The sequence below is a fragment of the Camellia sinensis genome, chromosome 1, assembly GCF_055761805.1.
Source record: "Camellia sinensis isolate YWXY chromosome 1, ASM5576180v1, whole genome shotgun sequence".
In the NCBI taxonomy this organism is placed as follows: Eukaryota; Viridiplantae; Streptophyta; class Magnoliopsida; order Ericales; family Theaceae; genus Camellia; species Camellia sinensis.
The window spans coordinates 99,504,506-99,576,594 of NC_138961.1; positions in this window are offsets into that span (position 1 = coordinate 99,504,506).

Here is a 72,089-nt window from a genome sequence, read left to right on the forward strand (position 1 = left end):
TGGGAATTTACTCAGTAATTTACTGGGAATTTACACAGTAATTTACGGAGAATTTATAGGGAATTTACTCAGTAATTTACTGAGAATTTACTCAGTAATTCACGGAGAATTTACTGAGTAATTTACTCAAAATTTAATTGGAATTTACTGAATAATTTAATGAGAATTTACAAGGAATTTACTAAGTAATTTATTTAAAATTTAGTGAAAATTTACTGAGAATTTAAAGAAAACTTACTGAGTAATTTTTTGAGAATTTACTGAGAATTTACAATGTAATTTACTGGGAATTTACTTAGAATTTTCTGAGTAATTTACTGAGAATTTACACAGTAATTTAATGAGAATTTACTGAGCAATTTACTTAGAATTTATTGGGAATTTACACAGTAATTTACAAAGAATTTACTGAAAATTTATTGAGAATTTACGGGCAATTTGCTAAAAATTACTCAGTAATTTAATGAGAATTTGCGGGGAATTTACTTCGAAATTTACTGAGAATTTACTGGGAATTTACTGAGACTTTAATGGAATTTAATGAGTAATTTACTAAGAATTTGCTGGGAATTTTTTGAAAATTTACTAGGAATTTACAAAGTAATTTACTGAGAATTTAGTAGGAATTTACTGAGTAATTTAGTGAGGATTTACTTGTAATTTACTGGGTAATTTAATGAGAATTTTCTGGAAATTTACTGAGAATATACTCGAAATTTCCTCCGTAATTTACTAAAAATTTAATTTAAATTTACTGAGTACTTTAATGAGAATCTAAGGGGAATTTACTGAGAATTTTCTGGGAATTTACTGAGAAATTTACTGGGAATTTACAGAGAATTGATTGAGAATTTACTGAGTAATGTATTGAGAATTTTACGGAAATTTACTAAGTAATGTAATGAGAATTCACTGGAAATTTACTAAGTAATTTACTGGGAATTTATTGAGTAATTTACTGAGAATTTACTGGGAATTTACTAAGTAATTTAATGAGAATTTACTGGGAATTTACAAGTAATTTACTGAGAAATTACTGGAAATTTACTCAGTAATTTACTAAGAATTTACATGGAATTTACTAAGAATTTTCTGGGAATTTATTGGGAATTTACCGAGTAATTTACTGAACATTTACTTGGAATTTACTGAGTAATTGCAATAGAATTACTGGGAATTTACGAAGTAATTTACCGAGAATTCACTGGGAATTTACTCAATAATTTACTGAGAATTTTATGGGAATTTACTGGGTAATTTATTGGAAATTTACTGAGAATTTACTAGGAATTTACACAGTAATTTACTGAGAATTTACTGGAAATTTACTGAGTTATTTATTGAGAATTTACTGGGAATTTACTGGGAATTTACACAGTAATTTACGGAGAATTTATTGGGAATTTACCCAGTAATTTACTGTGAATTTACTCAGTAATTCACGGAGAATTTACTGAGAATTTACTGAGTAATTTACTGAAAATTTAATTGGAATTTACTGAGTAATTTAATGAGAATTTACAAGGAATTTACTAAGTAATTTATTGAAAATTTAGTGAAAATTTACTGAGAATTTATATGAAATTTACTGAGTAATTTTTTGAGAATTTACTGAGAATTTACAATGTAATTTACTGGGAATTTACTTAGAATTTTCTGAGTAATTTACTGAGAATTTACACAGTAATTTAATGAGAATTTACTAAGCAATTTACTTTGAATTTATTGGGAATTTACACTGTAATTTACTAAGAATTTATTAGAAATTTATTGAGAATTTCCTGAGTAATTTACTGAGAATTTGCGGGGGATTTACTCCGAAATTTACTGAGAATTTATTGGGAATTTACTAAGTAATTTAATGAGAAATTACTGGGAATTTACTGAAACTTTAATAGAATTTAGTGAGTAATTTACTGAGAATTTGCTGGGAGTTTTCTGAAAATTTACTTGAAATTTACAGAGTAATTTACTGAGAATTTACTTGGAATTTTCTGAAAATTTACTTGGAATTTACAGAGTAATTTACTGAGAAGTTGCTGTGAATTTTCTGAAAATTTACTTGGAATTTACAGAGTAATTTACTGAGAATTTAGTAGGAATTTACTGAGTAATTTTGTGAGGATTTACTGGGTAATTTAATGAGAATTTTCTGGAAATTTACTGAGAATATACTCGAAATTTCCTCTGTAATTTACTAAAAAATTAATTTAAATTTAATGAGTACTTTAATGAGAATTTAATGGGAATTTACTGAGAATTTTCTGGGAATTTACTGAGAAATTTACTGAGAATTTACAGAAAATTTATTTAGAATTTACTGAGTAATGTACTGAGAATTTTATGGAAATTTACTAAGTAATTTAATGAGAATTCACTGGAAATTTACTAAGTAATTTACTGGGAATTTATTGAGTAATTTACTGAGAATTTACTGGGAATTTATTTTGTAATTTAATGAGAATTTACTTGGAATTTACAAGTAATTTACTGAGAAATTACTAGAAATTTACTCAGTAATTTACTAAGAATTTACATGGAATTTACTAAGAATTTTCTGGGAATTTATTGGGAATTTACCGAGTAATTTACTGAACATTTACTTGGAATTTTCTAAGTAATTACAAGAGAATTTACTGAGAATTTTATGGGAATTTACGTAGTAATTTACTGGAAATTTACTGAGAATTTACTCAGTAATTTACTGAGAATTTTCTGAGAATTTACTGAGTAATTTATTGAGAATTTATTGGGAATTTACTCAGTAATTTACTGCGAATTTACACAGTAATTTACGGAGAATTTATAGGGAATTTACTCAGTAATTTACTGAGAATTTACTCAATAATTCACGGAGAATTTACTGAGTAATTCACTCAAAATTTAATTGGAATTTACTGAGTAATTTAATGGGAATTTACAAGAAATTTACTAAGTAATTTATTGAAAATTTAGTGGAAATTTACTGAGAATTTATAGGAAATTTACTGAGTAATTTTTTGAGAATTTACTGAGAATTTACAATGTAATTTACTGGGAATTTACTTAGAATTTTCTGAGTAATTTACAGAGAATTTACACAGTAATTTAATAAGAATTTACTGAGCATTTTCCTTAGAATTTATTGGGAATTTACACTGTAATTTACTAAGAATTTACTGAAAATTTATTAAGAATTTACGGAGTAATTTACGGGCAATTTGCTGTAAATTACTCAGTAATTTATTGGGAATTTAGTGAGTAATTTACTGAGAAATTTACTGGAAATTTATAGAGAATTTATGGAGAATTTACTGAGTAATGTACTGAGAATTTTATGGAAATTTACTAAGTAATTTAATGAGAATTCACTAGAAATTTACTAAGTAATTTACTGAGAATTTATGAGTAATTTACCGGGAATTTACTGAGTAATTTAATGAGAATTTACTGAGAATTTACAAGTAATTTACTGAGAAATTACTGGAAATTTACTCAGTAATTTACTAAGAATTTACATGGAATTTACTAAGAATTTGTTGGAAATTTACCAAGTAATTTACTGAACATTTACTTGGAATTTACTGAGTAATTACAAGAGAATTTACTGGGAATTTATGAAGTAATTTACTGATAATTCACGGGGAATTTGCTCAATAATTTACTGAGAATTTTATGGGAATTTACTTAGTAATTTACTGGAAATTTACTGAGAATTTACTCAGTAATTTACTGAGAATTTACTGAGAATTTACTGGGAATTTACTGAGTAATTTATTGAGAATTTATTGGGAATTTACTCAGTAATTTACTGCGAATTTACAGGGAATTTACTCAGTAATTTACTGAGAATTTACTCAGTAATTCACGGAGAATTTACTGAGTAATTCACTCAAAATTTAATTAGAATTTACTGAGTAATTTAATGGGAATTTACAAGAAATTTACTAAGTAATTTATTGAAAATTTAGTGAAAATTTACTGAGAATTTATAGGAAATTTACTGAGTAATTTTTTGAGAATTTACTGAGAATTTACAATGTAATTTACTGGGAATTTACTTAGAATTTTCTGAGTAATTTACAGAGAATTTACACAGTAATTTAATGAGAATTTACTGAGCAATTTACTTAGAATTCATTGGGAATTTACACTGTAATTTACTATGAATTTACTGAAAATTTATTGAGAATTTACGGAGTAATTTACGGGCAATTTGCTGAAAATTACTCAGTAATTTACTAGGAATTTAGTGTAACAACCCTCACCTTACTCTTGCCATACCTGCATACATTCTTGCATGGTCTTGCTTGTTATGTTAATTTGAAGGTTTTGCCTTGTCTCGATTTGCTTAAAGTTTGCTTGCATGATTTTGTTCCTTGCCTAGTGCGTGTGCGTAGCCGAGATCATCTTGAGCTTAGTCCGCCTTTGACCCTTTGTACTTAGAACTATCTTGAGGTCTTGTTCAACCCCATCTTCACCTCGGGCATTCTTTGCCGAGATGTTCCGAACTTGAACCTTGTCCGCAGGCAGGTATGGCCTAGGCCGAGATGTGGCACACCCCGGCCAAGGTGTGGCACAGCTTAGTCAAGTGTCGTCCTCCTTAGCCGATGTTTTTCTATCCTGTTGCTGGATCCTTGTTTTGAGCCGATGTCATCTCTTTGCCGATGTGTCTTACCCGAGCTTGCTGCATACGATTTGTCAGAGACTTGTCTTGTCTATCAATCACCTTTTTGGAGCTGAACCAACCCAATAATGCCACGTGTCCGAGCTGTTTGTTAAGGCAGCCGACAGACCTTGAAACAAATCATTTCTTGTCTCAAATCTTTGTTTTAGAGAGAGAAGCTCTAGAGAGGAGGAAGAAGAGTTCTTGAGTGAGAGTTGTCTTCCAAGCTCGATCTTTGTGGCTTGAACCGTTAGATCCGAGTTTTGAGGTTAGAATCTTGATCTCCTTTGGTTGTTCTTGCTGAATACCTAGCTGCATTGCATGATCGGATTTGTTTTGCATGATATGCATCGTTTTGAAGTTGGTTTTGGTAAGAGAAAATGGTTTTTCATGTGTTTTTGAACAAAGTCTCATTGTGATCGAAAAGTTTAGAACGAAAACCATGTTTTGTGTTTGTTCTTGCATGACTTTCTTTAATGGGTACCCAAGTCCATATGTTTTGAACTCTTGGCATGAAAACTCAGATTTTTGTAACAAGTTGTGAACTTGCATCCACCTTTCAAATGATCATGTTCTTCATACTCTTCAAAGGGAAACCCAGGTCTTTCCTGACTTTGTTTAACGGGACCTCGGCTTAGCCCTGGACGGTACCCAGTGTGTTTTCGAGAAACGGGAGCAGTGGTTAAGCCCCCAGCTTGTTTTGTTTTGTCTTTGACTTGGATCTGGCAAGAATGCCGAGATCATTTGCATGTATATATATAGAGCTTGCTTTGAGAATGTGACTTGCCATGTGATTGTAGGTCCTTGATATTTGCTTTGAATCTACACCTGAAGAACTAGGTGAGTGGTATTTCTAATAAAGCTATGTTACACTTGTTCTTGATAAATCTTGTTTTGTTTGTTTTGACGTGGTATTTGCTAAGCATGAATAAATGGCCTTGTTTGATTGTTAACCTCGGAAAGTCCCTTGTGCTGGAGGACTCTAAACTTTCGCAGTACCAAGTGTAAAAGGATACGGTCCTTGTTAAAACGGGCTACGGGCCTAAGTAACACAAGTCCCTTGTATTGGAGGACTCTAAACTTTCGCAATACTTTTGACTAAACGATTACGGATCGTACAGCTTTTGATACTTGATGATGAATACGGTTCATCCCTTGCTTCGCCGATGTTTTGATACTTGAATGATGAATACGGTTCATCCCTTGCTTCGCCGATGTTTTGATACTTGAATGATGAATACGGTTCATCCCTTGCTTCGCCGATGTTTGATATTTGATGATGAATACAGTTCATCCCTTGCTTCGCCGATGTTATGATATTTGATTGATGAATACGGTTCATCCCTTGCCTTGCTAAGTTTTGGTGTGTTTCGTTTTGAAGGACCTCGGCTTTATTCATGTAAAAACCTTTATTTTTAGTACCATTCACTGAGTTTTGTACTCACCCCTCTATATATATGTAGGTGGTGAGCAGGACGGCGGCGACGCCTAGATCGTTTGGATGCTTGTTTTGGATTTGTACTTATGTCGGCTTGCTTTTGCATTTACGTCGGCGATGCCTACCTTGCATGTCGGCAAATCTTGAAAATCATGCTTCTTGACTTGTATTAGCTGTATTTTGTATATGTCGGCTCGAGAAGCCTTTTGATCAAGATGTAATATGCTTTTTATCCTGTTGTATCCAAGTTGTAAAGTTAATTGGAATGTTGGGCATTGCTTTGATCTACGCACAGCTCTTATGGACCACTTGTATTTGATTTATTGCTTCCGCATTTGTGAGCCCCCTATATTCATACTCTGATTGTGTTAAGTTTTGAAAAGTTGGCCTTCGGTAATTACGGATTACTGGCCATCACGGCACCAAACTACTAGGGGCGGTTTGGGGTCGTGACATTTAGTGAGTAATTTTCTGAGAAATTTACTGGGAATTTACAGAGAATTTATTGAGAATTTACTGAGCAATGTACCGAGAATTTTATGGAAATTTACTAAGTAATTTAATGAGAGAACTCACTGGAAATTTACTAAGTAATTTACTGAGGATTTATTGAGTAATTTATTGAGAATTTACTGGGAATTTTCTGAGTAATTTAATGAGAATTTACTGAGAATTTACAAGTAATTTACTGAGAAATTACTGGAAATTTACTTAGTAATTTACTAAGAATTTACATGGAATTTACTATGAATTTATTGAGAATTTACCGAGTAATTTACTGAACATTTACTTGGAATTTACTGAGTAATTACAAGAGAATTTACTGGGAATTTACGAAGTAATTTACAGAGAATTCACTCGGAATTTACTGAGTAATTTACTGGAAATTTACTGAGAATTTACTCAATAATTTACTGAGAATTTACTGAGTAATTTATTGAGAATTTATTGGGAATTTACACAGTTATTTACTGGAAATTTACAAAGTAATTTACGGAGAATTTATAGGGAATTTACTCAGTAATTCACGGAGAATTTACTAAGTAATTTACTCAAAATTTAATTGGAATTTACTGAGTAATTTAATGAGAATTTACAAGGAATTTACTAAGTAATTTATTGAAAATTTAGTGGAAATTCACTGAGAATTTATAATTTACTGAGAATTTACAACGTAATTTTCTGGTAATTTACATAGAATTTTCCAAATAATTTACTGAGAATTTACACAGTAATTTAATGAGAATTTACTGAGCAATTTACTTAGAATTTATTGGGAATTTACACTGTAATTTACTAAGAATTTACTGAAAATTTGTTGAGAATTTACTGAGAATTTACGGGCAATTTGCTGAAAATTACTCAGTAATTTACTGAGAATTTACTGGGAATTTAGTGAGTAATTTAAGGAGAATTTACTGGGAATTTACTGAGACTTTAATGGAATTTAGTGAGTAATTTACTGAGAATTTAGTAGGAATTTACTGAGTAATTTAGTGAGGATTTACTTGTAATTTACTGGGTAATTTAATGAGAATTTTTTGGAAATTTACTAAGAATATACTCAAAATTTCCTCTGTAATTTACTAAAAATTTAATTTAAATTTTCTGAGTACTTTAAAGAGAATTTAATGGGAATTTATTGAGAATTTTCTGGGAATTTACTGAGAAATTTACTGGGAATTTACAGAGAATTTACTGAGTAATGTACTGAGAATTTTATGGAAATTTACTAAGTAATTTCATGAGAATTCACTGGAAATTTACTAAGTAATTTACTGAGAATTTACTAAGTAATTTACTGAGAATTTATTAAGTAATTTACTGAGAATTTACTGGGAATTTACTAAGTAATTTAATGAGAATTTACTGGGAATTTACAAGTAATTTACTGGGAAATTGCTGGAAATTTACTCAGTAATTTACTAAAAATTTAAATGTAATTTACTAAGAATTTTCTGAGAATTTATTGGGAATTTACGGGGGAATTTACTGAACATTTACTTGGAATTTACTGAGAATTTACTGGGAATTTACGAAGTAATTTACTGAGAATTCACTGGGAATTCACTCAATAATTTACTGAGAATTTTATGGAAATTTACTGAGTAATTTACTGGAAATTTACAGAGAATTTTCTTAGAATTTACTAGGAATTTACTCAGTAATTTACTGAGTAATTTATTGAGAATTTTTTGAGAATTAACTCAGTAATTTAATGAGAATTTATACAGTAATTTACGGAGAATTTATAGGGACTTTACTGAGTAATTTGCTCAAAATTTAATTGGAATTTACTGAGTAATTTAATGAGAATTTACAAGGAATTTACTAAGTAATTTATTGAAAATTTAGTGGAAATTTACTGAGAATTTATAAGAAATTTACTGAGTAATATTTTGAGAATTTACTGAGAATTTACAATGTAATTTACTGGGAATTTACTTAGAATTTTCTGAGTAATTTACTGAGAATTTACAAAGTAATTTAACGAGAATTTACTGAGAATTTACTGAGCAATTTACTTAGAATTTATTGGGAATTTACACTATAATTTACTAAGAATTTACTTGAAATTTATTGAGAATTTACTGAGTAATTTACTAAGAATTTACGGGTAATTTGCTGAAAATTACTCAGTAATTTACTTAGAATTTGCGGGGAATTTACTCCGAAATTTACTGAGAATTTACTGAGACTTTAATGGAATTTAGTGAGTAATTTATTGAGAATTTGCTGGGAATTTTCTGAAAATTTACTAGGAATTTACAGAGTAATTTACTGAGAATTTAGTTGGAATTTACTGAGTAATTTAATGAGAAATTTCTCCAAATTTACTGAGAATATACTCGAAATTTCCTCTGTAATTTACTAAAAATTTAATTTAAATTTACTGAGTACTTTAATGAGAATTTAATGGGAATTTACTGAGAATTTTCTGGGAATTTACTGAGAAATTTACTGGGAATTCACAGAGAATTTATTGAGAATTTACTGAGTAATGTACTGAGAATTTTATGGAAATTTACTAAGTAATTCAATGAGAATTCACTGGAAATTTACTAAGTAATTTACCGAGAATTTATTGAGTAATTTACTGAGAATTTACTAGGAATTTACTGAGTAATTTAATGAGAATTTACTGAGAATTTACAAGTAATTTACTGAGAAATTACTGAAAATTTACTCAGTAATTTACTAAGAATTTACATGGAATTTACTAAGAATTTTCTGGGAATTTATTGGGAATTTACCGAGTAATTTACTGAACATTTACTTGGAATTTACTGAGTAATTACAAGAGAATTTACTGGGAATTTACGAAGTAATTTACTGAGAATTCGCTGGGAATTTACTCAATAATTTACTGAGAATTTTATGGGAATTTACTGAGTAATTTACTGGAAATTTACTGAGAATTTACTAAGTAATTTATTGAGAATTTATTGGGAATTTACTTAGTAATTTACTGGGAATTTATACAGCTATTTACGGAGAATTTATAGGGAATTTACTCAGTAATTTATTGAGAATTTACTCAATAATTCACGGAGAATTTACTAAGTAATTTACTCAAAATTTATTTGGAATTTACTGAGTAATTTAATGAGAATTTACAGGGAATTTACTAAGTAATTTATTGAAAATTTAGTAGAAATTTACTGAGAATTTATAGGAAATTTACTGACTAATTTTTTGAGAATTTACTGAGAATTTACAATATAATTTACTGGGAATTTTCTTAGTAATTTACTGAGAATTTACAGAGTAATTTAATGTGAATTTACTGAGAATTTACTAAGCAATTTACTTAGAATTTATTGGGAATTTGCACTGTAATTTTCTAAGAATTTACTGGAAATTCATTTAGAATTTGCTGAGTAATTTACTGAGAATTTACGGGCAATTTGCTGAAAATTATTCAGTAATTTACTGAGAATTTGCGGGGAATTTACTCCGAAATTTACTGAGAATTTATTGGGAATTTACTGAGTAATTTAATGAGAATTTACTGGGAATTTACTGACACTTTAATGGAATTTAGTGAGTAATTTACTGAGAATTTGCTGAGAATTTTCTGAAAATTACTAGGAATTTACAGAGTAATTTACTGAGAATTTAGTAGGAATTTACTGAGTAATTTAGTGAGGATTTACTTGTAATTTACTGGGTAATTTATTGAGAAGTTTCTAGAAATTTATTGAGAATATACCCGAAATTTCCTGTGACATCCCTGTTCTGTATTATGCTAATCGGTCCTTAATTTAAATATGATTATGTGTTTGATATAATTTTGTGTGCCAATTATGTGAATATATGTGATCTTGAAATTCTATCTGTTCACCGTAGGGATATCTGTTGAATAATCTTTTTTTTGGAAATTAAATTGATGGCCTTACTGGCCACAGAACCCGGAATTGATTTCGCCATTGTGATTGGCATAATTTTTAGAGCCTACGGTGAAATTTAATTGAAAAATGATTCAGGCCAGATTAAATTGATTAATTAATGAATTGGTGCTCAAATATGTAATATTAAATTAATGAGGCTTAGTGGGGTTATATGGGACCCTTATGTATTCAACTCCCTCATTTTATTTCATTCTTGGCTGATTTAACTCTCTAGAGGAGGAGAGACCCGAATTAGAGAGAGAGAGAGAGGGAAGGAAATCAAAGTTTTGCTCTTGAATCTTGGAAGTCTTGAAGACAACTCTAGACTTGACCAAATTGGAAGAATTGAGCCCCTAGGTAAGCATTGATTCTTGAATTCATGAGTTTAATGTGTAATCTTGTGTGTTCAAGGGTTGTTTGTGATCAAGAGCATGATTTGAGTTGGTTTTATTGAAATTGAGGCTTGATATGTGCATGCATGTAAAGAACTCCTATGGAATCACAAAATCTAGCATGTAATTTGTGAAATTGTGAAAGATTGGTAGTGTAATCCCACATGCAAGCATGTCTTTGTTAAATTTTATGGGAATGAGCACTAATTACATTATTTGAAGTGAATATGAAGTCAAATGGGCATGCATGTCTGAATAATTGAAGATGGGAGCTTTGAATGCATGAATATGTATGATAGAATTGAGTTTGGTGTCAATTTGAGACATGCAAGTGTTTAATCCTTGAAATTGAGCTCCATAATAAGGTGTTTTGGTGTTTATACCTTGTTAGTATACTTATATGTGATATTTGAGCTATAACATGCATGATTTGTTGGTTAAAAGTCGGAATGGAGCTCAAGAACTCAACTTGGGATTCCCAGATTTTCGACGTCCGCTCGAGCGGGTGAAGTGACGCTCGAGCGGAGAAATCGAGCTCCCAGCATTTTCTGCAGACATGGTTCCCGCTCGAGCGGGGAAGTTGACGCTCGAGCGGGGAGCTATGTAGACAGGCAGTCCGCTCGAGCGGCCGAGTTCACGCTCGAGCTGGAATTGAAGGCAACCAGTACTTTCGTAGACCTAAGGGTCCGCTCGAGCGGGGAAGTCCACGCTCGAGCGGGGACCCTATTTTCTGAAATCCTGTTTTTGCATTTTGTGTTCTGTTTTCCGTTCTCTTTCACTTGCAAGCACTCTTAGGCATATGTTAAGCATTGTAAATGAGTTAATGAGATGATAATAAAGCCTAAAGAGGAATATGTGAATTAAAGAACGGATTGAACTGTTAATGACCCTTTTGTGTTCATGAAACGTATAGGGTCAAGCTCCAGGGCAAATTCACAAGCCGATCACTGTGAGTAATATCGATATTTGAATGCTTGTAAATGTCCAATTGTTTACTCCCTTTGAAGCTTTATGAATTGCTAATTGGGATTGTGGGATTGTGGACGTAAGTCTGATATGAACGCATAAATGGACCCAAGGTCGTTTCGATAAGCATAAATGGGCCAAAGGCCGTTTTGAAATGAATGAGTGGGCCAAAGGCCGTTTTGAAATGAATGAGTGGGCCAAAGGCCGCCTTGAAATGAATGAGTGGACCGAAGGTCGTTTGACATATATGAATGGACCTAAGGTCGTTTCGACGTGAACGAATGGACCGAAGGTCGTTTTGATATGAATAAATGGACCGAAGGTCGTTTTGATAGAAATAAATGGACCTAAGGTCGTTTTGACATGAATGAGTGGGCCGAAGGCCGTTTTGACATGAATGTATGGGCCGAAGGCCGTTTTGACGTAAACGAATGGGCCGAAGGCCATTTTGACATAAATGAACGGGCCGAAGGCCGTTTTGACATAAATGAATGGGCCGAAGGCCGTTTTGACATGAATGGAAATTTAAATGGGCCAAGGGCCAGAATGTTTAGAACTACAGTCACTTGGTTTGAATTTCGTATAGTTATATATCTGTTAAATGGAAATATGAATTGGGCCTAAGGCCGTTTGGAACATGTTGATCTACATCGTTATGTAACTTCTGTATTTGATTTGATATTATTCACTGGGCTTTCGCTCACGCTCATTCATGTGTTTGTAGGTGAGCCAAGAGAAGTCCAGACCCAGCCTCAGAGAAGTCTGTATGGAACCACTAAGGTTTTGAGAGAGTCAGCCCTTGTGTCTCACGCATGAGACCCGCCTTCGCCTTTTTGTTGTGTATTTGCATTTTGTCAGGTTGGCGAAGTTTTGTATATGTCTGCTTATAGTTTTTATGGGTTGACTTAGTTTTGGATGATCCTGTCTGTACAGAACCTATATCACTATGTTTCTGTTGTGAGTTATTAACGTACATATGTATGGTTTGTTTTGATGTGCCATGTAAGCACAGCTCTATGGACAAAGTTTTAAATTTTGCTTCCCTATTGGCCCCCTTTACTCTGATGTATTAAGTTTGGTTTGGTTTGAGGCCGTAGGTAATCTCATGATTACTGGCCGGTTACGTCCTTAACCCATGGGGGCGGGTTCGGGTCGTGACATTTCCTCTGTAATTTACTAAAAATTTAATTTAAATTTACTGAGTACTTTAATGAGAATTTAATGGGAATTTGCTGAGAATTTTCTGGGAATTTACTGAGAAATTTACTGAGAATTTACAGAGAATTTATTGAGAATTTACGGAGTAATGTACTGAGAATTTTATGGAAATTTACTAAGTAATTTAATGAGAATTCACTAGGAATTTATTAAGTAATTTACTGAGAATTTATTGAGTAATTTACTGAGAATTTACTGGGAATTTACTGAGTAATTTAATGAGAATTTACTGGGAATTTACAAGTAATTTACTGAGAAATTACTGGAAATTTACTCAGTAATTTACTAAGAATTTACATAGAATTTACTAAGAATTCTCTGAGAATTTATTGGGAATTTACCGAGTAATTTACTGAACATTTACTTGGAATTTACTGAGTAATTACAAGAGAATTTACTGAAGTAATTTACTGAGAATTCACTGGGAATTTTCTCAATAATTTACTGAGAATTTTATGGGAATTTACTGAGTAATTTACTGGAAATTTACTAGGAATTTACTCAGTAATTTACCGAGAATTTACTGGGAATTTACTGAGTAATTTATTGAGAATTTACTGGGAATTTACTGAGTAATTACTGAGAATTTACTGGGAATTTACGCAGTAATTTACGGAGAATTTATAGGGAATTTACTCAGTAATTTACTGGGAATTTACGAAGTAATTTACTTAGAATTCACTGGGAATTTACTCAATTATTTACTGAGAATTTTATGGGAATTTACTCAGTAATTTACTGGAAATTTACTGAGAATTTACTCAGTAATTTACTGAGAATTTACTGGGAATTTACTTAGTAATTTACTGAGAATTTACTGGGAATTTACTGAGTAATTTACTGCGAATTTACACAGTAATTTACGGAGAATTTATAGGGAATTTACTTAGTAATTTACTGAGAATTTACTCAGTAATTCACGAAAAATTTACTGAGAATTTACTGAGTAATTTACTCAAAATTTAATTGAAATTTACTGAGTAATTTAATGGGAATTTACAAGGAATTTACTAAGTAATTTATTGAAAATTTAGTGGAAATTTATTGAGAATTTATAGGAAATTTACCTAGTAATTTTTTGAGAATTTACTGAGAATTTACAATGTAATTTACTGGGAATTTACTTAGAATTTTCTGAATAATTTACTGAGAATTTACACAGTAATTTAATGAGAATTTACTGAGCAATTTACTTAGAATTTATTGGGAATTTACACTGTAATTTACTAAGAATTTACTGTAAATTTATTGAGAATTTACTGAGTAATTTACTGAGAATTTACGGGCAATTTGCTGAAAATTACTCAGCAATTTGCTGGGAATTTAGTGAGTAATTTACTGAGAAATTTACTGGGAATTTACAGAGAATTTATTGAGAATTTACTGAGTAATGTACTGAGAATTTTATGGAAATTTACTAAGTAATTTAATGAGAATTCACTGGAAATTTACTAAGTAATTTACTGAGAATTTATTGAGTAATTTACTGAGAATTTACTGGAAATTTACTGAGTAATTTAATGAGAATTTATTGAGAATTTACAAGTAATTTACTGAGAAATTACTGGAAATTTACTTAGTAATTTACTAAAGATTTACATGGAATTTACTAAGAATTTATTGGGAATTTACCGAGTAATTTACTGAACATTTACTTGGAATTTACTGAGTAATTACAAGAGAATTTACTGGGAATTTACGAAGTAATTTATTGAGAATTCACTGGGAATTTACTAAGTAATTTACTGAAAATTTACTGAAAATTTACTCAGTAATTTACTGAGAATTTACTGAGTAATTTTTTGAGAATTTATTGGGAATTTACATAGTGATTTCCTGGGAATTTACTGTGAATTTACACAGTAATTTACGGAGAATTTATAGGGAATTGACTCAGTAATTTACTGAGAATTTACTCAATAATTCACGGAGAATTTACTGAGAATTTACTGAGTAATTTACTCAAAATTTAATTGTAATTTACTGAGTAATTTAATGAGAATTTACAAGGAATTTACTAAGTAATTTATTGAAAATTTAGTGGAAATTTACTGAGAATTTATAGGAAATTTACTGAGTAATTTTTTGAGAATTTACTGAGAATTTACAATGTAATTTACTGGTAATTTACTTAGAATTTTCTGAGTAATTTACTAAGAATTTATACAGTAATTTAATGAGAATTTACTGAGCAATTTACTTTGAATTTGTTCGGAATTTACACTATAATTTACTAAGAATTTACTTGAAATTTGTTGAGAATTTACTGAGTAATTTACTGTGAATTTACGGGCAATTTGCTGAAAATTACTCAGTAATTTACTGAGAATTTGCAGGGAATTTACTGAGTAATTTAATGTGAATTTACTGGGAATTTACCGAGACTTTAATGGAATTTAGTGAGTAATTTACTGAGAATTTGCTGGGAATTTTCTGAAAATTTACTAGGAATTTACAGAGTAATTTACTGAGAATTTAGTAGGAATTTACTGAGTAATTTAGTGAGGATTTACTTGTAATTTACTAGGTAATTTAATGAGAATTTTTTCGAAATTTACTAAGAATGTCACGCCCCCAAACCGCCCCTAGTAGTTTGGTGCCGTGATGGCCAGTAATCCGAGATTACCGAAGGCCGACTTACAAGAATCACACACAATCAGAGTATAAAATATGGGGCTTACAAGTGCGGAAGCAACATATATATATATATATACAGAATCTAAATAGCCCGTGAGAGCCGTGCTTAAGTCCAATGAAATGACATACATTTTTACAAAGTCTTACAACTTAGATACAATAAGGAAATGAGATACAAAATACATCTTGACCAAAAGGCTTCTCAAGCCGACATATACAAGTGCACATGAAATATAAGCTAAGAAGCATAATATTCAAGATGGTACAAAATGCTAATCCAAAACACGTCGGCAATGCACCCAAAAACACATCGGCTACACGTCTAGGCCTCATTGCCTTCTTGCTCATCACCTACATATATATAGAGAGGGTGAGCTTGGATACTCAATGAATGATATTAGAAATAAAGGTTTTGCATGATTGATATCCAAGATTTCTTTCAAAACAATACATAGCATACTTTACAATCAAGGGGAAAAATCAAGTTCATTGCCGGCCTTTCAAGTTCCTTGGATGTTAATAACATCTACACATTACCAGGGGTGATGGCATATCAAGACAAGAGTGCAGTTGCATTATAGTCCCCTGCAACTAAGGACTTTCAAGACAAGAGTGCAGTTGCATTATAGTCCCCTGCACAAGAGTGCAGTTGCATTATAGTCCCCTGCAACTAAGGACTTTCAAGACAAGAGTGCAGTTGCATTATAGTCCCCTGCAACTAAGGACTTTCAAGACAAGAGTGCAGTTGCATTATAGTCCCCTGCAACTAAGGACTTTCAAGACATGCCATCAAAACAAGATAGTGTTTGATATACAAATAGGGATGGTCATTCATGCTAAAATCAAATACTTTCTGTCAAAACCAAGCAAAACGAGATTTATCAAAACAAGTATAACATAGCTTTATTAAAAATACCACTCACATAGTTCTTCACACGTCGGGGTCGAGACAAGCTCAAGTCCTACAAACACAGGGCAAAGCCTATTGAATGCACTTTCAAACAAGTCTCTTATGTATGCAAATGATCTCGGAAAAGCATGCTGGGCACTAACCAGGTCTAGGCCGAGGTGTGTTCCTGAGGGCCACATGGAAGGAAAAGAGGTCGGGAAACTCTGGGTTTCCCTCTACTGATGAACATGAAGAACATGAGTGTGAAAACATGAAAAATATGAATGTTCAATCACAATCTGTTATCACAAATCTGGGATTTTCATGCTACGAGTTTGAAAACATGGACCTGGGTACCCGTACTTGAAGTTCTTGCGGAAATAAACACAAAAACATGATTCTTTATGCAAGCTTTCGGATCAAAACAAGACTTTTTCTTGAAGAACACATGAATGTCATTTTCTCTTTCTAACACCGAACTTCAAAACAATGCATGGCTTACAAATCGTATCCGATCATGCAATGCAATAACATGAACATAAAGAACATTATGAGCAGATCAAGGATCTAACCTTAGAACACGGATCTAACGGTTCGATCTCTAGGAATCAAGCTTGAAGATTTACTTTCTCACTCTAAAAGTCCTTCTTCCTCCTAGAGTTTCTCTCTCTACAAGGCAAGGTTATGATACCAAATGATAGTTTTCTTTACCCGGTTCTGGGGTTAACCCTCTGCTGAGACACGTGGCGGCGACTGGTTGGTTTCCCCTGAAAATGTGGCTGACAGACCAGACAAAGCATGGTGGAAGGGTGTTCAACAAGTAAAGCGGTATGGGCTCTCTGACGGGGCAATGACATCGGCTAATAACAAGGCGTATCTAACAAGCTACACGGAATGGCACTCCGGCAAGGGGTGACATCGGCTAACAAAAGGACTTCGGCAACTAAGGTGACAATGACCTCGGCTAGGTAGGACAACACTTGACTAAGCTGTGTCACATCTTGGCCTAGATGCGCCACACCTCGGTCTAGGTCATACCACTCTAGGACGAGATCACTTGGGTGCAAGGTAACATCTCGGCTAATGTGTCAAGCCAAGGACGGAGGTCAACAAGGGGTTCCAAGATACTTCTAGACTGAGGATGATCTCGACTTGGAATGATCTAGGCATAACGTAACCTAGGCTTGGAATAACATCGGCTTACATAACTCATTCAAGGCTTGACCTAAGTTTCACATCAAGGAAGGAACAAGGCAAGCACACAACACTTAGACAAATCACAAGGCTTCAAAACAAGGCATGGATCTCACTCGCTAAAGCGAAACAAGTCACAAACATACATATGCAAGCTTAACAAGCCATAATCATACAGATGCTCATGAACATGACGAAGACATAAAATGTGGGTTCCTACAAAGAATATACTCGAAATTTCCTCTGTAATTTACTAAAAATTTAATTTAAATTTTCTGAGTACTTTAATGAGAATTTAATGGGAATTTACTGGGAATTTTCTGAGAAATTTACTGGGAATTTATAGAGAATTTACTGAGTAATGTACTGAGAATTTTATGGAAATTTAGTAAGTAATTTAATGAGAATTCACTAGAAATTTACTAAGTAATTTACTAAGAATTTTCTAGGAATTTACCGAGTAATTTACTGAACATTTACTTGGAATTTACTGAGTAATTACAAGAGAATTTACTAGGAATTTACAAAGTAATTTACTGAGAATTCACTGGGAATTTACTCAATAATTTACTGAGAATTTTATGGGAATTTACTGAGTAATTTACTGGAAATTTACTGAGAATTTTCTTAGAATTTATTAGGAAGTTACTTAGTAATTTACTGAGTAATTTATTGAGAATTTTTTGGGAATTAACTCAGTAATTTAATGAGAATTTACAGAGAATTTATACAGTAATTTATAGAGAATTTATAGGGAATTTACTCAGTAATTTACTGAGAATTTACTCAGTAATTCACGGAGAATTTACTGAGCAATTTACTAAGTAATTTATTGAAAATTTAGTGGAAATTTACTGAGAATTTATAGGAAATTTACTGAGTAGTTTTTGAGAATTTACTGAGAATTTACTGGGAATTTACTTAGACTTTTCTGAGCAATTTACTTAGAATTTATTGGGAATTTACACTATAATTTACTAAGAATTTACTGAAAATTTATTGAGAATTTACTGAGTAATTTACTGAGAATTTACGGGCAATTTGCTGAAAATTACTCAGTAATTTACTGAGAATTTGCGGGGAATTTACTCGAAATTTACTGAGAATTTACTGGGAATTTACTGAGTAATTTAATGAGAATTTACTCGGAATTTACTGAGACTTTAATGGAATTTAGTGAGTAATTTACTGAGAATTTGCTGGGAATTCTCTGAAAATTTACTAGGAATTTATAGAGTAATTTACTGAGAATTTAGTAGGAATTTAGTGAGTAATTTAGCGGGGATTTACTTGTAATTTATTGGGTAATTTAATGAGAAATTTCTCGAAATTTACTGAGAATATACTCGAAATTTCCTCTGTAATTTACTAAAAATTTAATTTAAATTTACTGAGTACTTTAATGAGAATTTAATGGGAATTTACTGAGAATTTTCTGGGAATTCACTGAGAAATTTACAGGGAATTTACAGAGAATTTATTGAGAATTTACTGAGTAATGTACTGAGAATTTTATGGAAATTTACTATGTAATTTAATGAGAATTCACTGGAAATTTACTAAGTAATTTACTGAGAATTTATTGAGTAATTTACTGAGAATTTACTGGGAATTTACTGAGTAATTTAATGAGAATTTACAAGTAATTTACTGAGAAATTACTGAAAATTTAGTCAGTAATTTACTAAGAATTTACATGGAATTTACTAAGAATTTTCTGGGAATTTATGGGCAATTTACCGAGTAATTTACTGAGTAATTACAAGAGAATTTACTGGGAATTTACGAAGTAATTTACTGAGAATTCATTGGGAATTTACTCAATAATTTACTGAGAATTTTATGAGAATTTACTAAGTAATTTACTGGAAATTTACTGAGAATTTACTAGGAATTTACTCAGTAATTTACTGGGAATTTACTGGGAATTTACTGAGTAATTTATTGAGAATTTATTCGGAATTTACTCAGTAATTTACTGGGAATTTACACAGTAATTTACGGAGAATTTATAGGGAATTTACTCAGTAATTTACTGAGAATTTACTCAGTAATTCACGGAGAATTTACTGAGAATTTACTGAGTAATTTACTCAAAATTTAATTGGAATTTACTGAGTAATTTATTGAGAATTTACAAGGAATTTACTAAGTAATTTATTGAAAATTTAGTGGAAATTTACTGAGAATTTATAGGAAATTTACTGACTAATTTTTTAGAATTTACTGAGAATTTACAATCTAATTTTCTGGGAATTTTATAAGTAATTTACTGAGAATTTACACAGTAATTTAATGAGAATTTACTGAGAATTTACTAAGCAATTTACTTAAAATTTATTGGAAATTTACACTGTAATTTACTAAGAATTTATTGGAAATTTATTGAGAATTTACTGAGTAATTTACTGAGAATTTACGGGCTATTTGCTGAAAATTACTCAGTAAATTACTGAGAATTTGCGGGGAATTTACTCCGAAATTTGCTGAGAATTTATTGAGAATTTACTGAGTAATTTAATTAGAATTTACTGGGAATTTACTGACACTTTAATGGAATTTAGTGAGTAATTTACTGAGGATTTACTTGTAATTTACTGGGTAATTTAATGAGAATTTTCTGAAAATTTACTGAGAATATACACGAAATTTCCTCTGTAATTTACTAAAAGTTTAATTTAAATTTACTGAGTACTTTAATGAGAATTTAATGGGAATTTACTAAGAATTTTCTGGGAATTTACTGAGAATTTACAGAGAATTTATTGAGAATTTACTGAGTAATGTATTGAGAATTTTATGGAAATTTACTAAGTAATTTAATGAGAATTCACTGGAAATTTACTAAGTAATTTACTGGGAATTTATTAAGTAATTTACTGAGAATTTACTGGGAATTTACTGAGTAATTTAATGAGAATTTACTAGGAATTTACTGAGAAATTACTGAAAATTTACTCAGTAATTTACTAAGAATTTACATGGAATTTACTAAGAATTTTCTAGGAATTTATTGGGAATTTTTACTGAACATTTACTTGGAATTTACTGAGTAATTACAAGAGAATTTACTGGGAATTTACGAAGTAATTTACTGAGAATTCACTGGGAATTTACTCAATAATTTACTGAGAATTTTATGGGAATTTACTGAGTAATTTACTGGAAATTTACTGAGAATTTACTAGGAATTTACTCAGTAATTTACTGAGAATTTACTGGGAATTTACTGAGTAATTTATTGAGAATTTATTGGGAATTTACTCAGTAATTTACTGAGAATTTACTGGGAATTTACGCAGTAATTTACGGGGAATTTATAGGGAATTTAGTCAGTAATTTACCGAGAATTTACTCAGTAATTCACAAAGAATTTACTGAGGATTTACTGAGTAATTTACTCAAAATTTAATTGGAATTTACTGAGTAATTTAATGAGAATTGACAAGGAATTTACTAAGTAATTTATTGAAAATTTAGTGGAAATTGACTGAGAATTTATAGGAAATTAACTGAGTAATTTTTTGAGAATTTACTGAGAATTTACAATGTAATTTACTGGGAATTTACTTAGAATTTTCTAAGTAATTTACTGAGAATTTACACAGTAATTTAATGAGAATTTACTGAGCAATTTACTTAGAATTTATTGGGAATTTACACTGTAATTTACTAAGAATTTACTGAAATTTTTTTGAGAATTTACTGAGTAATTTACTGAGAATTTACGGGCAATTTGCTGAAAATTACTCAGTAATTTGCTGGGAATTTAGTGAGTAATTTACTGAGAAATTTACTGGGAATTTACAGAGAATTTATTGAGAATTTACTGAGTAATGTACTGAGAATTTTATGGAAATTTACTAAGTAATTTAATGAGAATTCATTGGAAATTTACTAAGTAATTTACTGAGAATTTACTGGGAATTTACTGAGTAATTTAATGAGAATTTAATGGGAATTTACAAGTAATTTACTGAGAAATTACTGGAAATTTACTCAGTAATTTACTAAGAATTTACGTGGAATTTACTAAGAATTTTCTGGGAATTTATTGGGAATTTACCGAGTAATTTACTGAACATTTACTTGGAATTTACTAAATAATTACAATAGAATTTACTGAGAATTTACGAAGTAATTTACTGAGAATTTTATGGGAATTTACTGAGTAATTTATTGAAAATTTACTGAGAATTTTATGAGAATTTACTAGGAATTTACTCAGTAATTTACTGAGAATTTACTGAGTAATTTATTTCGAATTTATTGGGAATTTACTCATTAATTTACTGGGAATTTACACAGTAATTTACGGAGAATTTATAGGGAATTTACTCAGTAATTTATTGGGAATTTACTTAGTAATTCATGGAGAATTTACTGAGTAATTTACTCAAAATTTAATTGGAATTTACTGAGTAATTTAATGAGAATTTACAAGGAATTTACTAAGTAATTTTGTCACGACTCCAAACCGCCCCCTAGTAGTTTGGTGCCATGATGGCCAATAATCCGAGATTACCGAAGGCCAACTTTCAAAAGTTTAACACAATCAGAGTATAGTATATGGGGCTCACAAATGCGGAAGCGATAAATCAAAATATAAGTGGTCCTTAAGAGCTGTGCATAGATCAAATGTAATAACGCACATGACATAGTTTCACATTTGGTTGATAATAACGAAATACATATCAAAATCTTGATCAAAAGGCTTCTAGAGCCGACATGTGCAAATACAATGATTACAAGCTAAAGAAGCATAATCTTCAAGATTCGCCGACGTAAACACAAATTTTCGACATAGAACAAGTCAAGCCGACATGACAAGAATCCAAAACAAGCTTTGCAAAACACATCTAGGCGTAGCCGCCGTCCTGCTCATCACCTACATATATATAGAGAGGGTGAGCTTGGATACTCAGTGAATGATTCTAGTAATAAAGGTTTTGCATGAATATAGCCGAAGTCTTTCAAAACAAAACATGCCAAAACCATATGAACATTAGCCGAGATCCTGTCAGAGCAAAACACATCAATACTTTATCAAAACAAGAGATGAACCGTATTTATCTATCAAGTCTTACAAGTCTCAAGGGATGCTTACTGGCATCGGCAAAACACAAATCAAGCTTTCCGAACAAACAAATCCACGCGGTAAATCGTCAGTAGCAAAGCAAAGACTGCACGATCCGTAATCGATTAGTCAAAGGTACTGCGAAAGTTTATAGTCCTCCAGCACAAGGGACTGGTGTTACTTAAGCCCGTAGCTCTTTTTAACACGATGGTCTTGTGTTACTTAGGCCCGTAGCCCGCTTTAACACAATAGCCTTTCCAAGAAAGGACCGTATCCTTTTATACTCAGTGCTGCGAAAGTTTAGAGTCCTCTAGCACAAGGGACTTTTTTATACTTTGTACTGCGAAAGTTTAGAGTCCTCCAGTACAAGGGACTTTTTATACTTAGTACTGCGAAAGTTTAGAGTCCTCCAGTACAAGGGACCTTTCGAGAATGACATCAAAAAAAAAATTATACTTGATACATCAAAACAGAGCTATTCATTCATGCTTAACAAATACTTTCGTCAAAACAAAGCAAAGCAAGTTTTATCAAAACAGTATAACATAGCTTTATTAAAAATACCACTCACCTAGATCTCCTCGGGTTTAGGCTCAAAGAAAATATCAAGGACCTACAATCACGTGGCAATCACATTCTTAAAATAAGCTTTACATGCATGCAAATGATCCCGGCATTCTCACCAGATCCAAGTAAATTACAAAGCAAAACATGCTGGGAGTTAAAACACTGCTTCCGTCTCATGAAAACACACTGGGTACCAACCAGGTCTTTGCCGAGGTCCTACACCTCCTTGCCGAGGTGTGGTCCCGATGGCCTCATTCAAAAGCAAAGTCGGGAAAACTTGGGTTTCCCTTTGAAGAACATGAAGAACATGATGAACATGATCATGAAGAAGATGAATGCAAGATCTTATCTTGTTACAAAACTCTAAGATTTCATGCCATGAGTTCAAAACATGGACCTGGGTACCCATACAAGAAGATCATGCAAGGACAAACACCAAAAACATGGTTCTAGTTCCAAACTTTCGGATCAAAACGAGACTTTTCTTCAAGAACACATGAATACTATTTTTCTCTTCCGATACTAACTTCAAATCGATGCAAGACATGCAAAACAGATTCGATCATGCAATGTAGCTAGATGATCAATAACAACAACCAGAGTAGATTAAGATTTTTACCTCAAGGCTCGAATCTAACGACTCAAACTCCAAAAGTCAACTCGGAACTCTACTCTCTCACTCTAAAACTCCTTCTCCCTCTTCTAGAGCTTCTCTCTCCCTCTCTCTCTCTCTCTCTCTCTCTCTCTCTCTCTCTTTTCAAGAACAAAACTTAGAACAAAATGATGCAAAAGAATGATATGTTCACAGGCCTGCCGGCTGACTTAACCTTCAGCTCGGACACGTGGCGCTTCCGGGTTGGTTCAACTCAAAAGGTGACTGATTGATAAGACAAGTCTATGACAAAGTGTATGCAGCAAGCTAAGGCAAGACACATCAGCAAGTAATGATGTCGGCTAAGGTCAAAGCTTCGACAACAGGGTAACAAAGACATCGGCTAGGGAGGACGACACTTGACTAAGCCGTGCCACACCTTGGCCTGGGTGTGCCACACCTCGGTCTAGGCCATACCTACCCGAGGACAAGGATTACTAAGTACAAAGCATCTTGGCAAACATGCCTGAGGTGAAGATGGGGGTCGACCAAGGGGTTCCAAAACAGTTCTAAGTACAGAGGTTCAGAGGTGAACTGATGTAACAACCCTCACCTTACTCTTGCCATATTTGCGTACATTCTTGCATGGTCTTGCTGCTTATGTTAATTTAAAGGTTTTATCTTGGCTTGATTTGCTTAAGTTGCTTGCATGATTTTGTTCCTTGCTTAGTATGTGTGTGTAGCCGAGATCATCTTGAGCTTAGTCCGCCTTTGACCCTTTGTACTTAGAACTATCTTGAGGTCTTGTTCAACCCCATCTTCACCTCGGGCATTCTTTGCCGAGATGTTCCGCACTTGAACCTTGTCCGCAGGCAGGTATGGCCTAGGCCGAGATGTGGCGCACCCCGGCCAAGGTGTGGCACAGCTTAGTCAAGTGTCGTCCTCCTTAGCTGATGTTTTTCTATCCTGTTGCTGGATCCTTGTTTTGAGCCGATGTCATCTCTTTGTCGATGTGTCTTACCCGAGCTTGCCGCATACGATTTGTCAGAGACTTGTCGTGTCTATCAATCACCTTTTTGGAGCTGAACCAACCCGATAATGCCACGTGTCCGAGCTGTTTGTTAAAGCAGCCGGCAGACCTTGAAACAAATCATTTCTTGTCTCAAATCTTTGTTTTAGAGAGAGAAGCTCTAGAAAGGAGGAAGAAGAGTTCTTGAGTGAGAGTTGTCTTCCAAGCTTGATCTTTGTGGCTTGAACCGTTAGATCCGAGTTTTGAGGTTAGAATCTTGATCCCCTTTGATTGTTCTTGCTGAATACCTAGCTGCATTGCATGATCGGATTTGTTTTACATGTCATGCATCGTTTTGAAGTTGGTTTTAGAAAGAGAAAATGGTTTTTCATGTGTTCTTGAACAAAGTCTCATTTTGATCGAAAAGTTTAGAACGAAAACCATGTTTTGTGTTTGTCCTTGCGTGACTTTCTTTAATGGGTACCCAAGTCCATATGTTTTGGACTCTTGGCATGAAAACTCAGATTTTTGTAACAAGTTGTGAACTTGCATCCCTCTTTCAAATGATCATGTCCTTCATATTCTCCAAAGGAAAACCCAGGTTTCTCCTGACTTTGTTAGCGGGACCTCGGCTTAGCCCTGGACGGTACCCAGTGTGTTTTCGAGAAACGGGAGCAGTGTTTAAGCTCCCAGCTTGTTTTGCTTTGTCTTTGACTCGGATCTGGCAAGAATGCCGAGATCATTTGCATGTATATATAGAGCTTGCTTTGAGAATGTGACTTGCCATGTGATTGTAGGTCCTTGATATTGCTTTGAGTTTGCACCTGAAGAACTAGGTGAGTGGTATTATTGATAAAGCTATGTTATACTTGTTTTGATAAATCTTGTTGCCTTGTTTGACAAAAGTATTTTGTTAGCATGAATAAATAGCTCTTGTTTTGATGTGCCAAGTATACTCCTTGTTTTGATGCCATCTTTGGAAAGGATACGGTCCTTGTTAAATCGGGCTACGGGCCTAAGTAACACAAGTCCCTCGTACTGGAGGACTCTAAACTTTCGCAGTACTAAGTATAAAAGGATACGGTCCTTGTTAAAATGGGCTACGGGCCTAAGTAACACAAGTCCCTTGTATTGGAGGACTCTAAACTTTCGCAATACTTTTGACCAAACGATTACGGATCGTACAGCTTATGATACTTGAATGATGAATACGGTTCATCCCTTGTCTCGCCGATGTTACGATACTTGAATGATGAATACGGTTCATCCCTTGTTTCGCCGATGTTATGATAATTGAATGATGAATACGGTTCATCCCTTGTCTCGCCGATGTTACGATAATTGAATGATGAATACGGTTCATCCCTTGTTTCGCCGATGTTATGATAATTGAATGATGAATACGGTTCATCCCTTGTCTCGTCGATGTTACGATAATTGAATGATGAATACGGTTCATCCCTTGTCTCGCCGATGTTACGATAATTGAATGATGAATACGGTTCATCCCTTGTTTCGCCAATGTTATGATACTTGTATGATGAATACGGTTCATCCCTTGTCTTGTTAAGGTTTTGATGTGTTTCGTTTTGAAGGACTCCGACTTTATTCATGTAAAACCTTTATTTTTAGTACCATTCACTGAGTTTTGTACTCACCCCTCTATATATATGTAGGTGATGAGCAGGACGGCGGCGACGCCTAGTTCGTTTTGGATGCTTGTTTTGGATTTGTGCTTATGTCGGCTTCACTTTGTATTTACGTCGGCGATGCCTACCTTGCATGTCGGCAAATCTTGAAAATCATGCTTCTTGACTTGTATTAGCTGTATTTTGTATATGTCGGCTCGAGAAGCCTTTTGATCAAGATGTAACATGTATTTTACCTTGCTGTATTTAAGTTGTAAAGTTAATTGGAATGTTTGGCATTGCTTTAATCTACGCACAGCTCTTATGGACCACTTGTATTTGATTTATTGCTTCCGCATTTTTGAGCCCCCCCTATATTCATACTCTGATTGTGTTAAGTTTTGAAAAGTTGGCCTTCGGTAATTACGGATTACTGGCCATCACGGCACCAAACTACTAGGGGCGGTTTGGGGTCGTGACAGAATGGTATCAGAGCACAAGTTCCTCGGTATACGTTATTCACACACTTTGAGTCCTGAAGAGCATAGGATTTCCCTTAGAAAGATGTTAGGGTTGCATCATGGTATTTGTTGTTTGAGTGGAATGTGCGTTGTCCTGATATGCTTATTTGCTATTTGCCTATGTGGTTATTTGCTTAATTGTTTTAAAGTCATACCTTGCATACTCATAGCATCATGAGGAGAGGTAGACCACCACTTGGCCGAGATCAGCCCGAAGATAGAATGGACAGATTGGAAAGATTAGTTGAAGGTTTGGCCCGCGAGCTGAGGCAAACCAGACAGCAGTTCGCTAGTGCTACGTCGACTCAGGCCGAGCAGACCAACGGCCGAAATGTAGCTCCACCTCCACCTCCTCCAGTGCCGCAGGTTCCCCCGCAACCAGCCTTATAAGGGGATGGCACGATAGCTTTGATCAGGGAGTTCAAGAAAATGAGACCACCAAGGTTCTCTGGGGGTATAGTGCCGATGAAGGCTGAGGCATGGGTTTTGGAGATGGAAAAGTTGTTTGAGATCTTCCCTAGCACCGACGCTCAGAAAGTGACGTTGGCAGCGTTCACATTAGATGATGACGCCCGTAGGTGGTGGATGATGGTTAGAGGGAGCAATCCAGATTTGACTTGGACCCGATTCTTAGAGTTGTTCTACAAGAAACATTTTCCCCTAAGTGTTCGAAACCGCAAGGCTACCGAATTTCATACTCTGACGCAAGGCAACAGAACAGTGGCGGAATATGACCGCGCTTTCACTGAATTGGTAAGATTTGTACCTCACATGACCAACGATGAATATATGAAGGCCAGGAAGTTCGAGTGTGGGCTTCGTGGACCGATTCAAGACCGGGTCAACTTGCTGGATATGCCGACTTATGCCGAAGTATTGGACAAAGCCATTCAGGCCGAAGCTAATCTGAACCGATACCAGAGCTCGGGAGAAAACCAGCGAAAGAGGCAGAATTATGACAATCGCCGAGGACAGCTGAACACCAAGAAGAGAACGAACATGGACAGTACTGGTAACCTAAGGCAGGAAGGGAGTGTTAAACCGACGTGTTCGGATTGTGGGAAACAACATTTCGGGATCTGCCGACGAACGTCTGGAGCCTATTATGAATGTGGCGAGGTGGGCCATTATGTGAGGGATTGCCCCAAAACAAAGACTGATAACAAGAAGAAAAGTGAGAATACCTCGGGTTCCGTTCAGCAGGGAAATGCTGGGAAAGGACAGATGAGACAGGGCAGAGTGTTTGCATTAGTACCAGGAGACACTCAGAATGCTGAGGCAGTGGTGTCAGGTATTTTACTAATTTGCTCCCAAGATGCCTATGTATTGATTGATTCGGGTTCTACTCATTCGTTTATATCTGCTAAGTTTGCCGAGAAAATTAATAGAGAACTAGAGCCCCTTGATTATGTGTTGTCTGTGTCTACTCCATCTGGGAGATCTATGATTGTTGCATCCATTTACAGAGCATGTGTTGTTGTGATTGAGAATGCTGAACTGCTAGTAGATTTAATGCCTCTAGACCTAGCTCATTTTAATATTATACTGGGAATGGACTGGTTAGTTGCGAACGATGCATCTATTAATTGTGTTTCGAAAAGTGTCACACTGAGACCCCCAAACCTAGCCAAGGTTATTTGCCGAGGTAAAGGGATAGTGCCCCCACCATACTTGATTTCGTCCATTAAGGCCTGTAAGTTAATCCAGAAAGGGTGTCGAAGTTACTTGTGTAGTATACTGAGTGATCAGAATGGAAATGTTAACTTAGCCGACATCCCGATTGTTAGTGATTTCCCCGACGTCTTTCCGGATGAATTGCCTGGCCACTTGACCGATAGAGAAATAGAGTTCACTGTCGACATTATATCGGGAACGCAGCCGATCTCCAAACCACCTTATAGGATGGCCCCCGCTGAACTTAGAGAATTGAAACTGCAATTGCAAGAGCTGTTAGATAAGGGATTTATTAGGCCGAGCACTTCACCATGGGGAGCACCTGTTTTATTTGTTAAGAAGAAGGATGGCACACTCCGTCTTTGTATCGATTATAGAGAACTCAATAAAGTCACCATTAAGAACAAGTACCCGTTACCTAGAATTGATGATTTGCTTGATCAGTTACAAGGAGCACGAGTCTTTTCTAAGATCGACCTTCGGTCTGGTTACCATCAGCTTAAAGTTAAAGCCGAAGATGTTGAGAAGACTGCTTTTCGAACAAGATATGGCCACTACGAGTTTTTAGTAATGCCTTTTGGAGTGACCAATGCCCCTGCTGCATTTATGGATTTAATGAACCGAATCTTCAAACCATATTTAGATGAATTTGTAGTTGTTTTCATTGATGATATATTGATCTATTCCAAGAGTAATGTTGAACATGAAAACCATTTGAGACTTGCCTTACAGATTTTGAGAGAACGGAAGTTGTATGCTAAGTTTAACAAGTGTGAGTTTTGGCTTTCTACCATCTCATTTTTGGGTCATATGATTAATGAAGAGGGTATTTTAGTAGATCCTAGCAAAGTTGAAGCCGTAGTAAATTGGCCGAGGCCGACTAATGTATCCGAGATTCGTAGTTTTCTGGGTTTGGCAGGTTATTACAGAAAGTTTGTTAAAGATTTCTCCAGGATTGCAATTCCATTGACGCAACTGACTAAGAAGGGAACACTGTATGAATGGACTAAAGATCGGGAGTCAGCCTTCCAGGAACTGAAGACGAGGTTAATTACAGCACCAGTACTTGTACTACCATCAGGTAACGAAGAGTTTCACGTCTATAGTGATGCATCACATAAGGGTTTAGGTTGTGTCTTAATGCAGAAGGATAAAGTTATAGCTTATGCATCTCGTCAGTTGAAACCTCATGAGAAAAACTATCCTACCCATGACTTAGAATTGGCGGCCGTAGTATTTGCTTTAAAGATTTGGCGTCACTATTTGTATGGAGCTACTTGTCAGGTTTTTACAGACCATAAGAGCTTAAAGTATCTATTCACTCAGAAAGAATTGAATTTGAGACAGAGACGGTGGCTTGAGTTGTTGAAAGACTACGATATGCAGATTCAATATCACCCCGGAAAAGCTAACAGTGTAGCCGACGCCTTGAGCAGGAAGTCAGATGGAAATTTGGCATGTTTAACCGTGATGTCAGCAGAGCCGACTATCGTTAATGAAGTAAAGACAAGACAGATGGAGGATAACTTCCTCAAGAAAATAGCCGAGGAGATTGACACGAAGCCAAGACCAGGGTATACCATCGAAGACAGAGTACTCAGGTTTGAAGGAAGGTTATGCGTGGCCGACATTCCAGAGCTGAAGAAAAAGATTTTACAGGAAGCTCATGGTTCCAAGTTTGCTGTCCATCCAGGGAACACCAAGATGTATCAAGATGCGAAGCAGACCTTCTGGTGGCCAAATATGAAGAGAGAAATAGCCGAATTCGTGTCCCAGTGTTTACATTGTCAGCAAGTGAAAGCAGAACATCAAAGACCAGCAGGACTTCTTCAACCTTTGCCGATTCCTGAGTGGAAATGGGAGCACATCTCCATGGATTTTGTGATTGGGTTGCCGAAGACACCAAAGAGTATGGATTCAATTTGGGTTGTTGTGGATAGGTTAACTAAGTCAGCACACTTTCTACCCGTTAAGACTACCTTCAACGCCAATCAACTTGCCTTGCTATATGTGAACGAGATTATCAGACTTCATGGAGTGCCGATGTCAATTGTTTCAGACCGAGATCCTAAATTTGTTTCTAGATTTTGGCAGAGTCTACAGAGGGCTTTTGGAGCCGAGCTGAGATTTAGTACAGCCTTTCATCCTCAGACAGATGGGCAGACTGAGAGGACAATTCAGACGCTTGAAGATATGCTTAGACTTTGTGTATTGGACTTCCAAGGAAGTTGGGGAACACATCTACCCTTAGTGGAATTCGCTTACAATAACAGTTATCAAGCTAGCATTGGCATGGCGCCGTATGAAGCCTTGTACGGAAGGAAATGTAGATCGCCGATATGTTGGACCGAAGTCGGAGACAGAACTCTGCTTGGCCCTGAATTGATTCAAGTGACAACAGAAAAGATTAAACTTGTCCAACAGAGGATTAGAACTGCCCAGAGCCGACAAAAGAGCTACGCCGATCAGAGAAGAAATGAGTTAGAGTTCGAAGTTGGGAATCATGTATTCCTGAAAGTCTCACCAATGAAAGGAGTTTCCAGATTTGGAAGGAAAGGTAAGTTGGCACCTCGCTATATTGGGCCATTTGAAATTCTTAAGAGAATTAATCCCGTTGCCTACAGACTTGCTTTGCCGCCAGATTTGAGCCAAGTCCACAATGTGTTTCATGTTTCGATGTTGAGGAAGTACATCCGAGATCCACTACATGTAATTGATCATTCCGAGATCACAGTTAATGAAGATTTGGGCTACGAGGAGAAGCCAATAAGGATTGTCGACCGACAAGTGAGGCAATTGAGGAACAGATCGATACCGATGGTAAAGGTCGAATGGAAGGAGCATTATGGCACAGAAGCCACGTGGGAAAAGGAAGAGGACATGAGAGTCCGTTATCCGGAGTTGTTCTGGGAACAAGGTAATCTAAGTTTGGGGACCAAACTTCTTTAAGGGGGGTAGGATGTAACAACCCTCACCTTACTCTTGCCATATTTGCGTACATTCTTGCATGGTCTTGCTGCTTATGTTAATTTAAAGGTTTTATCTTGGCTTGATTTGCTTAAGTTGCTTGCATGATTTTGTTCCTTGCTTAGTATGTGTGTGTAGCCGAGATCATCTTGAGCTTAGTCCGCCTTTGACCCTTTGTACTTAGAACTATCTTGAGGTCTTGTTCAACCCCATCTTCACCTCGGGCATTCTTTGCCGAGATGTTCCGCACTTGAACCTTGTCCGCAGGCAGGTATGGCCTAGGTCGAGATGTGGCGCACCCCGGCCAAGGTGTGGCACAGCTTAGTCAAGTGTCGTCCTCCTTAGCCGATGTTTTTCTATCCTGTTGCTGGATCCTTGTTTTGAGCCGATGTCATCTCTTTGCCGATGTGTCTTACCCGAGCTTGCCGCATACGATTTGTCAGAGACTTGTCGTGTCTATCAATCACCTTTTTGGAGCTGAACCAACCCGATAATGCCACGTGTCCGAGCTGTTTGTTAAAGCAGCCGGCAGACCTTGAAACAAATCATTTCTTGTCTCAAATCTTTGTTTTAGAGAGAGAAGCTCTAGAAAGGAGGAAGAAGAGTTCTTGAGTGAGAGTTGTCTTCCAAGCTTGATCTTTGTGGCTTGAACCGTTAGATCCGAGTTTTGAGGTTAGAATCTTGATCCCCTTTGATTGTTCTTGCTGAATACCTAGCTGCATTGCATGATCGGATTTGTTTTACATGTCATGCATCGTTTTGAAGTTGGTTTTAGAAAGAGAAAATGGTTTTTCATGTGTTCTTGAACAAAGTCTCATTTTGATCGAAAAGTTTAGAACGAAAACCATGTTTTGTGTTTGTCCTTGCGTGACTTTCTTTAATGGGTACCCAAGTCCATATGTTTTGGACTCTTGGCATGAAAACTCAGATTTTTGTAACAAGTTGTGAACTTGCATCCCTCTTTCAAATGATCATGTCCTTCATATTCTCCAAAGGAAAACCCAGGTTTCTCCTGACTTTGTTAGCGGGACCTCGGCTTAGCCCTGGACGGTACCCAGTGTGTTTTCGAGAAACGGGAGCAGTGTTTAAGCTCCCAGCTTGTTTTGCTTTGTCTTTGACTCGGATCTGGCAAGAATGCCGAGATCATTTGCATGTATATATAGAGCTTGCTTTGAGAATGTGACTTGCCATGTGATTGTAGGTCCTTGATATTGCTTTGAGTTTGCACCTGAAGAACTAGGTGAGTGGTATTATTGATAAAGCTATGTTATACTTGTTTTGATAAACCTTGTTGCCTTGTTTGACAAAAGTATTTTGTTAGCATGAATAAATAGCTCTTGTTTTGATGTGCCAAGTATACTCCTTGTTTTGATGCCATCTTTGGAAAGGATACGGTCCTTGTTAAATCGGGCTACGGGCCTAAGTAACACAAGTCCCTCGTACTGGAGGACTCTAAACTTTCGCAGTACTAAGTATAAAAGGATACGGTCCTTGTTAAAACGGGCTACGGGCCTAAGTAACACAAGTCCCTTGTATTGGAGGACTCTAAACTTTCGCAATACTTTTGACCAAACGATTACAGATCGTACAGCTTATGATACTTGAATGATGAATACGGTTCATCCCTTGTCTCGCCGATGTTACGATACTTGAATGATGAATACGGTTCATCCCTTGTTTCGCCGATGTTATGATAATTGAATGATGAATACGGTTCATCCCTTGTCTCGCCGATGTTACGATAATTGAATGATGAATACGGTTCATCCCTTGTTTCGCCGATGTTATGATAATTGAATGATGAATACGGTTCATCCCTTGTCTCGCCGATGTTACGATAATTGAATGATGAATACGGTTCATCCCTTGTCTCGCCGATGTTACGATAATTGAATGATGAATACGGTTCATCCCTTGTTTCGCCGATGTTATGATACTTGTATGATGAATACGGTTCATCCCTTGTCTTGTTAAGGTTTTGATGTGTTTCGTTTTGAAGGACTCCGGCTTTATTCATGTAAAACCTTTATTTTTAGTACCATTCACTGAGTTTTGTACTCACCCCTCTATATATATGTAGGTGATGAGCAGGACGGCGGCGACGCCTAGTTCGTTTTGGATGCTTGTTTTGGATTTGTGCTTATGTCGGCTTCACTTTGTATTTACGTCGGCGATGCCTACCTTGCATGTCGGCAAATCTTGAAAATCATGCTTCTTGACTTGTATTAGCTGTATTTTGTATATGTCGGCTCGAGAAGCCTTTTGATCAAGATGTAACATGTATTTTACCTTGCTGTATTTAAGTTGTAAAGTTAATTGGAATGTTTGGCATTGCTTTAATCTACGCACAGCTCTTATGGACCACTTGTATTTGATTTATTGCTTCCGCATTTGTGAGCCCCCCCCCTATATTCATACTCTGATTGTGTTAAGTTTTGAAAAGTTGGCCTTCGGTAATTACGGATTACTGGCCATCACGGCACCAAACTACTAGGGGCGGTTTGGGGTCGTGACAACTAAGCTCAAGATGACCTCGGCTACAAACCAAGCAAGGAACCAAAATCAAGCAGCAACACTTCAAACAAAGGAAGGCAAAACAAGACAAGACAAACAAGATTTGAAATAACACGAGACAAGATCTTACAGGAATGCATGCAAGCATGGCTAAGTCAAAATGAGGGTTGTTACAAATTTATTGAAAATTTAGTGGAAATTTACTGAGAATTTATAGGAAATTTACTGAGTAATTTTTTGAGAATTTACTAAGAATTTACAATGTAATTTACTGACAATTTACACAGTAATTTAATGAGAATTTACTAAGCAATTTACTTAGAATTTATTGGGAATTTACACTCTAATTTACTAAGAATTTACTGGAAATTTATTGAGAATTTACTGAGTAATTTACTGAGAATTTACGGGCAATTTGCTAAAAATTACTTAGTAATTTACTGAGAATTGCGCGGAATTTACTCCGAAATTTGCTGAGAATTTACTGGGAATTTACTGAGTAATTTAATGAGAATTTACTGGGAATTTACTGAGACTTTAATGGAATTTAGTGAGTAATTTACTGAGAATTTGCTGGGAATTTTCTGAAAATTTACTAGGAATTTATAGAGTAATTTACTGAGAATTTAGTAGGAATTTACTGAGTAATTTTGTGAGGATTTACTGGGTAATTTAATGAGAATTTTCTGGAAATTTACTGAGAATATACTCGAAATTTCCTCTGTAATTTACTAAAAATTTAATTTAAATTTAATGAGTACTTTAATGAGAATTTAATGGGAATTTACTGAGAATTTTCTGGGAATTTACTGAGAAATTTACTGAGAATTTACAGAGAATTTATTTAGAATTTACTGAGTAATGTACAGAGAATTTTATGGAAATTTACTAAGTAATTTAATGAGAATTCACTGGAAATTTACAAAGTAATTTACTGGGAATTTATTGAGTAATTTACTGAGAATTTACTGAGTAATTTAATGAGAATTTACTGGGAATTTACAAGTAATTTACTGAGAAATTACTGGAAATTTACTCAGTAATTTACATGGAATTTACTAAGAATTTTCTTGGAATTTATTGAGTAATTACAAGAGAATATACTGGTAATTTACGAAGTAATTTACTGAGAATTCACTAGGAATTTACTCAATAATTTATTGAGAATTTTATGAGAATTTACTGAGTAATTTACTGGAAATTTACTAAGAATTTACTAGGAATTTACTCAGTAATTTACTGGGAATTTATTGAGTAATTTATTGAGAATTTATTGGGAATTTACTTAATAATTAACTGGGAATTTACACAGTAATTTACGGAGAATTTATAGGAAATTTACTCAGTAATTTACTGAGAATTTACTTACTAATTCACGAAGAATTTACTGTGAATTTACTGAGTAATTTACTCAAAATTTAATTGGAATTTACTGAATAATTTAATGAGATTTTACAAGGAATTTACTAAGTAATTTATTGAAAATTTAGTGGAAATTTACTGAGAATTTATAGGAAATTTGCTGAGTAATTTTTTGAGAATTTACTGAGAATTTACAATGTAATTTACTGGTAATTTACTTAGAATTTTCTGAGTAATTTACTGACAATATACACAGTAATTTAATGAGAATTTACTGAGTAATTTACTTAGAATTTATTGGGAATTTACACTATAATTTACTAACAATTTACTGGAAATTTATTGAGAATTTACTGAGTAATTTACTGAGAATTTACGAGGAATTTACTCCGAAATTTACTGAGAATTTACTGAGTAATTTAATGAGAATTTACCGGGAATTTACTGAGACTTTAATGGAATTTAGTGAGTAATTTACTGAGAATTTGCTGAGAATTTTCTGAAAATTTACTAGGAATTTACAGAGTAATTTACTGAGAATTTAGTAGGAATTTACTGAGTAATTTAGTGAGGATTTACTGGGTAATTTAATGAGAATTTTCTGGAAATTTACTGAGAATATACTTGAAATTTCCTCTGTAATTTACTAAAAATTTAATTTAAATTTACTGAGTACTTTAATGAGAATTTTCTGGGAATTTACTGAGAATTTTCTGAGAATTTCCTGAGAAATTTACTGAGAATTTACAAAGAATTTTTTGAGAATTTACTGAGTAATGTACTAAGAATTTATGGAAATTTACTAAGTAATTTAATGAGAATTCACGGGAAATTTACTAAGTAATTTTTTGGGAATTTATTGAGTAATTTACTGAGAATTTACAAGTAATTTATTGAGAAATTGCGGAAAATTTACTCAGTAATTTACTAAGAATTTACATGGAATTTACTAAGAATTTTCTGGAAATTTATTGGGAATTTACTGAACATTTACTTGGAATTTACTGAGTAATTACAATAGAATTTACTGGGAATTTACGAAGTAATTAACTGAGAATTCACTGGGAATTTACCCAATAATTTACTGAGAATTTTATGGGAATTTACTGAGTAATTTACTGGAAATTTACTGAGAATTTACTAGGAATTTACTCAGTAATTTACTGGGAATTTACTGAGTAATTGTCACGACCCCAAACCGCCCCTAGTAGTTTGGTGCCGTGATGGCCAGCAATCCGTAATTACCGAAGGCCAACTTTCAAAAACTAAACACAATCAGAGTATAATAACGGGGCTCACAAATGCGGAAGAAATAAATCAAAATACAAGTGGTCCATAAGAGCTGTGCATAGATCAAATGCAATGTCATTCATTTGTACAACTTGAATACAGCCAAGCAAAATACATATTACATCTTGATCAAAAGGCTTCTTGAGCCGACATATACAAAATACAATAAAATACAAGTCAAGAAGCATGATTTTCAAGATTTGCCGACATGCAGTGAAGGGCATCGCCGACGTAAATACAAAAGCAAAGCCGACACAAGCCCGAATCCAAAACAAGCTTCCAAAACAATCTAGGCGTCGCCGCCGTCCTGCTCATCACCTACATATATATAGAGGGGTGAGTACAAATACTCAGTGAATGGTACTAATAATAAAGGTTTGCATGAATAAAGCCGGAGTCCTTTCAAAACAACACAAGTCAAAACTTTGTCGAACAGGGGATGAACCGTATTCATCAATCAAGTATCACAACGTCGGCGAAGCAAGGGATGAACCGTATTCATCAATCAAGTATCACAACATCGGCGAAGCAAGGGATGAACCGTATTCATCAATCAAGTGTCACAACATCGGCGAAGCAAGGGATGAACCGTATTCATCAATCAAGTATCATAACATCGGCGAAGCAAGGGATGAACCGTATTCATCAATCAAGTATCATAACATCGGTGAAGCAAGGGATGAACCGTATTCATCAATCAAGTGTCACAACATCGGCGAAGCAAGGGATGAACCGTATTCATCAATCAAGTATCATAACATCGGTGAAGCAAGGGATGAACCGTATTCATCAATCAAGTGGTACTGCGAAAGTTTAGAGTCCTCCAGCACAAGGGACTTGTGTTACTTAGGCCCGTAGCCCGATTTAACAAGGACCGTATCCTTTTATACTTAGTACTGCGAAAGTTTAGAGTCCTCCAGCACAAGGGACTTGTGTTACTTAGGCCCGTAGCCCTAACAAGGACCGTATCCTTTTATACTTAGTACTGCGAAAGTTTAGAGTCCTCCAGCACAAGGGACTTGTGTTACTTAGGCCCGTAGCCCGATTTAACAAGGACCGTATCCTTTTATACTTAGTACTGCGAAAGTTTAGAGTCCTCCAACACAAGGGACTTTCCGAGGATAACAATCAAAACAAGGTTATTTATTCATGCTTAGCAAATACCCACGTCAAAACAAACAAAACAAGATTTATTAAAAGCAAGTGTAACATAGCTTTATTAGAAATACCACTCACCTAGTTCTTCAGGTGTAGACTCAAAGCAAATATCAAGGACCTACAATCACATGGCAAGTCACATTCTCAAAGCAAGCTCTATATACATGCAAATGATCTCGGCATCCTTGCCAGATCCAAGTCAAAGACAAAGCAAAACAAGCTGGAAGCTTAATCACTGCTCCCGTTTCATGAAAACACACTGGGTACCGTCCAGGACTATGCCGAGGTCCCGTTAAACAAAGTCAGGAAAAACCTGGGTTTCCCTTTGAAGAACATGAAGAACATGATCATTTGAAAGATGGATGCAAGTTCACAACTCGTTACAAAAATCTGAGTTTTCATGCCAAGAGTTCAAAACATGGACCTGGATACCCATGCAAGAAGGTCATGCAAGAACAAACACAAAACATGGTTTTCGTTCCAACTTTCGGATCAAAACGAGACTTTCTTCAAGAAGACATGAAATCCATTTTCTCTTTCCAAAACTAACTTCAAAACGATGCATGATATGCAAAACAGATCCGATCATGCAATGCAGCTAGATAATCCATAACAACATCCAAAGTAGATCAAGAATCTTACCCCAAAGCTCGAATCTAACGGTTCAAGCCACGAAGATCAAGCTTGGAAGACTATTCTCACTCAAGAACCCTTTTTCCTCCTCTCTAGAGCTTCTCTCTCTAAAACAAAGATTTGAGACCAAAAATGACTTGTTTCTAAGTCTGCCGGCTGTCTTAATAATCAGCTCGGACACGTGGCGCTGCCGGGTTGGTTCAACTCGAAAAGGTGATTGATAGACAAGACAAGTCTCTGACAAAGCGTATGCAGCAAGCTCGGGTAAGACACATCGGCAATAAGATGACATCGGCTCAAATCAAGGGTCCGGCAACAGGATAACAAAGGCATCGGCTAGGGAGGACGACGCTTGACTAAGCTGTGCCACACCTTGGCCGGGGTGTGCCACATCTCGGCCTAGGCCATACCTGCCTGCGGACAAGGTTCACTAAGTGCAAATCATCTCAGCAATGAATGCCCGAGGTGAAGATGGGGTTGAACAAGATCTCAAAACAAATCTAAGTACAAGGTTCAAAGGCGGACTAAGCTCAAGATGACCTCGGCTACGCACACACCGAACAAGGGACAAGATCACGCAAGTAATACTAACAAAACAAGGCAAACAAATCCTTCCAATTATTAAAACAAGGCAAGATCATGCAGGAATGTATGCAAGTAAGACAAGGGTAAGGCGAGGGTTGTTACAGTAATGTATTGAGAATTTATTGGGAATTTACTCAGTAATTTACTGGGAATTTACACAGTAATTTACGGTGAATTTATAGGGAATATACTCAGTAATTTACGGAGAATTTACTCAGTAATTCACGAAGAATTTACTGTGAATTTACTGGGTAATTTACTCAAAAATTAATTGGAATTTACAGAGTAATTTAATGAGAATTTACAAGGAATTTACTAAGTAATTTATTGAAAATTTACTGAGAATTTATAGGAAATTTACTGAGTAATTTTTTGAGAATTTACTGAGAATTTAATATGTAATTTACTGGTAATTTACTTAGAATTTTCTGAGTAATTTACTGAGAATTTACACAGTAATTTAATGAGAATTTACTGAGCAATTTACTTAGAATTTATTCAGAATTTACACTGTAATTTATTAACAATTTACTAGAAATTTATTGAGAATTTACAAAGTAATTTACTGGGAATTTGCGGAGAATTTACTCCGAAATTTACTGAGAATTTACTGGGAATTTACTGAGTAATTTAATGAGAATTTACTGGGAATTTACTGAGACTCTAATGGAATTTAGTGAGTAATTTACTGAGAATTTGCTGGAAATTTTCTGAAAATTTACTAGGAATTTACAGAGTAATTTACTGAGTAATTTAGTGAGGATTTACTGGGTAATTTAATGAGAATTTTCTGGAAATTTACTGAGAATATACTCGAAATTTCCTCTGTAATTTACTAAAAATTTAATTTAAATTTACTGAGTACTTTAATGAGAACTTAATGGGAATTTACGGAGAATTTTTTAGGAATTTACTGAGAAATTTACAGGGAATTTACATAGAATTTATTGAGAATTTACTGAGTAATGTACTGAGAATTTTATGGAAATTTACTATGTAATTTAATGAGAATTCACTGGAAATTTACTAAGTAATTTACTGGGAATTTGTTGAGTAATTTACTGAGAATTTACTGGGAATTTACTGAGTAATTTAATGAGAATTTACTGGGAATTTACAAGTAATTTACTGAGAAATTACTGGAATTTACTCAGTAATTTACTAAGAATTTACATGGAATTTACTAAGAATTTTCTGGGAATTTACCGAGTAATTTACTGAACATTTACTTGGAATTTACTGAGTAATTACAAGAGAATTTACTGGGAATTTACGAAGTAATTTACTGAGAATTCATTGGGAATTTACTCAATAATTTACTGAGAATTTTATGGGAATTTACTGAGTAATTTACTGAATAATTTATTGAGAATTTACTGGGAATTTACTTCTTAATTTATTTTGAATTTGTTGGGAATTTACTCAGTAATTTACTAAGAATTTACTGGAAATTTACACAGTAATTTACGGAGAATTTATAGGGAATTTACTCAGTAATTTACTGCGTAATTTACTCAAAATTTAATTGGAATTTACTGAGTAATTTAATGAGAATTTACAAGGAATTTACTAAGTAATTTATTGAAAATTTAGTGGAAATTTACTGAGAATTTATAGGAAATTTACAGACTAATTTTTTGAGAATTTACTGAGAATTTACAATGTAATTTACTGGGAATTTACTTAGAATTTTCTGAGTAATTTACTGAGAATTTACACAGTAATTTAATGAGAATTTAGTAGGAATTTACTGAGTAATTTAGTGAGGATTTACTGGGTAATTTAATGAGAATTTTCTGGAAATTTACTGAGAATGTACTCGAAATTTCCTCTGTAATTTACTAAAAATTTAATTTAAATTTACTGAGTACTTTAATGAGAATTTAATGGGAATTTACGGAGAATTTTCTAGGAATTTACTGAGAAATTTACTGGGAATTTACAGAGAATTTATTGAGAATTTACTGAGCAATGTACTGAGAATTTTATGGAAATTTACTATGTAATTTAATTAGAATTCACTGGAAATTTACTAAGTAATTTATTGGGAATTTATTGAGTAATTTACTGAGAATTTACTAGGAATTTACTGAGTAATTTAATGAGAATTTACTGGGAATTTACAAGTAATTTACTGAGAAATTACTGGAAATTTACTCAGTAATTTACTAAAAATTTACATGGAATTTACTAAGAATTTTACAGGAATTTATTGGGAATTTGCCGAGTAATTTACTGAACATTTACTTGGAATTTACTTAGTAATTACAAGAGAATTTACTGGGAATTTACGAAGTAATTTACTGAGAATTCACTGGGAATTTACTCAATAATTTACTGAGAATTTTATGGGAATTTACTGAGTAATTTACTGGAAATTTACTGCGAATTTACTGAGAATTTACTCAGTAATTTACTGAGAATTTACTGGGAATTTACTGAGTAATTTATTGAGAATTTATTGGGAATTTACTCAGTAATTTACTGAGAATTTACTGGGAATTTACATAGTAATTTACGGAGAATTTATAGGGAATTTACTCAGTAATTTACTGAGAATTTACTCAGCAATTCACGGAGAATTTACTGAGTAATTTACTCAAAATTTAATTGGAACTTACTGAATAATTTAATGAGAATTTACAAGGAATTTACAAAGTAATTTATTGAAAATTTAGTTGAAATTTACTGAGAATTTGTAGGAAATTTACTGAGTAATTTTTTGAGAATTTACTGAGAATTTACAATGTAATTTACTGGGAAGTTACTTAGAATTTTCTGAGTAATTTACTGAGCAATTTACTTAGAATTTATTGGGAATTTACACTGTAATTTACTAAGAATTTACTGAGTAATTTACTGAGAATTTGCGGGGAATTTACTCCGAAATTTACTGAGAATTTACTGGGAATTTACTGAGTAATTTAATGTGAATCTACTGGGAATTTACTGAGACTTTAATGGAATTTAGTGAGTAATTTACTGAGAATTTACTGGGAATTTTCTGAAAATTTACTAGGAATTTACAGAGTAATTTACTGAGAATTTAGTAGGAATTTACTGAGTAATTTAGTGAGGATTTACTGGGTAATTTAATGAGAATTTTCTGGAAATTTACTGAGAATATACTCGAAATTTCCTCTGTAATTTACTAAAAATTTAATTTAAATTTACTGAGTACTTTAATTAGAATTTAATGGGAATTTAATGAGAATTTTCTAGGAATTTACTATGAAATTTACTGAGAATTTACAGAGAATTTATTGAGAATTTACTGAGTAATGTACTGAGAATTTATAGAAATTTACTATGTAATTTAATGAGAATTCACTGGAAATTTACTAAGTAATTTACTGGGAATTTATTGAGTAATTTACTGAAAATTTACTGGGAATTTACTGAGTAATTTAATGAGAATTTACTGGGAATTTACAAGTAATTTACTGAGAAATTACTGGAAATTTACTCAGTAATTTACATGGAATTTACTAAGAATTGTCTGGGAATTTACCGAGTAATTTACTGAACATTTACTTGGAATTTACTGAGTAATTACAAGAGAATTTACTGGGAATTTACGAAGTAATTTACTGAGAATTCACTGGGAATTCACTCAATAATTTACTGAGAATTTTATGGGAATTTACTGAGAATTTACTGGAAATTCACACAGTAATTTACGGAGAATTTATAGGGAATTTAGTTAGTAATTTACTGAGAATCTACTCTGTAATTCATGGAGAATTTACTGAGTAATTTACTCAAAATTTAATTGGAATTCACTCAGTAATTTAATCAGAATTTACAATTAATTTACTAAGTAATTTATTGAAAATTTAGTGAAAATTTACCGAGAATTTATAGGAAATTTAACGAGTAATTTTTTAAAAATTTACTGAGAATTTACAATGTAATTTACTGGGAATTTACTTAGAATTTTCTGCGTAATTTACTGAGAATTTACACAGTAATTTAATGAGAATTTACTGAGAATTTATTGAGAATTTACACTGTAATTTACTAAGAATTTACTGAAAATTTATTGAGAATTTATTGAGTAATTTACTGAGAATTTACGGGCAAATTGCTGAAAATTACTCAGTAATTTACTGAGAATTTGCGGGAAATTTACTCCGAAATTTACTGGGAATTTGGTGAGTAATTTAATGAGAATTTACTGGGAATTTACTGAGAATTTGCTAGGAATTTTCTGAAAATTTACTAGGAATTTAAAGAGTAATTTACTGAGAATTTAGTAGGAATTTATTGAGTAATTTAGTGAGGATTTACTTGTAATTTACTGGGTAATTTAATGAGAATTTTCTGAAAATTTAATGTGCATATACTCGAAATTTCCTCTGTAATTTATTAAAAATTTAATTTAAATTTACTGAGTACTTTAATGAGAATTTAATGGGAATTTACTGAGAATTTCTTGGAATTTACTGAGAAATTTACAGAGAATTTATAAAGAATTTACTGAGTAATGTACTGAGAATTTTATGGAAATTTACTAAGTAATTTAATGAGAATTCACTGGAAATTTACTAAGTAATTTTCTGGGAATTTATTGAGTAATTTACTGAGAATGTATTACGAATTTACTGAGTAATTTAATGAGAATTTACTGGGAATTTACAAGTAATTTACTGAGAAATTACTGGAAATTTACTCAGTAATTTACTAAGAATTTACATGGAATTTACTAATAATTTTCTGGGAATTTATTGGGAATTTACCGAGTAATTTACTGAACATTTACTTGGAATTTACTGAGTAATTACAAGAGAATTTACTGGGAATTTACGAAGTAATTTACTGAGAATTCACTGGGAATTTACTCAGTAATTTACTAGAAATTTATTGAGAATTTACTAAGTAATTTACTGAGAATTTATTGGGAATTTACTCAGTAATTTACTGAGAATTTACTTGGAATTTACACAGTAATTTACGGAGAAGTTATAGGGAATTTACTTAGCAATTCACGGAGAATTTACTGAGTAATTTACTCAAAATTTAATTGGAATTTACTGAGTAATTTAATGAGAATTTACAAGGAATTTACTAAGTAATTTTTTGAAAATTTAGTTGAAATTTACTGAGAATTTGTAAGAAATTTACTGAGTAATTTTTTGAGAATTTACTGAGAATTTACAATGTAATTTACTTTTAATTTACTTAGAATTTTCTGAGTAATTTACTGAGAATTTACACAGTAATTTAATGAGAATTTACTGAGAATTTACTGAGCAATTTACTTAGAATTTATTGGGAATTTACACTGTAATTTACAAAGAATTTACTGGAAATTTATTGAGAATTTACTGAGTAATTTACAGGCAATTTGCTGAAAATTACTCAGTAATTTACTGAGAATTTGCGGGGAATTTACTCCGAAATTTACTGAGAATTTACTGGGAATTACTGAGTAATTTACTGGGAATTTACTGAGACTTTAATTGAATTTAGTGAGTAATTTACTGAGAATTTGCTCGGAATTTTCTGAAAATTTACTAGGAATTTACAGAGTAATTTAGAGAGGATTTACTAGGTAATTTAATGAGAATTTTCTGGAAATTTACTGAGAATATACTCAAAATTTCCTCTGCAATTTACTAAAAATTTAATTTAAATTTACTGAGTACTTTAATGAGAATTTAATGGGAATATACTGAGAATATTCTGGAAATTTACTGAGAAATTTACTGGGAATTTACAGAGAATTTATTGAGAATTTACTGAGTAATGTACTGAGAATTTTATGGAAATTTACTAAGTAATTTAATGAGAATTCACTGGAAATTTACTAAGTAATTTACTGGGAATTTATTGAGTAATTTACTGAGAATGTATTGGGAATTTACTGAGTAATTTAATGAGAATTTACTGAGAATTTACATGTAATTTACTGAGAAATTACTGGAAATTTACTCAGTAATTTAATAAGAATTTACATGGAATTTACTAAGAATTTTCTGGGAATTTATTGGGTATTTACCGAGTAATTTGCTGAACATTTACTTGGAATTTACTGAGTAATTACAAGAGAATTTACTGGGAATTTACGAAGTAATTTACTGAGAATTCACTGGGAATTTACTGAGTAATTTACATGAAATTTACTGAGAATTTACTGAGTAATTTATTGAGAATTTATTGAGAATTTACTCAGTAATTTGCTGGGAATTTACTGGGAATTTACACAGTAATTTACGGAGAATTTATAGGGAATTTACTCAGTAATTTACTGAGAATTTACTCAACAATTCACAGAGAATTTACTGAGTAATTTACTCAAAATTTAATTGGAATTTACTAAGTAATTTAATGAGAATTTACAAGGAATTTACTAAGTAATTTATTGAAAATTTAGTGGAAATTTACTGAGAATTTATAGAAAATTTACTGTGTAATTTTTTGAGAATTTACTGAGAATTTACTACGTAATTTACTGGTAATTTACTTAGAATATTCTGAGTAATTTACTGAGAATTTACACAGTAATTTAATGAGAATTTACTGAGCAATTTACTTAGAATTTATTGGGAATTTACACTGTAATTTACTAAGAATTTACTGAAAATTTATTGAGAATTTACTCAGTAATTTACGGGCAATTTGCTGAAAATTACTCAGTAATTTACTGAGAATTTGCGGGGAATTTACTCCGAAATTTACTGAGAATTTACTGGGAATTATTGAGTAATTTACTGGGAATTTACTGAGACTTTAATGGAATTTAGTGAGTAATTTACTGAGAATTTGCTGGGAATTTTCTGAAAATTTACTAGGAATTTACAGAGTAATTTACTGAGTAATTTAGTGAGGATTTACTTGTAATTTACTGGGTAATTTAATGAGAATTTTCTTGAAATTTAATGAGAATATACTCGAAATTTCCTCTGAGCAATTTACAGAGCAATTTATTGGGAATTTACACTATAATTTACTAAGAATTTACTGGAAATTTATTAAGAATTTTCTGAGAATTTACGGGTAATTTGTTGAAAATTACTCAGTAATTTACTGAGAATTTGCGGGGAATTTACACCGAAATTTACTGAGAATTTACTGGGAATTTACTGAGACTTTAATGGAATTTAGTGAGTAATTTACTGAGTAATTTAATGAGTAATTGAGTGAGGATTTAATTGTAATTTACTGGGTAATTTAATGACAATTTTTTGGAAATTTAATGAGAATATAGTCGAAATTTCCTCTGAGCAATTTGTTGAGAATTTACTGGGAATTTACAAGTAATTTACTGAGAAATTACTGGAAATTTACTCAGTAATTTACTAAGAATTTACATGGAATTTACAAAGAATTTTTTGGGAATTTATTTGGAATTTTACTGAACATTGACTTGGAATTTACAGAGTACTTACAAGAGAATTTACTGGGAATTTACGAAGCAATTTACTGAGAATTCACTGGGAATTTACTCAATAGTTTACTGAGAATTTTATGGGAATTTACTGAGTAATTTACTTGAAATTTACTGGGAATTTACTCAGTAATTTATTGAGAATTTACTGGGAATTTACTGAGTAATTTACTCAAAATTTAATTGGAATTTACTGAGTAATTTAATGAGAATTTACAAGGAATTTACTAAGTAATTTATTGAAAATTTACTGAGAATTCATAGGAAATTTACTGAGTAATTTTTTGAGAATTTACAATGTAATTTACTGGTAATTTACTTAGAATTTTCTGAGTAATTTACTGAGAATTTACACAGTAATCTAATGAGAATTTACTGGGCAATTTACTTAGAATTTATTGGGAATTTACACTGTAATTTACTAAGAATTTACTGGAAATTTATTGAGAATTTACTGAGAATTTATGGGCAATTTGCTGAAAATTACTCAGTAATTTACTGAGAATTTGAGGGGAATTTACTCCGAAATTTACTGAGAATTTACTGGGAATTTACTGAGACTTCAATGGAATTTAGTGAGTAATTTACTGAGAATTTGCTGGGAATTTTCTGAAAATTTACTAGGAATTTACTAGTAATTTAATGAAAATTTACTTAGAATATACTCGAAATTTCCTCTGTAATTTACTAAAAATTTAATTTAAATTTACTGAGTACTTTAATGAGAATTTAATGGAAATTTACGGAGAATTTTCTGGGAATTTACTGAGAAATTTACTGGGAATTTACAGAGAATTTATTGAGAATTTACTGAGTAATGTACTGAGAATTTTATGGAAATTTACTATGTAATTTCATGAGAATTCATTGGAAATTTACTAAGTAATTTACTGGGAATTTATTGAGTAATTTACTGAGAATTTACTAGGAATTTGCTGAGTAATTTAATGAGAATTTACTGGGAATTTACAAGTAATTTACTGAGAAATTACTTGAAATTTACTCAGTAATTTATAACGAATTTACATGGAATTTACTAAGAATTTTCTGGGAATTTAACGAGTAATTTACTGAACATTTACTTGGAATTTACTGAGTAATTACAAGAGAATTTACTGGGAATTTACGAAGTAATTTACTGAGAATTCACTGGAAATTTACTCAATAATTTACTAAGAATTTTATGGGAATTTACTGAGTAATTTACTGGAAATTTACTGAGAATTTACTCAGTAATTTCCTGAGAATTTACTGGGAATTTACTGAGTAATTTATTGAGAATTTATTGGGAATTTACTCAGTAATTTACTGAGAATTTATTGGGAATTTACACAGTAATTTACGGAGAATTTATAGGGAATTTACTCAGTAATTTACTGATAATTTACTCAGTAATTAACGGAGAATTTACTGAGTAATTTACTCAAAATTTAATTGGAATTAACTGAGTAATTTAATGAGAATTTACAAGGAATTTACTAAGTAATTTATTGAAAATTTAGCGGAAATTTAATGAGAATTTATAGGAAATTTACTGAGTAATTTTTTGAGAATTTACTGAGAATTTACAATGTAATTTACTGGGAATTTACTTAGAATTTTCTGAGTAATTTACTGAGAATTTACAAAGTAATTTAATGAGAATTTACTTAGAATTTATTGAGAATTTACACTGTAATTTACTAAGAATTTACTAGAAATTTATTGAGAATTTACTGAGTAATTTATTGAGAATTTGCGGAGAATTTACTCCGAAATTTACTGAGAATTTACTGGGACTTTACTGAGTAATTTAATGAGAATTTACTGGGAATTTTCTAAGACTTTAATGGAATTTAGTGAGTAATTTACTGAGAATTTACTGGGAATTTTCTTAAAATTCACTAGGAATTTACAAAGTAATTTACTGAGAATTTAGTAGGAATTTACTGAGTAATTTAGTGAGGATTTACTTGTAATTTACTGGGTAATTTAATAAGAATTTTATGGAAATTTAATGAGAATATACTCGAAATTTCCTTTGTAATTTACTAAAAATTTAATTTAAATTTATTGAATACTTTAATGGGAATTTACTGAGAATTTTCTGGGGATTTACTGAGAAATTTACTGAGAATTTACAGAGAATTTATTGAGAATTTACTGAGTAATGTATTGAGAATTTATGGAAATTTACTATGTAATTTAATGAGAATTCACTGGAAATTTACTAAGTAATTTACTGGAAATTTATTGAGTAATTTACTGAGAATGTACTGGGAATTTACTGAGTAACTTAAGGAGAATTTACTGGGAATTTACAAGTAATTTACTGAGAAATTACTGGAAATTTACTTAGTAATTTACTAAGAATTTACATGAAATTTATTAAGAATTTTATGGGAATTTATTGGGAATTTACCGAGTAATTTACTGAACATTTACTTGGAATTTACTGAGTAATTACAAGAGAATTTACTGGGAATTTAGGAAGTAATTTACTGAGTAATTTACTGGAAATATACTGAGAATTTACTCAGTAATTTACTGAGAATTTACTGGGAATTTACACAGTAATTTACGGAGAATTTATAGGGAATTTACTTAGTAATTTACTGAGAATTTACTCAGTAATTGACAGAGAATTTACTGAGAATTTACTGAGTAATTTACTCAAAATTTAATTGGAATTTACTGAGTAATTTAATGAGAATTTACAAGGAATTTACTAAGTAATTTATTGAAAATTTAGTGGAAATTTACTGAGAATTTATAGGAAATTTACTGAGTAATTTTTTGAGAATTTACTGAGAATTTACAATGTAATTTACTGGTAATTTACTTAGAATTTTCTGAGTAATTTACTTAGAATTTACACAGTAATTTAATGAGAATTTACTTTGAATTTATTGAGAATTTACACTGTAATTTACTAAAAATTTACTGGAAATTTATTGAGAATTTACTGAGAATTTACGGGCAATTTGCTGAAAATTACACAGTAATTTACTGAGAATTTGCGGGGAATTTACTCCGAAATTTACTGAGAATTTACTAGGACTTTACTGAGTAATTTAATGAGAATTTACTAGGAATTTACTGAGACTTTAATGGAATTTAGTGAGTAATTTACTGAGAATTTACTGGGAATTTTCCTAAAATTTACTAGGAATTTACAGAGTAATTTACTGAGAATTTAGTAGGAATTTACCGAGTAATTTAGTGAGGATTTACTTGTAATTTACTGGGTAATTTAATAAGAATTTTATGGAAATTTAATGAGAATATACTCGAAATTTCCTTTGTAATTTTCTAATAATTTAATTTAAATTTATTGAATACTTTAATGGGAATTTAATGGGAATTTACTGAGAATTTTCAGGGAATTTACTGAGAAATTTACTGGGAATTTACAGAGAATTTATTGAGAATTTACTGAGTAATGTACTGAGAATTTTATGGAAATTTACTAAGTAATTTAATGAGAGAATTCACTGGAAATTTACTAAGTAATTTATTGGGAATTTATTGAGTAATTTACTAAGAATGTACAGGGAATTTACAAGTAATTTACTGAGAAATTACTGGAAATTTACAAAGTAATTTATTAAGAATTTACATGGAATTTACTAAGAATTTTTTGGATATTTATTGGGAATTTACCGTGTTATTTACTGAACATTTACTTGGAATTTACTAAGTAATTACATGAGAATTTACTGAGAATTTACGAAGTAATTTACTGAGAATTCACTGGGAATGTACTCAATAATTTACTGAGAATTTTATGGCAATTTACTGAGTAATTTACTGGAAATTTACTAAGAATTTATTGAGAATTTACTCAGTAATTTACTGAAAATTTACTGGGAATTCACTGAGTAATTTATTGAGAATTTATTGGGAATTTACTTAGTAATTTACTGAGAATTTACTGGGAATTTACATAGTAATTTACGGAGAATTTATAGGGAATTTACTCAGTAATTTACTGAGAATTTAATCAGTAATTCACGGAGAATTTACTGAGAATTTACTAAGTAATTTACTCAAAATTTAATTTGAATTTACTGAGTAATTTAATGAGAATTTACAAGGAATTTACTAAGTAATTTATTAAAAATTTAGTGGAAATTTACTAAGAATTCATAGGAAATTTACTGAGTAATTTTTTGAGAATTTACTGAGAATTAACAATGTAATTTACTGGGAATTTACTTAGAATTTTCTGAGTAATTTACTGAGAATTTACACAGAAATTTATTGGGAATTTACTGAGAATTTACTGAGCAATTTACTTAGAGTTTATTGGGAATTTACACTGTAATTTACTAAGAATTTGCTGAAAATTTATTGAGAATTTACTGAGTAATTTACTGAGAATTTACGGGCAATTTGCTGAAAATTACTCAGTAATTTTCTGGGAATTTGCGGGGAATTTACTCCAAAATTTACTGAGAATTTACTGGGAATTTACTGAGTAATTTAATGAGAATTTACTGGGAATTTACTGAGCCTTTAATGGAATTTAGTGAGTAATTTACTGAGAATTTGCTGGGAATTTTCTGAAAATTTACTTGGAATTTACAGAGTAATTTACTGAGAATTTAGTAGGAATTTACTAAGTAATTTAGTGAGGATTTATTGGGTAATTTAATGAGAATTTTCTAGAAATTTACTGAGAATATACTCGAAATTTCCTCTGTAATTTACTAAAAATTTAATTTAAATTTACTGAGTACTTTAATGAGAATTTAATGGAAATTACTGAGAATTTTCTGGGAATTTACTGAGAAATTTACTGGGAATTTACAGAAAATTTATTGAGAATTTACTGAGTAATGTATTGAGAATTTTATGGAAATTTACTATGTAATTTAATGAGAATTCACTGGAAATTTACAAAGTAATTTACTGGGAATTTGTTTAGTAATTTACTGAGAATGTACTGGGAATTTACTGTCACGACCCCAAACCGCCCCTAGTAGTTTGGTGCCGTGATGGCCAGTAATCCGTAATTACCGAAGGCCAACTTTTCAAAACTTAACACAATCAGAGTATGGATATAGGGGGCTCACAAATGCGGAAGCAATAAATCAAATACAAGTGGTCCATAAGAGCTGTGCGTAGATTAAGGCAGTGTCAAACATTCCAATTAGCTTCACAACTTAAATACAACAAGGTAAAATTACATGTTACATCTTGATCAAAAGGCTTCTCAAGTCGACATATACAAAATACAGCTAATACAAGTCAAGAAACATGATTTTCAAGATTTGCCGACATGCAAAGCAGGCATTGCCGACGTAAATACAAAGTGAAGCCGACATAAGCATGAATCCAAAACAAGCATCCAAAACGATCTAGGCGTCGCTGCCGTCCTGCTCATCACCTACATATATATAGAGGGGTGAGTACAAAACTCAGTGAATGGTACTAAAAATAAAGGTTTGCATGAATAAGGCCAGAGTCCTTCAAAACGAAACACATCAAACTTAGCAAGGCAAGGGATGAACCGTATTCATCAATCAAGTATCGTAACATCGGCAAAGCAAGGGATGAACCGTATTCATCATTCAAGTATCGTAACATCGGCGAGGCAAGGGATGAACCGTATTCATCATTCAAGTATCGTAACATCGGCAAAGCAAGGGATGAACCGTATTCATCATTCAAGTATCATAACATCGGCGAGACAAGGGATGAACCGTATTCATCATTCAAGTATCGTAACATCGGCAAAGCAAGGGATGAACCGTATTCATCATTCAAGTATCATAACATCGGCGAGACAAGGGATGAACCGTATTCATCATTCAAATATAGTAACATCGGCGAGGCAAGGGATGAACCGTATTCATCATTCAAATAGCGTAACATCGGCAAAGCAAGGGATGAACCGTATTCATCAGTCAAGTATCAAAAGCTGTACGATCCGTAATCGTTTGGTCAAAAGTATTGCGAAAGTTTAGAGTCCTCCAGCATAAGGGACTTGTGTTACTTAGGCCCGTAGCCCGATTTAACAAGGACCGTATCCTTTCCAAAGATGGCATCAAAACAAGGAGTATACTTGGCACATCAAAACAAGAGCTATTTATTCATGCTAACAAAATACTTTTGTCAAACAAGGCAAACAAGATTTATCAAAACAAGTATAACATAGCTTTATCAATAATACCACTCACCTAGTTCTTCAGGTGCAGACTCAAAGCAATATCAAGGACCTACAATCACATGGCAAGTCACATTCTCAAAGCAAGCTCTATATATACATGCAAATGATCTCGGCATTCATGCCAGATCTAAGTCAAAGACAAAACAAAACAAGCTGGGAGCTTAACCACTACTCCCGTTTCTCGAAAACACACTGGGTACCGTCCAGGGCTAAGCCGAGGTCCCGCTAACAAAGTCAGGAGAAACCTGGGTTTTCCTTTGGAGAATATGAAGAACATGATCATTTGAAAGATGGATGCAAGTTCACAACTTGTTACAAAATCTGAGTTTTCATGCCAAGAGTTCAAAACATATGGACTTAAGTACCCATTCAAGAAGGTCATGCAAGAACAAACACAAAAACATGGTTTTCATTCCAAACTCTTCGATCAAAATGAGACTTTGTTCAAGAACACATGAAAAACCATTTTCTCTTTCTAAAACCAACTTCAAAATGATGCATGACATGCAAAACAAATCCGATCATGCAATGCAGCTAGATAATCAGCAAGAACAACCAAAGGAGATCAAGATTCTAACCTCAAAACTCGGATCCAACGGTTCAAACCACAAAGATCAAGCTTGGAAGACAACTCTCACTCAAGAACTCTTCTTCCTCCTTTCTAGAGCTTCTCTCTCTAAAACAAAGATTTGAGACAAGAAATGATTTGTTTCAAGGTCTGTCGGCTGCCTTAACAAACAGCTCGGACACGTGGCATTATCGGGTTGGTTCAGCTCCAAAAAGGTGATTGATAGACAAGACAAGTCTCTGACAAATCGTATGCGGTAAGCTCGGGTAAAACACATCGGCAAAGAGATGACATCGGCTCAAAACAAGGATCCAGCAACAGGATAGAAAAACATCGGCTAGGGAGGACGACACTTGACTAAGCTGTGCCACACCTTGGCCGGGGTGCGCCACATCTCGGCCTAGGCCATACCTGCCTGCGGACAAGGTTCAAGTGCGGAACATCTCGGCAAAGAATGCCCGAGGTGAAGATGGGGTTGAACAAGACCTCAAGATAGTTCTAAGTACAAAGGGTCAAAGGCGAACTAAGCTCAAGATGATCTCGTCTACACACACATACTAAGCAAGGAACAAAATCATGCAAGCAACTTAAGCAAATCAAGCCAAGATAAAACCTTTAAATTAACATAAGCAGCAAGACCATGCAAGAATGTACGCAAATATGGCAAGAGTAAGGTGAGGGTTGTTACATCCTACCCCCCTTAAAGAAGTTTGGTCCCCAAACTTAGATTACCTTGTTCCCAGAACAACTCCGGATAACAGACTCTCATGTCCTCTTCCTTTTCCCACGTGGCTTCTGTGCCATAATGCTCCTTCCATTCGACCTTTACCATCGGTATCGATCTGTTCCTCAATTGCCTCACTCGTCGGTCGACAATCCTTATTGGCTTCTCCTCGTAGCCCAAATCTTCATTAACTGTGATCTCGGAATGATCAATTACATGTAGTGGATCTCGGATGTACTTCCTCAACATCGAAACATGAAACACATTGTGGACTTGGCTCAAATCTGGCGGCAAAGCAAGTCTGTAGGCAACGGGATTAATTCTCTCAAGAATTTCAAATGGCCCAATATAGCGAGGTGCTAACTTACCTTTCCTTCCAAATCTGGAAACTCCTTTCATTGGTGAAACCTTCAGGAATACATGATTCCCAACTTCGAACTTTATCTCACTCCTCCTCTGGTCGGCGTAGCTCTTTTGTCGGCTCTGGGCAGTTTTAATCCTCTGTTGGATAAGTTTAATCTTTTCTGTTGTCACTTGAATCAATTCGGGGCCAAGTAGAGTTCTGTCTCCGACTTCGGTCCAACATATCGGCGATCTACATTTTCTTCCATACAAGGCTTCATACGGCGCCATGCCAATGCTAGCTTGATAACTGTTATTGTAAGCGAATTCCACTAAGGGTAGATGTGTTCCCCAACTTCCTTGGAAGTCCAATACACAAAGTCTAAGCATATCTTCAAGCGTCTGAATTGTCCTCTCGGTCTGCCCATCTGTCTGGGGATGAAAGGCTGTACTAAATCTCAGCTCGGCTTCAAAAGCCCTCTGTAGACTCTGCCAAAATCTAGAAACAAATTTAGGATCTCGGTCTGAAACAATTGACATCGGCACTCCATGAAGTCTGACAATCTCGTTCACATATAGCAAGGCAAGTTGATTGGCGTTGAAGGTAGTCTTAACGGGTAGAAAGTGTGCTGACTTAGTTAACCTATCCACAACAACCCAAATTGAATCCATACCCTTTGGTGTCTTCGGCAACCCAATCACAAAATCCATGGAGATGTGCTCCCATTTCCACTCAGGAATCGGCAAAGGTTGAAGAAGTCCTGCTGGTCTTTGATGTTCTGCTTTCACTTGCTGACAATGTAAACACTGGGACACGAATTCGGCTATTTCTCTCTTCATATTTGGCCACCAAAAGGTCTGCTTCACGTCTTGATACATTTTGGTGTTCCCTGGATGGACAGCAAACTTAGTGCTATGAGCTTCCTGCAAAATCTTTTTCTTCAGCTCTGGGATGTCGGCCACACATAACCTTCCTTCAAACTTGAGTACTTGGTTTTCGATGGTATACCTTGGTCTCGGCCTTGTGCCAATTTCCTCGGCTATTTTCTTGAGGAAGTTATCCTCCATCTGTCTTGTCTTTACTTCATTAACGATAGTCGGCTCCACAAACATCACGGTTAAACACGCCAAATTTCCATCTGACTTCCTGCTCAAAGCGTCGGCTACACTGTTAGCTTTCCCGGGGTGATATTGAATTTGCATATCATAGTCCTTCAACAATTCAAGCCACCGTCTCTGTCTCAGATTCAATTCCTTCTGGGTGAATAGATACTTTAAGCTCTTATGATCTGTAAAAACCTGACAAGTAGCTCCATACAAGTAGTGACGCCAAATCTTTAAAGCAAATACTACGGCCGCCAATTCTAAGTCATGGGTAGGATAGTTTTTCTCATGAGGTTTCAACTGACGAGACGCATAAGCTATAACCTTACCCTTTTGCATTAGTACACAACCCAAACCCTTATGTGATGCATCACTATAGACATGAAACTCTTCGTTACCTGATGGTAGTACAAGTACTGGTGCTGTAATTAACCTCGTCTTCAGTTCCTGGAAGGCTGACTCCCGATCTTTAGTCCATTCATACAGTGTTCCCTTCTTAGTCAGTTGCGTTAATGGAATTGCAATCCTTGAGAAATCCTTCACAAACTTCCTGTAATAACCTGCCAAACCCAGAAAACTACGAATCTCGGACACATTAGTCGGCCTCGGCCAATTTACTACGGCTTCAACTTTGCTAGGATCTACTGCAATACCTTCTTCAGTAATCACATGACCCAAAAACGAGATGGTAGAAAGCCAAAACTCACACTTGTTAAACTTCGCATACAATTTCCGTTCTCTCAAAATCTGTAAGGCAAGTCTCAAATGGTTTTCATGTTCAGCATTACTCTTGGAATAGATCAATATATCATCAATGAAAACAACTACAAATTCATCTAAGTATGGTTTGAAGATTCGGTTCATTAAATCCATAAATGCAGCAGGGGCATTAGTCACTCCAAAAGGCATTACTAAAAACTCGTAGTGGCCATATCTTGTTCGAAAAGCAGTCTTCTCAACATCTTCGGCTTTAACTTTAAGCTGATGGTAACCAGACCGAAGGTCGATCTTAGAAAAGACTCGTGCTCCTTGTAGCTGATCAAGCAAATCATCAATTCTAGGTAACGGGTACTTGTTCTTAATGGTGACTTTATTGAGTTCTCTATAATCAATACAAAGACGGAGTGTGCCATCCTTCTTCTTAACAAATAAAACAGGTGCTCCCCATGGTGAAGTGCTCGGCCTAATAAATCCCTTATCTAACAACTCTTGCAATTGCAGTTTTAATTCTCTAAGTTCAGCGGGGGCCATCCTATAAGGTGGTTTGGAGATCGGTTGCGTTCCCGATGTAATATCGACAGTAAACTCTATTTCTCTATCGGTCAGGTGGCCAGGCAATTCATCCGGAAAGACGTCGGGGAAATCACTAACAATCGGGATGTCGGCTAAGTTAACATTTCCATTCTGATCACTCAGTATACTACACAAGTAACCTCGACACCCCTTCTGAATTAACTTACAGGCCTTAATGGACGAAATCAAGTATGGTGGGGGCACTACCCCTTTACCCTGGAAAATAACCTCGGCTAGGTTTGGGGGTCTCAGTGTGACACTTTTCGAAACACAATTAATAGATGCATCGTTCGCAACTAACCAGTCCATTCCCAGTATAATATCAAAATGAGCTAGGTTTAGGGGCATTAAATCTACTAGCAGTTCAACATTCTCAATCACAACAACACATGCTCTGTAAATGGATGCAACAATCATAGATCTCCCAGATGGAGTAGACACAGACAACACATAATCAAGGGGCTCTAGTTCTCTATCAATTTTCTCGGCAAATTTAGTAGATATAAACGAATGGGTAGAACCCGAGTCAATCAACACATAGGCATCTTGAGAGCAAATTAGTAACATACCTGACACCACTGCCTCAGCATTCTGAGTGTCTCCTGGTACCAATGCAAACACTCTGCCCTGTCTCATCTGCCCTCTCCCAGCGTTTTCCTTCTGAACGGAACCCGAGGTATTCTCACCCTTCTTGCTGTTATCGGTTTTTGTCTTAGGGCAATCTCTCACATAATGGCCCATCTCACCACATTCATAACAGGCTCCAGACGTTCGTCGGCAGATCCCGAAATGCTGTTTCCCACAATCCGAACACATCGGTTTAACACTCCCTTCCTGCCTTAGGTTACTAGTACTGCCCACGTTCGTTCTCTTCTTGGTGCCCAGCTGTCCTCGGCGACTGTCATAGTTCTGCCTCTTTCGCTGGTTTTCTCCTGAGCTCTGGTATCGGTTCAGGTTAGCTTCGGCCTGAATGGCTTTGTCCAATACTTCGGCATAAGTCGGCATATCGAGCAAGTTGACCCGGTCTTGAATCGGTCCACGAAGCCCACACTCGAACTTCCTGGCCTTCATATATTCATCGTTGGTCATGTGAGGTACAAATCTTACCAATTCAGTGAAAGCGCGGTCATATTCCGCCACTGTTCTGTTGCCTTGCGTCAGAGTATGAAATTCGGTAGCCTTGCGGTTTCGAACACTTAGGGGAAAATTTTTCTTGTAGAACAACTCTAAGAATCGGGTCCAGGTCAAATCTGGATTGCTCCCTCTAACCATCATCCACCACCTACGGGCGTCATCATCTAATGTGAACGCTGCCAACGTCACTTTTTGAGCGTCGGTGCTAGGGAAGATCTCAAACAACTTTTCCATCTCCAAAACCCATGCTTCAGCCTTCATCGGCTCTATACCCCCGGAGAACCTCGGTGGTCTCATTTTCTTGAACTCCCTGATCAAAACTATCGTGCCATCCCCATATAAGGCTGGTTGCGGGGGAACCTGCGGCACTGGAGGAGGTGGAGGTGGAGCCACATTTCGGCCGTTGGTCTGCTCGGCCTGAGTCGACGTAGCACTAGCGAACTGCTGTCTAGTTTGCCTCAACTCGTGGGCCAAACCTTCAACTAATCTTTCCAATCTGTCCATTCTATCTTCGGGCTGATCTCGGCCAAGCGGTGGTCTACCTCTCCTCATGATGCTATGAGTATGCAAGGTATGACTTTAAAACAATTAAGCAAATAACCACATAGGCAAGCAACAAATAACACATCAAGACAATGCACAATTCGTTCAAATAACAATTACCATGATGCAACTCTAACATCTTCCTAAGGGAAATCCTATGCTCTTTAGGACTCAAAGTGTGTGAACAGCGTATACCGGGGAACTTGTGCTCTGATACCACTCTGTCACGACCCCAAACCGCCCCTAGTAGTTTGGTGCCGTGATGGCCAGTAATCCGTAATTACCGAAGGCCAACTTTTCAAAACTTAACACAATCAGAGTATGGATATAGGGGGCTCACAAATGCGGAAGCAATAAATCAAATACAAGTGGTCCATAAGAGCTGTGCGTAGATTAAGGCAATGTCAAACATTCCAATTAGCTTCACAACTTAAATACAACAAGGTAAAATTACATGTTACATCTTGATCAAAAGGCTTCTCGAGCCGACATATACAAAATACAGCTAATACAAGTCAAGAAACATGATTTTCAAGATTTGCCGACATGCAAAGCAGGCATTACCGACGTAAATACAAAGTGAAGCCGACATAAGCATGAATCCAAAACAAGCATCCAAAACGATCTAGGCGTCGCCGCCGTCCTGCTCATCACCTACATATATATAGAGGGGTGAGTACAAAACTAAGTGAATGGTACTAAAAATAAAGGTTTGCATGAATAAGGCCAGAGTCCTTCAAAACGAAACACATCAAACTTAGCAAGGCAAGGGATGAACCGTATTCATCAATCAAGTATCGTAACATCGGCAAAGCAAGGGATGAACCGTATTCATCATTCAAGTATCGTAACATCGGCGAGGCAAGGGATGAACCGTATTCATCATTCAAGTATCGTAACATCGGCAAAGCAAGGGATGAACCGTATTCATCATTCAAGTATCATAACATCGGCGAGACAAGGGATGAACCGTATTCATCATTCAAGTATCGTAACATCGGCAAAGCAAGGGATGAACCGTATTCATCATTCAAGTATCATAACATCGGCGAGACAAGGGATGAACCGTATTCATCATTCAAATATCGTAACATCGGCGAGGCAAGGGATGAACCGTATTCATCATTCAAATAGCGTAACATCGGCAAAGCAAGGGATGAACCGTATTCATCAGTCAAGTATCAAAAGCTCTACGATCCGTAATCGTTTGGTCAAAAGTATTGCGAAAGTTTAGAGTCCTCCAATACAAGGGACTTGTGCACTTGGTACCGCGAAAGTTTAGAGTCCTCCAGTACAAGGGACTTGTGTTACTTAGGCCCGTAGCCCGATTTAACAAGGACCGTATCCTTTTATACTTAGTACTGCGAAAGTTTAGAGTCCTCCAGCACAAGGGACTTGTGTTACTTAGGCCCGTAGCCCGATTTAACAAGGACCGTATCCTTTCCAAAGATGGCATCAAAACAAGGAGTATACTTGGCACATCAAAACAAGAGCTATTTATTCATGCTAACAAAATACTTTTGTCAAACAAGGCAAACAAGATTTATCAAAACAAGTATAACATAGCTTTATCAATAATACCACTCACCTAGTTCTTCAGGTGCAGACTCAAAGCAATATCAAGGACCTACAATCACATGGCAAGTCACATTCTCAAAGCAAGCTCTATATATACATGCAAATGATCTCGGCATTCATGCCAGATCTAAGTCAAAGACAAAACAAAACAAGCTGGGAGCTTAACCACTGCTCCCGTTTCTCGAAAACACACTGGGTACCGTCCAGGGCTAAGCCGAGGTCCCGCTAACAAAGTCAGGAGAAACCTGGGTTTTCCTTTGGAGAATATGAAGAACATGATCATTTGAAAGATGGATGCAAGTTCACAACTTGTTACAAAATCTGAGTTTTCATGCCAAGAGTTCAAAACATATGGACTTAAGTACCCATTCAAGAAGGTCATGCAAGAACAAACACAAAAACATGGTTTTCGTTCCAAACTCTTCGATCAAAATGAGACTTTGTTCAAGAACACATGAAAAACCATTTTCTCTTTCTAAAACCAACTTCAAAACGATGCATGACATGCAAAACAAATCCGATCATGCAATGCAGCTAGATAATCAGCAAGAACAACCAAAGGAGATCAAGATTCTAACCTCAAAACTCGGATCCAACGGTTCAAACCACAAAGATCAAGCTTGGAAGACAACTCTCACTCAAGAACTCTTCTTCCTCCTTTCTAGAGCTTCTCTCTCTAAAACAAAGATTTGAGACAAGAAATGATTTGTTTCAAGGTCTGTCGGCTGCCTTAACAAACAGCTCGGACACGTGGCATTATCGGGTTGGTTCAGCTCCAAAAAGGTGATTGATAGACAAGACAAGTCTCTGACAAATCGTATGCGGTAAGCTCGGGTAAAACACATCGGCAAAGAGATGACATCGGCTCAAAACAAGGATCCAGCAACAGGATAGAAAAACATCGGCTAGGGAGGACGACACTTGACTAAGCTGTGCCACACCTTGGCCGGGGTGCGCCACATCTCGGCCTAGGCCATACCTGCCTGCGGACAAGGTTCAAGTGCGGAACATCTCGGCAAAGAATGCCCGAGGTGAAGATGGGGTTGAACAAGACCTCAAGATAGTTCTAAGTACAAAGGGTCAAAGGCGAACTAAGCTCAAGATGATCTCGTCTACACACACATACTAAGCAAGGAACAAAATCATGCAAGCAACTTAAGCAAATCAAGCCAAGATAAAACCTTTAAATTAACATAAGCAGCAAGACCATGCAAGAATGTACGCAAATATGGCAAGAGTAAGGTGAGGGTTGTTACATTTACTGAGTAACTTAATGAGAATTTACTGGGAATTTACATGTAATTTACTGAGAAGTTACTGGAAATTTACTTAGTAATTTACTAAGAATTTACATGGAATTTACTAAGAATTTTCTGGGAATTTACCGAGTAATTTACTGAACATTTACTTGGAATTTACTAAGTAATTACAAGAGAATTTACTGGGAATTTACGATGTAATTTACTGAGAATTCACTGGGAATTTACTCAATAATTTACTGAGAATTTTATGGGAATTTACTGAGTAATTTACTAGAAATGTACTGAGAATTTACTGGGAATTTACTCAGTAATTTACTGAGAATTTACTGGGAATTTTCTGAGTAATTTATTGAGAATTTATTGGGAATTTACTCAGTAATTTACTGAGAATTTACTAGGAATTTACACAGTAATTTACGGAGAATTTATAGGGAATTTACTCAGTAATTTACTGAGAATTTACTCAGTAATTGACAGAGAATTTACTGAGAATTTACTTAGTAATTTACTCAAAATTTAATTAGAATTTACTGAGTAATTTAATGAGAATTTACAAGTAATTTACTAAGTAATTTATTGAAAATTTAGGGGAAATTTACTGAGAATTTATAGGAAATTTACTGAGTAATTTTTTTGGAATTTACTGAGAATTTACAATGTAATTTACTGGTAATTTACTTAGAATTTTCTGAGATTTTACTGAGTAATTTAATGAGAATTTACTGAGCAATTTTCTTAGAATTTATTGGGAATTTACACTGTAATTTACTAAGAATTTACTGGAAATTTATTGAGAATTTACTGAGTAATTTATTGAGAATTTACGGGAAATTTGCTGAAAATTACTCAGTAATTTTTTTGGAATTTGCGGGGAATTTACTCAGAAATTTACTGAGAATTTACTGGGAATTTACTGAGTAATTTAATGAGAATTTATTGGGAATTTACTGAGACTTTAATAGAATTTAGTGAGTAATTTACTGAGAATTTGCTGGGAATTTTCTGAAAATTTACTAGGAAATTACAGAGTAATTTACTGAGAATTTAGTAGGAATTTACTGCGTAATTTAGTGAGGATTTACTGGGTAATTTAATGAGAATTTTCAGGAAATTTATTGAGAATATACTCGAAATTTCCTCTGTAATTTACTAAAAATTTAATTTAAATTTACTGAGTACTTTAATGAGAATTTAATAGGAATTTACTGAGAATTTTCGGGGAATTTACTGAGAAATTTACTGGGAATTTACAGAGAATTTTTTTTAGAATTTACTGAGTAATGTACTGAGAATTTTATGGAAATTTACTATGTAATTTAATGAGAATTCACTGAAAATTTACTAAGTAATTTACTGGGAATTTATTGAGTTATTTACTGAGAATTTACTGGGAATTTACTGAGTAATTTAATGAGAATTTACTGGGAATTTACAAGTAATTTACTGAGAAATTACTGGAAATTTACTCAGTAATTTACTAAGAATTTACATGGAATTTACTAAGAATTTTCTGGGAATTTACCGAGTAATTTACTGAACATTTACTTGGAATTTATTGAGTAATTACAAGAGAATTTACTGGAAATTTACGAAGTAATTTACTAAGAATTCACTAGGAATTTACTCAATAATTTACTGAGAATTTTATGGGAATTTACTGAGTAATTTACTGGAAATTTACAGAGAATTTACTCAGTAATTTATTGAGAATTTACTGGGAATTTACTGAGTAATTTATGGAGAATTTATTGGGAATTTACTTAGTAATTTACTGAGAATTTACTAGGAATTTACACAGTAATTTACGGAGAATTTATAGGGAATTTACTCAGTAATTAACGGAGAATTTACTGAGAATTTACTGAGTAATTTACTCAAAATTTAATTGGAATTTACTGAGTAATTTAATGAGAATTTACAAGGAATTTACTAAGTAATTTACTGAAAATTTACTGGAAATTTATAGGAAATTTACTGAGTAATTTTTTGAGAATTTACTGAGAATTTACAATGTAATTTACTGGGAATTTACTTAGAATTTTCTGAGTAATTTACTGAGAATTTACACTGTAATTTTATGAGAATTTACTGAGCAATTTACTTAGAATTTATTGGGAATTTGCACTGTAATTTACTAAGAATTTACTGGAAATTTATTGAGAATTTACTGAGTAATTTACTGAGAATTTACGGCCAATTTGCTTAAAATTACTCAGTAATTTACTGAGAATTTGTGGGGAATTTACTCCGAAATTTACTGAGAATTTACTGGGAATTTACTGTGTAATTTAATGAGAATTTACTGGGAATTTACTGAGACTTTAATGGAATTTAGTGAGTAATTTACTGAGAATTTGCGGGGAATTTTCTGAAAATTTACTAGGAATTTGCAGAGTAATTTACTGAGTAATTTAGTGAGGATTTACTTGTAATTTACAGGGTAATTTTAATGAGAAATTTCTGGAAATTTACTGAGAATATACTCGAAATTTCCTCTGTAATTTTCTAAAAATTTATTTTAAATTTACTGAGTACTTTAATGAGAATTTAATGGGAATTTACTGAGATTTTTCTTGGAATTTACTGAGAATTTACAGAGAATTTATTGAGAATTTACTGAGTAATGTACTGAGAATTTTATGGAAATTTACTAAGTAATTTAATGAGAATTCACTGGAAATTTACTAAGTAATTTACTGGGAATTTATTGAGTAATTTACTGAGAATGTACTGGGAATTTACTGAATAATTTAATGAGAATTTACTGGGAATTTACAAGTAATTTTCTGAGAAATTACTGGAAATTTACTCAGTAATTTACTAAGAATTTACATGGAATTTACTAGGAATTTATTGGGAATTTACCGAGTAATTTACTGAACATTTACTTGGAATTTACTAAGTAATTACAAGAGAATTTACTAGGAATTTACGAAGTAATTTACTGAGAATTTACTGGGAATTTACTCAATAATTTACTGAGAATTTTATGGGAATTTACAGAGTAATTTACTGGAAATTTACCGAGAATTTACTCAGTAATTTACTGGGAATTTACCGAGTAATTTATTGAGAATTTATTGGGAATTTACTCAATAATTTACTGAGAAATTATTGGAAATTTACTCAGTAATTTACTAAGAATTTACATGAAATTTACTAAGAATTTTCTTGAAATTTACCGAGTAATTTACTGAACATTTACTTGGAATTTACTGAGTAATTACAAGAGAATTTACTGGGAATTTACGAAGTAATTTACTGAGAATTCACTAGGAATTTACTCAATAATTTACTGAGAATTTTTTGGGAATTTACTGAGTAATTTACTGAGAATTTACTGGGAATTTACTGAGTAATTTATTGAGAATTTATTGGGAATTTACTCAGTAATTTACTGAGAATTTACTGGGAATTTACACAGTAATTTACGAAGAATTTATAGGAAATTTACTCAGTAATTTACTGAGAATTTACTCAGTAATTTATGGAGAATTTACTGAGTAATTTACTCAAAATTTAATTGGAATTTACTGAGTAATTTAATGAGAATTTACAAAGAATTTACTAAGTAATTTATTGAAAATTTAGTGGAAATTTACTGAGAATTTATAGGAAATTTATTGAGTAATTTTTTGAGAATTTACTGAGAATTTACAATGTAATTTACGGGGAATTTACTTAGAATTTTCTGAGTAATTTACTGAGAATTTACATAGTAATTTAATGAGAATTTACTGAGCAATTTACTTAGAATTTATTGGGAATTTACACTGTAATTTACTAAGAATTTACTGGAAATTTATTGAGAATTTACTGAGTAATTTACTGAGAATTTACGGGCAATTTGCTGAAAATTACTCAGTAATTTACTGAGAATTTGGGGCGAATTTACTCCGAAATTTATTGAGAATTTACTGGAATTTACTGAGTAATTTAATTAGAATTTACTGAGACTTTAATGGAATTTAGTGAGTAATTTACTGAGAATTTGCTGGGAATTTTCTGAAAATTTTGTAGGAATTTACAGAGTAATTTACTGAGAATTTAGTAGGAATTTACTGAGTAATTTTGTGAGGATTTACTGGGTAATTTAATGAGAATTTTCTGAAAATTTACTGAGAATATACTCGAAATTTCCTCTGTAATTTTCTAAAAATTTATTTTAAATTTACTGAGTACTTTAATGAGAATTTAATGGGAATTTACTGAGAAATTTACTGATAATTTACAAAGAATTTATTGAGAATTTACTGAGTAATGTACTAAGAATTTTATGGAAATTTACTAAGTAATTTAATGAGAATTCACTGGAAATTTACTAAGTAATTTACTGGGAATTTATTGAGTAATTTACTGAGAATGTACTGGGAATTTACAGAGTAATTTAATGAGAATTTACTAGGAATTTACAAGTAATTTACTGAGAAATTACTGGAAATATACTCAGTAATTTACTAAGAATTTACATGGAATTTACTAAGAATTTTCTAGGAATTTATTGGGAATTTGCCGAGTAATTTACTGAACATTTACTTGGAATTTACTAAGTAATTACAAGAGAATTTACTAGGAATTTACGAAGTAATTTACTGAGAATTCACTGGGAATTTACTCAACAATTTACTGAGAATTTTATGGAAATTTACTGAGTAATTTACTGGAAATTTACTGAGAATTTACTGAGAATTTACTAGGAATTTACTCAGTAATTTACTGAGAATTTACTGGGAATTTATTGAGTAATTTATGGAGAATTGTTTGCGAATTTACTCAGTAATTTACTGAGAATTTACTCAGTAATTCACGGAGAATTTACTAAGTAATTTATTCAAAATTTAATTGGAATTTAATTAGTAATTTACTGAGAATTTGCTGGGAATTTTCTGAAAATTTACTAGGAAATTACAGAGTAATTTACTGAGAATTTAGTAGGAATTTACTGCGTAATTTAGTGAGGATTTACTGGGTAATTTAATGAGAATTTTCAGGAAATTTATTGAGAATATACTCGAAATTTCCTCTGTAATTTACTAAAAATTTAATTTAAATTTACTGAGTACTTTAATGAGAATTTAATAGGAATTTACTGAGAATTTTCGGGGAATTTGCTGAGAAATTTACTGGGAATTTACAGAGAATTTTTTTAGAATTTACTGAGTAATGTACTGAGAATTTTATGGAAATTTACTATGTAATTTAATGAGAATTCACTGAAAATTTACTAAGTAATTTACTGGGAATTTATTGAGTTATTTACTGAGAATTTACTGGGAATTTACTGAGTAATTTAATGAGAATTTACTGGGAATTTACAAGTAATTTACTGAGAAATTACTGGAAATTTACTCAGTAATTTACTAAGAATTTACATGGAATTTACTAAGAATTTTCTGGGAATTTACCGAGTAATTTACTGAACATTTACTTGGAATTTATTGAGTAATTACAAGAGAATTTACTGGAAATTTACGAAGTAATTTACTGAGAATTCACTAGGAATTTACTCAATAATTTACTGAGAATTTTATGGGAATTTACTGGAAATTTACTGAGAATTTACTCAGTAATTTATTGAGAATTTACTGGGAATTTACTGAGTAATTTATGGAGAATTTATTGGGAATTTACTAAGTAATTTACTGAGAATTTACTAGGAATTTACACAGTAATTTACGGAGAATTTATAGGGAATTTACTCAGTAATTAACGGAGAATTTACTAAGGAATTTACTCAAAATTTAATTGGAATTTACTGAGTAATTTAATGAGAATTTACAAGGAATTTACTAAGTAATTTACTGAAAATTTACTGGAAATTTATAGGAAATTTACTGAGTAATTTTTTTAGAATTTACTGAGAATTTACAATGTAATTTACTGGGAATTTACTTAGAATTTTCTGAGTAATTTACTGAGAATTTACACTGTAATTTAATGAGAATTTACTGAGCAATTTACTTAGAATTTATTGGGAATTTGCACTGTAATTTACTAAGAATTTACTGGAAATTTATTGAGAATTTACTGAGTAATTTACTGAGAATTTACGGCCAATTTGCTTAAAATTACTCAGTAATTTACTGAGAATTTGTGGGGAATTTACTCCGAAATTTACTGAGAATTTACTGGGAATTTACTGTGTAATTTAATGAGAATTTACTTGGAATTTACTGAGACTTTAATGGAATTTAGTGAGTAATTTACTGAGAATTTGCGGGGAATTTTCTGAAAATTTACTAGGAATTTGCAGAGTAATTTACTGAGTAATTTAGTGAGGATTTACTTGTAATTTACAGGGTAATTTTAATGAGAAATTTCTGGAAATTTACTGAGAATATACTCGAAATTTCCTCTGTAATTTTCTAAAAATTTATTTTAAATTTACTGAGTACTTTAATGAGAATTTAATGGGAATTTATTGAGAATTTTCTTGGAATTTACTGAGAATTTACAGAGAATTTATTGAGAATTTACTGAGTAATGTACTGAGAATTTTATGGAAATTTACTAAGTAATTTAATGAGAATTCACTGGAAATTTACTAAGTAATTTACTGGGAATTTATTGAGTAATTTACTGAGAATGTACTGGGAATTTACTGAATAATTTAATGAGAATTTACTGGGAATTTACAAGTAATTTTCTGAGAAATTACTGGAAATTTACTCAGTAATTTACTAAGAATTTACATGGAATTTACTAGGAATTTATTGGGAATTTACCGAGTAATTTACTGAACATTTACTTGGAATTTACTAAGTAATTACAAGAGAATTTACTAGGAATTTACGAAGTAATTTACTGAGAATTTACTGGGAATTTACTCAATAATTTACTGAGAATTTTATGGGAATTTACAGAGTAATTTACTGGAAATTTACCGAGAATTTACTCAGTAATTTACTGGGAATTTACCGAGTAATTTATTGAGAATTTATTGGGAATTTACTCAATAATTTACTGAGAAATTATTGGAAATTTACTCAGTAATTTACTAAGAATTTACATGAAATTTACTAAGAATTTTCTTGGAATTTACCGAGTAATTTACTGAACATTTACTTGGAATTTACTGAGTAATTACAAGAGAATTTACAGGGAATTTACGAAGTAATTTACTGAGAATTCACTAGGAATTTACTCAATAATTTACTGAGAATTTTTTGGGAATTTACTGAGTAATTTACTGAGAATTTACTGGGAATTTACTGAGTAATTTATTGAGAATTTATTGGGAATTTACTCAGTAATTTACTGAGAATTTACTGGAAATTTACACAGTAATTTACGAAGAATTTATAGGAAATTTACTCAGTAATTTACTGAGAATTTACTCAGTAATTTATGGAGAATTTACTGAGAATTTACTGAGTAATTTACTCAAAATTTAATTGGAATTTACTGAGTAATTTAATGAGAATTTACAAAGAATTTACTAAGTAATTTATTGAAAATTTAGTGGAAATTTACTGAGAATTTATAGGAAATTTATTGAGTAATTTTTTGAGAATTTACTGAGAATTTACAATGTAATTTACGGGGAATTTACTTAGAATTTTCTGAGTAATTTACTGAGAATTTACATAGTAATTTAATGAGAATTTACTGAGCAATTTACTTAGAATTTATTGGGAATTTACACTGTAATTTACTAAGAATTTACTGGAAATTTATTGAGAATTTACTGAGTAATTTACTGAGAATTTACGGGCAATTTGCTGAAAATTACTCAGTAATTTACTGAGAATTTGGGGCGAATTTACTCCGAAATTTATTGAGAATTTACTGGAATTTACTGAGTAATTTAATTAGAATTTACTGAGACTTTAATGGAATTTAGTGAGTAATTTACTGAGAATTTGCTGGGAATTTTCTGAAAATTTTGTAGGAATTTACAGAGTAATTTACTGAGAATTTAGTAGGAATTTACTGAGTAATTTTGTGAGGATTTACTGGGTAATTTAATGAGAATTTTCTGAAAATTTACTGAGAATATACTCGAAATTTCCTCTGTAATTTTCTAAAAATTTATTTTAAATTTACTGAGTACTTTAATGAGAATTTAATGGGAATTTACTGAGAAATTTACTGATAATTTACAGAGAATTTATTGAGAATTTACTGAGTAATGTACTAAGAATTTTATGGAAATTTACTAAGTAATTTAATGAGAATTCACTGGAAATTTACTAAGTAATTTACTGGGAATTTATTGAGTAATTTACTGAGAATGTACTGGGAATTTACAGAGTAATTTAATGAGAATTTACTAGGAATTTACAAGTAATTTACTGAGAAATTACTGGAAATATACTCAGTAATTTACTAAGAATTTACATGGAATTTACTAAGAATTTTCTAGGAATTTATTGGGAATTTGCCGAGTAATTTACTGAACATTTACTTGGAATTTACTAAGTAATTACAAGAGAATTTACTAGGAATTTACGAAGTAATTTACTGAGAATTCACTGGGAATTTACTCAATAATTTACTGAGAATTTTATGGAAATTTACTAAGTAATTTACTGGAAATTTACTGAGAATTTACTAGGAATTTACTCAGTAATTTACTGAGAATTTACTGGGAATTTATTGAGTAATTTATGGAGAATTGTTTGCGAATTTACTCAGTAATTTACTGAGAATTTACTCAGTAATTCACGGAGAATTTACTAAGTAATTTATTCAAAATTTAATTGGAATTTAATTAGTAATTTAATGAGAATTTACAAGGAATTTACTAAGTAATTTATTGAAAATTTAGTGGAGATTTACTGAGAATTTATAGGAAATTTACGGAGTAATTTTTTGAGAATTTACTGAGAATTTACAATGTAATTTACTGGGAATTTACTTAGAATTTCCTGAATAATTTACTGAGAATTTACATAGTAATTTAATGAGAATTTATTAAGCAATTTACTTAGAATTTATTGGGAATTTACACTGTAATTTACTAAGAATTTACTGAAAATTTATTTAGAATTTAATGAGTAATTTACTGGGAATTTACGAGCAATTTGCTGAAAATTACTCAGTAATTTATTGAGAATTTGCGGGGAATTTACTCCAAAATTTACTGAGAATTTACTGGGAATTTACTGAGTAATTTAATGAGAATTTACTGGGAATTTATTGAGACTTTAATGGAATTTAGTGAGTAGTTTACTGAGAATTTGCTGGGAATTTTCTGAAAATTTACTAGGAATTTACAGAGTAATTTACTGAGAATTTAGTAGGAATTTACTAAGTACTTTAGTGAGGATTTACTGGGTAATTTAATGAGAATTTTCTGGAAATTTACTGAGAATATAATCGAAATTTCCTCTGTAATTTTGTAGGAACCCACACTTTATGTCCTCATCATGTTTATGAGCATCGGTATGATTATGACTTGTTTAGCTTGCATGTGTATGTTGTGGTTTGTTTCGCTTGAGCTAATGCGATCCATGTCTTGATTTGAAGCCTTGTGATTTGTCTAAGTGTAGTATGCTTGTCTTGTTCCTCCCTTAATGTGAAACTTAGGTTACGCCTTGCTTGAGTTATGCTAGCCGACGTTATTCCAATGCCGAGGTCATCCTTAGTCTAGTATTAGTATCTTGAAACCCCTTGTCGACCTCAGTCCTTGCCTTGACCACATTAGCCGAGATGTTGCCTTGCACCCAAAGTGATCTCGTCCTGGAGCGGTATGACCTAGGCCGAGGTGTGGCGCATCTAGGCCAAGATGTGGCACAGCTTAGTCAAGTGTTGTCCTTCCTAGCCGAGGTCATTGTCACCTTAATTGCCGAAGTCTTTTGTTAGCCGATGTCACCCCTTGCCGGAGTGCCACTCCGTGTAGCTTGTTAGATATGCCTTGTTGTTAGCCGATGTCATAGCCTGTCAGAGAGCCCATACCGCTTTGCTTGTTGAACACCCTTCCACCATGCTTTGTCTGGCCTGTCAGTCACCTTTTCAGGATGAACCCAACCAGTCGCCGCCACGTGTCTCAGCAGAGGGTTAACCCCAGAACCGGGTATAGAAAACTATTATTGGTATCATAAACTTGCCTTGTAGAGAGAGAAGCTCTAGGAGGAAGAAAGAGTTTTAGAGTGAGGAAGTAGATCTTCAAGCTTGATTCCTAGAGATCGAACCGTTAGATCCGTGTTCTAAGGTTAGATTCTTGATCTGCTCATGATGTTCTCTATGTTCATGTTATTGCATTGCATGATCGGATATGATTTGTAAGCCATGCATCGTTTTGAAGCTCGATTCTAGAAAGAGAAAATGACATTCATGTGTTCTTCAAGAAAGTCTTGTTTTGATCCGAAAGCTTTTCGCCTAGACTCAAGTTTTGTGTTTGTTCTTGCATGATTTTCAACTACGGGTACCCAGGTCCATGTTTTCAAACTCATAGCACGAAAATCCCAGATTTGTGATGGCAGATTATGATCAAACATTCGTATTTTTCATGTTTTCACACTCATGTTCTTCATGTTCATCAACAGAGGGAAACCCAGAGTTTCCCGACCTCTTTTCCTTGCATGTGGCCCTCGGGAACACACCTCGGCAAGGAGGTGTGGAACCTCGGCCTAGACCTGGTTGGTGCCCAGCATGTTTTTCGAAAACATTTGTATACAAGAGAGACTTGTTTGAAAGCGCATTCAA